The sequence below is a fragment of the Corella eumyota genome, chromosome 1 (genome assembly GCF_963082875.1).
Source record: "Corella eumyota chromosome 1, kaCorEumy4.1, whole genome shotgun sequence".
NCBI lineage: Eukaryota > Metazoa > Chordata > Ascidiacea > Phlebobranchia > Corellidae > Corella > Corella eumyota.
This window is the reverse complement of record NC_137490.1, coordinates 394783-456554: the sequence shown is the minus strand read 5'-3', so window position 1 is coordinate 456554 and position 61772 is coordinate 394783. Positions and strand designations below refer to the sequence as shown.

The 61772-nt window shown below is 29.7% G+C and overlaps 8 protein-coding genes across 10 annotated transcripts in view; 4 read left to right on the top strand and 4 right to left on the bottom strand.

Annotated features, from left to right (window-relative positions):
• Nucleotides 1–9702: 9702 nt before the first annotated feature.
• LOC145762038 (cleavage and polyadenylation specificity factor subunit 6-like) lies at nucleotides 9703–13132 on the bottom strand. The gene is made up of 9 exons (XM_082574625.1): nucleotides 12997–13132; nucleotides 12769–12896; nucleotides 12286–12431; nucleotides 11665–11862; nucleotides 11388–11512; nucleotides 10991–11183; nucleotides 10709–10852; nucleotides 10326–10479; nucleotides 9703–10138 (listed from the first exon to the last, which is right to left on the bottom strand). The coding sequence occupies exons 2-9, from the start codon at nucleotides 12846–12848 to the stop codon at nucleotides 9946–9948; spliced, it is 1233 nt and encodes a 410-aa protein (XP_082430751.1). The 5' UTR covers nucleotides 12849–12896; nucleotides 12997–13132; the 3' UTR covers nucleotides 9703–9945.
• Nucleotides 13133–15250: 2118 nt separating this feature from the next.
• Nucleotides 15251–17914, bottom strand: LOC145763394 (uncharacterized). The gene is made up of 5 exons (XM_082574832.1): nucleotides 17815–17914; nucleotides 17593–17638; nucleotides 16938–17252; nucleotides 16742–16789; nucleotides 15251–16095 (listed from the first exon to the last, which is right to left on the bottom strand). The coding sequence occupies exons 3-5, from the start codon at nucleotides 17155–17157 to the stop codon at nucleotides 15284–15286; spliced, it is 1080 nt and encodes a 359-aa protein (XP_082430958.1). The 5' UTR covers nucleotides 17158–17252; nucleotides 17593–17638; nucleotides 17815–17914; the 3' UTR covers nucleotides 15251–15283.
• Nucleotides 17915–22753: 4839 nt separating this feature from the next.
• Nucleotides 22754–28684, bottom strand: LOC145751087 (cleavage and polyadenylation specificity factor subunit 6-like). Of its 2 annotated transcripts, XM_082567179.1 has the most exons (11): nucleotides 28282–28684; nucleotides 27706–27783; nucleotides 26687–26791; nucleotides 26153–26256; nucleotides 25664–25809; nucleotides 24797–24994; nucleotides 24518–24642; nucleotides 24121–24313; nucleotides 23842–23985; nucleotides 23459–23612; nucleotides 22754–23277 (listed from the first exon to the last, which is right to left on the bottom strand). In XM_082567179.1, the coding sequence occupies exons 1-11, from the start codon at nucleotides 28336–28338 to the stop codon at nucleotides 23085–23087; spliced, it is 1497 nt and encodes a 498-aa protein (XP_082423305.1). In that variant the 5' UTR covers nucleotides 28339–28684; the 3' UTR covers nucleotides 22754–23084. The 2 variants fall into 2 exon arrangements, with proteins under 2 accessions (XP_082423305.1, XP_082423297.1); XM_082567171.1 differs by having other exon boundaries at nucleotides 22755–23277; nucleotides 27706–28684.
• A 4243-nt stretch (nucleotides 28685–32927) lies between these two features.
• Nucleotides 32928–35031, top strand: LOC145761031 (uncharacterized). Of its 2 annotated transcripts, XM_082574554.1 has the most exons (5): nucleotides 32928–33069; nucleotides 33161–33189; nucleotides 33297–33431; nucleotides 33648–33692; nucleotides 33963–35031. In XM_082574554.1, exons 1-5 carry the CDS (start codon nucleotides 33005–33007, stop codon nucleotides 34772–34774), a joined length of 1086 nt encoding a protein of 361 aa, XP_082430680.1. In that variant the 5' UTR covers nucleotides 32928–33004; the 3' UTR covers nucleotides 34775–35031. The 2 variants fall into 2 exon arrangements, with proteins under 2 accessions (XP_082430680.1, XP_082430681.1); XM_082574555.1 differs by lacking the exon at nucleotides 33161–33189 and having other exon boundaries at nucleotides 32965–33069.
• Nucleotides 35032–36407: 1376 nt separating this feature from the next.
• LOC145758689 (solute carrier family 22 member 15-like) lies at nucleotides 36408–43163 on the top strand. The gene is made up of 12 exons (XM_082572530.1): nucleotides 36408–36556; nucleotides 36978–37076; nucleotides 37432–37561; nucleotides 38202–38366; nucleotides 39032–39167; nucleotides 39348–39448; nucleotides 39889–39997; nucleotides 40390–40530; nucleotides 40706–40782; nucleotides 41255–41436; nucleotides 41940–42128; nucleotides 42377–43163. The coding sequence occupies exons 1-12, from the start codon at nucleotides 36473–36475 to the stop codon at nucleotides 42410–42412; spliced, it is 1449 nt and encodes a 482-aa protein (XP_082428656.1). The 5' UTR covers nucleotides 36408–36472; the 3' UTR covers nucleotides 42413–43163.
• A 1104-nt stretch (nucleotides 43164–44267) lies between these two features.
• On the top strand, nucleotides 44268–49608 carry LOC145763777 (solute carrier family 22 member 15-like). The gene is made up of 12 exons (XM_082575295.1): nucleotides 44268–44351; nucleotides 44792–44890; nucleotides 45411–45540; nucleotides 45820–45984; nucleotides 46316–46448; nucleotides 46879–46982; nucleotides 47165–47276; nucleotides 47669–47809; nucleotides 48038–48114; nucleotides 48444–48625; nucleotides 48938–49129; nucleotides 49573–49608. Exons 1-12 carry the CDS (start codon nucleotides 44268–44270, stop codon nucleotides 49606–49608), a joined length of 1455 nt encoding a protein of 484 aa, XP_082431421.1.
• Nucleotides 49609–49915: 307 nt separating this feature from the next.
• On the bottom strand, nucleotides 49916–50874 carry LOC145761463 (zinc finger protein 706-like). Its single transcript, XM_082574584.1, has 2 exons — nucleotides 50645–50874; nucleotides 49916–50251 (listed from the first exon to the last, which is right to left on the bottom strand). The coding sequence occupies exons 1-2, from the start codon at nucleotides 50774–50776 to the stop codon at nucleotides 50162–50164; spliced, it is 222 nt and encodes a 73-aa protein (XP_082430710.1). The 5' UTR covers nucleotides 50777–50874; the 3' UTR covers nucleotides 49916–50161.
• Nucleotides 50875–56401: 5527 nt separating this feature from the next.
• The window catches only part of LOC145748800 (uncharacterized), a 21849-nt gene continuing 16478 nt past the window's right edge, over nucleotides 56402–61772 (top strand). Inside the window, exons 1-5 of the mRNA XM_082564986.1 lie at nucleotides 56402–56476; nucleotides 57365–57540; nucleotides 57927–58044; nucleotides 60866–61027; nucleotides 61423–61605. Coding sequence (XP_082421112.1) covers nucleotides 56447–56476; nucleotides 57365–57540; nucleotides 57927–58044; nucleotides 60866–61027; nucleotides 61423–61605 — 669 coding nt within the window. The 5' untranslated portion in view covers nucleotides 56402–56446. The remainder of the gene's footprint in view (nucleotides 56477–57364; nucleotides 57541–57926; nucleotides 58045–60865; nucleotides 61028–61422; nucleotides 61606–61772) is intronic.

Sequence of the window (61772 nt, the reverse complement as noted above, 5' to 3'; positions counted from 1 at the left end):
AATTATAAGTGTCCTCATTATTAAATAGGTGTCTAACTTACTTTTTGTCTGGGTCGGAAGGCTGGCAACATTGGTAGCAAGGTCACTAGTCGTTGGATCATTTGTTTCCATGTTGTCCTCTGACAATCTCGATGATTGAGCATTGTAGGTTGGATCGGGAACCCCAGATGACGTAGGTTGGCTTTTAGATGTTGACGGGCTATCTAGCCTCTGTGACGTAACAGTTGGTTGTGACGTAGGCTGGCCTTCCGATGACGTCATGTTATCTGGTGCAAATGATGTAACAGTTGGTTGTGACGTAGATTGGTCACTTATTACCAAGTTTTGAAGTGACGCAGTTGTTGGTTGACCTTGCCAATAAAATAATATTTAATTTTTAAATAAGTTAACTTTTGAATATTTTTAAACAAGGAAATGACGTTAATAATAAACTTTTCTTACGCTTCCAAGCTTACATTGTGACGTAACAAAGCCTACTTATTCAACAAAATCATTAGCATTTTTGCAGTAAAAACTAGTGCCAGTTTTATAAAGGTTTATTTTTGTTTTGTTCACTAATTATAACAAAACAACCTTTGTTACGTCATAAAAAAGAACTTGCTTAATATTTGAGCACTTAAAAATTATTTTCTCGAATCAAATTTTAGGTAATTTTAAAATTAAATTCAATTTACGAATGTTTGAACGAACCTTCGTAGTCGATAGTTTCCATTGATTGTGACGTCACAGAAACATCTATAAACAACAAATTGTTAAAAATGTTTATAAAACTACGTAGCCTGTTCTGAAGGTTCTTTCTACTAACTTTTTTAAAGTTAAAAATGCCTAGCCATATGTAGGCTTACAATATTACTTGAAATTATTGTTGCCCACAACCAAATATTAATATTTTAGTGTTTTTCACTGAAACTCACTTGTTAGATAAGGTGTTTGGTTTGAAAGGCTGACAACATTGGTAGTTAAAATATTTATTGCTGGTGGTGGATTATTTATTCTGTTGTTGTCTTCATTCATTCTTTCTATTCCCAAGGAGGTGTTTGGCGAAAAAAGACCGGGGTAAGCTAAATCGGGAACCTCAGATGACGTAGATGGGCCATCTAAACTTATGTTTTCTGACTCAAATGACGTATTAGGTTGTTGTGATGTAGATGGGCCGTCAAAGGCCAAGTTTTGAACCCGTGACCAAGTGGATTGACCTTGTCAATTAAATGTTTTTTAAATAATATCAAGGAATTAGTTAAAAAGGCTTACAACCAAATATTAATATTTTAGTGTCACTGAAACCTACTTGTTGGATTGGTTGTCTGGTTTGGATTATTTTCTTTGCCGATATCATCTAGAAGATTATTTATAGCAAAGGTTTGCGGCGATGGAGAAGATATCATAAGTAGACTTTCCAACGACGGCATGTTTTCTGACCCAAATGACGTTACATGTTGTTGTGACGTAGATGGGCCGCCCAATGACGTCGGATTTTGAAACCTGTGAAAGCCAATTGGTTGATCTTGCTGTAACCCTATTTGAGATTCAGGTTGTGGTTCTGGGAAAAATTTTTATTAAAAATTAAGTTTTAAGAAAATTGTTCATTAGTTGTTTTCATTTAGGTACAAACTTAGCTGTTCATATTTATTAAGCTATACTGGTGGTATACGCTGATTATGCTTTAATATTTTAAGAAAGTAAAACAAAAACCAACATCAACATTATATTACCTTGCGGGTTGTTAACATTTCCAATTATTTTCTTATAGTATTCCTCGTTAGTCATGCGGGGTTCACCAGTTATCTTGTTTATTCCACCCTTTTTTCTTTTTTTCGGGGTCATTTTGCTACTTTTAAGTTTAAAAATTAAACGATATCTAAACTTTTTAGGTTTTCCTACAAAAATTAAAATAATTTAAATATTTAAAAACCTTTGACATAATCTTGCAAAGGTTTGTTTAACCAAAACACTTAAACTAACATTAGGACAAGTTTTAGGATCAAAAAAAATTATTTAGAAAGTTCCAAATCTTTCCGACAAGTTTGAAAAAATCCCCGACAATTTTCGAGTACTCAACACCAGGTGAATTCCCCACCGGTAGATTTTACCATTAGAAAATGTAAATTAAAAAAAAACATTTATTTAATATAAAAATTAAGTTTAGAAGATGGCAAACAATCATTGTATTTTTCGTAATAGTTAACGACAGATAAAAACCCATCTTCACAACACCATAGTTCGGGTCGTTATTATCCTCGAATAAGGAAAATGCGATCGAGTAAAATAGATTGGACTTCAGGTATTTCCTCTGGGCATAAAGATCATCAGCTACAGAGTCGACTTCTGATGCAGTTAGCTGAGTTTTGTTTCTAATTATTAAAGTTATTTTGTCCCGAATGCCAGAAATCGAATCCAACATATTTGCTTCTACAGAAAACTCGTACAAAGAAACCAAATTCGAAATATTTTGTATTTCTAGATCGTATTTTGATTGCTTTAGTGTTTTAACATAGGCTGAGTCAGAATTTTTTTCAATGCGGAGTTTGAAGATTATTTCTATAATTAAATATTTTCGAAATAATAGGCTATATAATTTTTTTAATTTTTCAAATAAAAATTTAAAACGAAATTTAAGATTAAATAAGTAACAGAGTTTGTAAACGTTAAAGTTTATATTGTGACGTAACAAAGTTTACTCAGTAAACAAAATTATCAGAATTTTTGCAGTAAAAACTTTATTGTCAGTTTTATAAAAGTTTATACTTTACTGTGTACGCTATTTATAACAAAACAACTTCGGTTACGTCACAATACAAAGATCTTGGTATGAAATGACGCTAATTATTGTCATAAAACCTAGTTTTATTGCTTTGCAAAGTTTATAATACAAGTTATTTGTTAAATGCAATTCATTTTTTAAGTTTAAATAATTTTAAAACTAAAAAGAAAAAAATATTAAGACAAACCTTCGTATTCGATAATTTCCATGAGTTGTTGTGACGTCATAGACACATCTATAAAATAAAAGTAATTTACAAATTAGGCATCTACAAAACCATAAATATTATTGTCTGAATTATTAAAATGTTTCTAAAAAGGGTAGGTTACAACCGAAACTAAAACAAAACTTTATTTTTTAAAAACATTTAACATTAAAAACTCAGTAAGAGCTTTTTTTTTGGCTTTTTTTGGCCAAACATCTTAAACTCTTATATTGGCGATTTTTTTACTTAAAAATTAATAAAGTTGGTGTAACTGAACACAAAAGTAATTCTAACCTTAAATAAATAAGACGATTAAAAAAAATATTTAAAAGAAAAGGGAAGCCCTGTTTGTGATGACGCTACTTAGTATTTTCTACGACACACAAAAAATATAGTAACCTGTTTTTTTTATGTTAATCATTTTTCAGTATTTTTAAAAATTAAATTGTAAGTACCACAGACATTTTTAAAGGTTCCAAAGCCATTTTGTGATTCAGTGTCAACCATACTAACGTTCTATATACATCATTTACAAAATTGCAAAACTCTCCAATATATCACTTTAAACTACACGAGTACTAAAGTCAATTGTTTCAACAGTTTTCTGATTAATGTTTAAAACTTGGAAGCAACGGGAATCAAACCCAAAACCATAGCTGGCAATATTTTCAATAAACATTATTTTATTCAGTTATTTTGTGTCTACTACTTACCAGTAGTTTTAACTTGCGGACTAGTCAGGCTTAATTGCGACGTTCTTGTTGACGTAGGTGATGACGTCACGTTGTCGGCTTGGACGCCACGTTCAGGTTCAGAAGCTGAGCTTGGTAGTTCACGTTATCTAGGTAAGTAACGATTCTCATTATGCACAATGTTTAAAAAATATGATTTGTGGGTAAATATAATTTGCAACTAATTTATGACGTCATTACCTGCATGTTCTACGTTGACATCAATATCCCTAAAAAAAATATATACCAAAACACAAAATAAAAGAAATTTTAAGTTTTTATTATTAAGTAAATTGTTATAATCGTACAAACATGTTTTATGTTTATTAGTTACCTTCTTTCATATTTCTGTTTATTGATTATTACGTTTACGTTGATTGGTGGTAAGTCATTGTCTGCCATTGTTACTCAAATAATGTTTTTAATGACCTAACTTAATAACTGGAATAATTATAAAACAAATATTATATAAAGTACAACTGTAATTTAAAGTTTACAATATGCTTCCTAAGAAATGCTTTCTAAGCTAGCAATTTGGATAAAAGTCAAACTGTAACTTATTTTGTTTTACTGATTAATTAAAACACTCAAGCAATTAAGCAAAAAATCTGGTGCTTAGGGCGGACTGCTCAGGTTAATAATTAATTAATTAAAACTTTTTTGTTACTTTTTTCTTCTCAAAATAACTTGTATAATACTTTTATTTATTCGGTTTGTTTAATAATTTACAAGTATACAAATTAAATTAAAAATATCTATTTAACACAGCCTTAATTTAGTTAATTCAATCCACAATGCAATTGTAACTAAAATCACGTGACGAAATTGTTTTGTAAAGTGTTTTCTGACGGCATTTTAATAAAATTTTAACTAGCGCGCTTTAAATTGAAAATAAACTGTTTGTCCTCAATCTACATTTTATTTACAACAAAAATTATTAAAACTAACACAATAAAAAACGTAACAACCACTACTACTGTCGCGTCACAATGAACCTTATCACGTGATATTTAATTCCTGAATATTACTAAAACGTTGAGTAGTGGGTAGACTGTTTTAAACTATAATTAAAATATAATTTCTTATGAGGCTAAAACAAAAATTTCTATGTATTTAAATTAATACAAAACAAGTTAAATAAGGTTTGTTGGTTCTTCTAGTAAAACCCTGGAACGATGTCAACTTGTGTTGACTATTTGCTTCAACTTATAAGCAGGTTAGTTTAAGTTGTAAGTAATGTCGAATCAAGTCCGGTAGTTTTATTAGCTCTGAAATATTTATATTTAAGAAAGCTTTGTAGATGGTTTATATTTAAATGTATGTTCAATTTATATGCCAACAAAATCAAAAAAACTACTGTTTGTGGTGCGATTTTTAAATTAGCGCAGAAGAATAATTGTTGTGAATTGCAACCATATTACGACAATTAAAAATGGCGACCGTGGAGGCGGACTATCGACTATTTGGTTTAACTTAATTAAAAATAACGCTCTAACATTTCTGCATATAAACAAATAGGTTTACAGCTAAAAAGTTAAACACCATTTTAAACTTCAAGTTGTAACAAGAAATAATTAACCCTGAACTACATTTCGTTAGTAAAATATTTCAACGCGAAAATTTAAATTTGGCTTTTTTTGTATATATCTTTATCCTCGATGTAGGAAAGTCGAATGCGCGACTTAAACATAGAGTAACATTAGTCACCCCGACCCAGTCTCGAGTTGCCTGTGGTAGTTAGGGATATTATAGATCATAATTGTCTAATCTTTAAAATGCTGATTAAAGGCTGGCTCAGCGGGAGTTTATACCGTTTATAGCGCCTTAAGAGCGCTACAGCATAAGAGCAGTGGTGATCGAACCCAGGACCTCATGCAGTGCAGTTATTGTTCTGACAACTACACCACGTTGCCGACAACTAAAATATAAAATATTTTAGGTGAGGCCAAGAGAGTATTTCTATGTATTTAAACCAATATAAAACCATTTAAATAATACAAAAAACCACCTAATTCCCAAATAAATTTTGAGCATTTTTTGCGCCATGTTTACATGGTTAAAATTTGATCGTAAGTTTGTTCTAAATATTTGCAAACAGTTTTATTTGTTCTTGTTAAGCTTGCTGTTCTTCTATTCGTTCTACTGATGACTTTACATTAATCATTTACATGTTTACTAATTCAAAACAACTAAACAAAACAAAAATATTAAATTATTTTATTTTATTTTTGAAATCTAAATATTTAATAAAACCAAAAAAATCATCAAAAATTAAACGTTAATAAAATCAATGTGACGTCACAAACAAAATAATCGCATTTACAATATTATTACAAAATAACTTAAACATCACGTGACAAATACAAAAACTAATTTGTTTTAATTAATTTTAAAGTAACCACGTGTTAGGAAATAATAATCGACAAAAAGTCAATATTTAAACACGACCACGCTGATATTTCATTAATTTTTAACCAAACTTTATGGTTGAAATAAGTTGATCGTTGTGCTACTCGATTTACTTTGGGCCGAACTTTTACTTTTTTTGCATTTTCTCTTTGTTGATTCTTAAGTTATTTTCAGTATTCTTGATTTCACTTTGTTTAACTTCATTTGGCCAATCCGTAGCTTGTTTAGAAGCTTCGAGTGCCTCGGTGTATTTTGAAACTGCTTCGCTGTATCGAGAATTGCGATCATACCACCCACCAATGTTGCTTAAGAGAGCTCCGTAAACATTATATTTTCGTTTATTCTCGATCGTATTCATCAATCTGAGCCCCTCTGTATTTGTTTGAAAGTAGTCGATATCTGCCAACTTCTCGCAAAACCCGATAAAATTTAAACATTCACTCAGTTTAACAACTTTTTGTTTGGCGTTTACTCCAGGTAAGTTTTCCACTCTCGATTTAAGTTCACGCATGAGTGGGATCACGTGTTGCTGTACAACACTTTTCATGTTTTGATCTTTTTTAAACATTTCTTTAACTGAATCATTTATCCCCCAAACACACGACCTCATATTCTCAACATCATTGTCCGGGTTTTTATTATCCTCGAATAAGGAAAATGCGATCGAGTAAAATAGAATGGACTTCAGGAATTTCTTCTGGGTACGAAGATCATCAGCTACAGAGTCGATTTCTGATGCAGTTAGCTGAGTTTTGTTTCGAATTATTAAAGTTATTTTGACCCGAATGTCAGAAACCGAATCAAACATATTTACTTTTAAAGAAAACTCGTACAAAGAAACCAAATTCGAAATATTTTGTATTTCTGGATCGTATCTTGATTGCTTTAATGCTTTAACATAGGCCATTTCAAAGTTATTTTCAATGCGAAGTTTGGCGATTGTTTCTATAACGAAACAAATGTTATAAAAATATTTGTTAATTTCCAATAGTTAAACTTTTATTATTTCAGATAATTTAAATTAAATAAGTAACAGAGTTTATAAACGTTAAAGTTTACATTGTGACGTAACAAAGTTTACTCAGTGAACAAAATTATCAGAATTTTTGCAGTAAAAACTTTATTGTCAGTTTTATAAAAGTTTTATCTTTACTGTGTACGCGATTTATAACAAAACAACCTCCATTACGTCACAATACCAGAATCGTGGTATGGTTTGACCCCAGTTATAATATTAGAATTTTTTTATTTATACAAAAAAAAATTACGAATGTTTAAACGAACCTTCGTATTCGATGATTTCCATAAGTTGTGACGTCATAGACACATCTATAAATCACAATCAGTTTAAATGTCTGTTTATAAAACTACAGATAAGTTTTCTTTATTATTTTTCTATTTGTTGATTCTGAATTTAAAAGTGCGGCCTTTAAGACCCAGTTATACCCAGTTAAGTCCCCCTTTAAGACCCAGTTATACCCAGTTAAGACCCCTTTAAGACCCAGTTATACCCAGTTAAGACCCAGTTATACCCAGTTAAGACCCCTTTAAGACCCAGTTATACCCAGTTAAGACCCCTTTAAGACCCAGTTATACCCAGTTAAGACCCAGTTATACCCAGTTAAGACCCCTTTAAGACCCAGTTATACCCCTTTAAGACCCAGTTATACCCAGTTAATACCCCTTTAAGACCCAGTTATACCCAGTTAAGACCCAGTTATACCCAGTTAAGACCCCTTTAAGACCCAGTTATAGTTAAGACCCAATAATACCCAGTTAAGACCCCTTTAAGACCCAGTTATATTACTTTATTACTTTGACCTAGATATATTATTTCAATTTAAAATATTTTTACATAAGAAAACAAAAAATTTAAACGAAATTCCATTTCACCAATATTAAGACCTTTTTATGCGGAAGTTTGCTGTGAAGGTATATAATATATAAATATAATAAAAATAAAAAAACTTCAATATTCTGTTATATTAATTTTAAAAGTAAAAATCCAATGTCGTTGTTGTTTAAATACAACTTACTTTGGGGAGGGATGGGATCTGTTGGTATATCTTCAAAAAGATCACTTAAAGCCCTTAAATCACGTGGCGTTTCAGGTTGTGATGACGTAAATTGGTCTACCACTGACGTAACAGGTTGTGATGACGTAGATTGGTCTACCATTGACGTACCAGGTTGTGATAACGTAGATTGGGGTACCATTGACGTAACAGGTTGTGATGACGTAGATTGGGGTACCATTGACGTACCAGGTTGTGATGACGTAGATTGTGCTCCTAATAAATATGTTATTATAGTTCATCTAATTTTAACTTGTCAATATTAACACTTACCTTTACTTATTCCAAATTCTTCGCTTTTCTTCCAGAAATTTGGGTCTCTGATGTAAGGTTTACTGTTTTTGCGTTGTTTCCATTGTTTTGGCATTTTGTCAGTTTTTACTTAATAATTAAACAAAACTAACAATCAAAATAAGAATTTAATTATTAACGTTAATTGTGTGTCCTCATATTATTATCATATTATCCTCCAAAATTATTATTATTATTAGGTAATAATAAATTAATGATATTATTTGTAATGTCCTTTTCATAATTATTTCAGTTTTTCTATTTTCTATTTTGTTTTTGTTTTTTATTTTCGTATACCGCAACTCTTTTACAATTATATACCAAAGCTGTCTTGCGTCGTCATTTCAGTTGTTACGTCATCAACCGCTATTGTTTTAAAGTTTTTACAAAATATTAAAATTTTTGATAATAAAAAAGAATCTTTTTTATAAAGTTAGACAACGTAAACTTAAATATTAATAAGAAATGTTAATTAACTCAAAACTTTAAATTAAAACTACAACTAATCTTAGTCAGTTTGTTCAGCCAATTCTAAACTAGAAGAAAACAACTTTTCTAGTTTTCTTTGTCCCCGATTCGTGTAAAACATTACCCTTACTTTCAGTAAATATTTAAAATTTTTACTATGTTTGCACATACTCTATTAAAGCTTAAACTATAGCAAGAGTGGACAATTTTGCGTGCTTTCAAATATTTTATTAAATACTTATGTTAAAACATTTAAATATAATTGTATTCTTGTCTTATGTTTAAAGTAAAAAGAATATAAAATATTTAACCGGAGTATATGAATCTTAATAAACGATTTAAATTTTAGTACAACAATAAACATATTTGTATTTTAGATTTTAAAAATATTTAATATTTGCAGGTTGTTTTTGTAATAAACAGCAATAATTTTAAAGTTTAAATTAGTCTAATGTGCTTATGAGATGGCTTTATAAAAGCGTATACAACTTCATCGCCCACTAGCGGCAGACAAAAATACCGATTTAGCGAAAATAATTTAACTTGCTATTTTTCCTTGTAGTTTTTATTGTCACCGATTCAATAAATAAAACTCGGTTGCTGTCTTAACACTTTATTACAAGAATCAAATTTCATTTATAATTAAACCTGTGTCTACCGGCATCCAAGTTAATATCTACCATATAATATTAACTGTTTAATTCTCATTGTTTTAACTTTATTTTGGTTTATTAATAAAGAACAGAAACAATTCCTGTACAAGTAAAACCAATTTCCATGGTAACTGGCAGTTTTACAATTAAAATAAAAACATTATTTTTGACCCAACTTTAAGATAAACAAAGGTTATAACTCAGTTGTGTTTAAAATTGTTAATTACACAAAATTGACGTTGTAACCCAGCTGCGGAAGAGGAATTGAAGTTGTAACCTAGTAATGACACAAAATCACTGTTATAACCTATTTATAAAAGAGAAATCAAGGTTATAACCAATTTGTGACAGTTCAACGACGATGGCGGTCACGGTCAGAGTGGCGTGAGTAACCGCCACCACTGTCACGATCCCTGCTCCGATCACGATAGTCACGCTCATCATATCGATCACGTGAGCGAGATCTATCACGATCACGGCGACGAGATTTTGATTCACGATGACGGGGTCGCTCTTCACGATCACGGGAACGATCACGTTTTCTCCTAAAAAAATTTTAAAAGCATTTTTTAGACAATTTTAATCAAATTGAGGGTTTGAATCCCACTGCTGGCATGTTGTAGCATCCTTGAGTAAGACTTGAAATTCTGGGTGTAATTCCCACTGCTGGCATGGTGTATAATTACCAACAAAACTTATGTCAAGTAGGACACCTAGTGTCAAGATACTTACTGTGTCCCTGATCCGAAGGATTTCTCCTCGATGCCATGCAAACAATCCTGTAGAGATCCGATCAAAACTTTTGCCCGTTCATCGCTTGCAACTTTCGATTGTTTGATCAATGAAATTGCTGTCACCAAAGTTTCTATCGCACTTCCATAATCACCTGACAAATATTCAAGTTTTTAAGAAGATGTAGTGCCAAAAATTAATTAATAATTAATCAATAATGTCGTTTAAAATTAAAGTTTAAGCAAACTAAATAAGAAAGCTAAAGCAATGTTTTGGCATTTTGTGTAGGCTGCACAAAAATCTGCCCTTTTCCTTATTTTTAAACAACCTATTTTAAATATATAAAATACAAACTTTTAGTTATTTCCGACAAAGTGTTTTACCTGAACTTGCATCGGAAACTGCTCTTGAGATCGCGGAGCTGGAAACGACTCGATTCCTCGTCATTATCTCCTCTACATCCCCATCAGAGAGAGGAGGAGACTGAGATCTTCCTCGAGAAAAATCCTCATTTTGTTGTTGAAGGCCTAAAAAAATATTTTTAGAATTTTTAAAATAAAATTTAAAAAAAGTGTTTACTTTAATTTCGAAAAAAAATGAATTAAATTAAAATTTTAATTAAAAAAGTGTTTACCCTAATTTAAAAAAAAGGGAATTATTTTTACTTTGTTGTGGAACAATTGGGGGTGGAATTTGTCCAACAAGCTGGGATATATAAGATGCTGGGGGAGGTGGAAGTCGAACCCCGGGTGGTGGAACCAAGATGCGAGGCATCTGGCGCAAATTAAGAGATGGAGGGGGGATCCTGGGGGGTGGGGCAAGCATCGAAGCTGGGGAGAATAACCCTGGTGGGGGAGTCTAAAAATTTTTCAAAAATATTTCAAAATAAAAATTAAATTAATAAAAAGATTTATATCCCTTAAAATAATCCCTCTTTTTTGTATCCCTTAAAAAGTCCCTAATATTTATTTCCCCCTTTTTTTTCTTTTAAAATATTCGCTGGTATTTATATTTCTTAAAATAATTCCTCCTATTTATTTCCCACATATTTATATCCCTCACCATTCTTGGAGGAAGACCTGGAGGCGGAATCCCAGGTGGAATGTTTATCTTCGGGGGTGGAATCTGCATTGGGGGGAATCCCCGGATTGTTGCGGTGCTCGCCGAAGCCACGGTTGCAACTTGAGCTGAAAGTTAATAAATTAAAATTAAAAGTAATATAAAAAACTTGAAATATATTCACAAAAATAACATTTTAATAAAAGTAAACTATTTAAAAATAAAAACATTTAAAATCCTTTTCAAAGAAGTCAAAAAATTTTAATTACTGAAAACTTACAGAAAGGAGGCGGGAACGGGGGTGGGGGTCCTCTTGGGGCAAACAAGGGTGGATTCCCCAATATAGAAGTCTGTGCAGGGGGGTTAGAGAAGGTGAGTTGTGGGGGAGGAAGGCTTCGAGTTTGCTGGGAGAAAGAAGGGGTCACTTGGGGAGATGGTTGGGGTTTTGGGCTAGGGGCATTCCCACTTCCACCAGATTCTAAAAAAAGTTTATCCTCAAATTTAAAAAAAAATTAATCCTCAAATTTGAAAAAATGTTTATCCTCCAATTTGAAAATAGTTTATCCTCAAATTTGAAAAATTGTTATCCTCAAATTTGAAAAAAAGTTTATTCTCAAATTTGAAAATGGTTTATCCTCAAATTTGAAAAAATGTTTAACTTTTGTTGGGTCCTACTAATTACCGCACAGGACCACACAGAAGTGACAATTTACCACACAAGATGCGTTGACTGTTTTTACTGTCATTAAATAAAGACAAAATATCGACAATGGGACACTTTCTATTAACCCAGCCCTAAACTTCTTCTAGGAAGTGCCACTAGTTGCCCTAACACAAAGAAATTTAACCCCCAAATAATTAACTTTAAGATTCCAATTAAATTTATTTATTTTGTACTCACGAGCTTTCGATTGTTGTTCAAATTGATTAAGACTCTGTCGGTTGCACGGAGTAACCACAGGACTTTGCCCATGCAGGTCTTTCTGGGGGAGTTTTTCCATAATTATTCTCGATGAAGATTCACTTGCGAGATGGACCAAAGCAAAACTAAAAACATCAAAAAATTTTTATTTGTAATAATTTAATTGCCTGTTTTAAATACTCTATTTTGCAACTAGTATATGCAATTAATATTAATATAGGCTATTAAAGTTTATTAAAGTTTTTTTATTGAATTATTGAATGTTTATTAAAGTTATGATTAGGTTAATAAGAGGAAGTTATACAGGAGATAATAAGTTGTTCTCATTTCCTTGTTACCCATTTTTATTATAACTTAAAGAAATTAAATTATTATCAACAACTTTAATATTGTAAATAGATTTATTTTTATTTTAATTTCGTAAAATTAATTAATTAAAATCAAATTCAAAAAATATTTTACTTTTTGAACAACAGGTTCACTGTTTGTTCGTTCATGCGAGACAATCTTAGAACTCTGGGGAAACCCTGATTTTTCAGCATCTTTAGCACCTCCAGTGGTGATAACTGACTCCGTTAAAATTCCTTCAACTTTAAGAAAAACATCGAATAATTATTTTCACACTAACAATAATAAAATATTGAACAATTAAAATTATGATATCACAATATATAATTATGACATCACCACCTGAATGCCTCCTAGTGTCCACTTTTATCTCGACAAATTTTTTTTCCTGCGATTTTATTCCGTCCAGTAAACAAATCAACAAAATATTCGACGGTAACTCATCGACTTTTTGTCGCACGACAACTCGACATTCCGGACAACGTAGTTCCTTGTGTGACCTCACAATGGAATGTAAACATGACTTGCAGAAAGTGTGCTGACATGGCAAAACCTGAGAAATTAATAATTTTGTTTAGTTTATTCAAATTTTTTATTATCAATGAAAGAAGGTCAACTTTTTTAGATTATAATTGCCCGATAATTATGCTGCTGATTAAGTACTGGCTCTTTTTTAGTTTTAATGAAAAAAGTCGACTTCACAGTCTAAACATAGAACAACATAAGCTACCCTGATCCAGTTTTGGATTAACTTTGACAGTTTGGGATATTATAAATTATAATTGCCTGGTAATTATACTGCTGATTAAGTGTTGGCACAGCAGGAGTTCATACCATTTATAGCGCCTTACTCAAGGGCGCTACAGCATGAGATCAGTGGGAATCGAACCCAGCACTTTAAGTAGTAAACCCAAGTGCTTTGACCACTAAGGTGGTCTCCCTGCTGGTGTAGTAGATCTTTAGTAGAAACTTTAAAAACACAGTTGTTTCATAGAAAATAAGGTTAGATGGGGTTAAATAATAACCTATACCCCAACGCTTTTTATAAAAAAGGGGTGAAGTATAATTAACAAAAATCAAGTAATTAAAAGTTTTTTTATTGTAACAAATATTTGTGTTTGCCATAGATTTTTACTAAAGATCCTTAAGTTCGATTTATTGATAAAAAAAATTAAGAAATGGTTAAAAAGTAATTAATTTAATTAAAAACTGAATAACGTTCTAAACGCTTACCTTGTTTTGTTCATCCAAAGGTTTTAAACAAACCGAACATTCTAGAATATCGCCAAGAAATTCAGAATCCATTTTCTTAAATCACCACCTGATATTACTTGAGTTTACAACTTCTCACATTTTTACAAACCTAACTGTTTGTCTGCTTGTCTGTCTGTCTGTTATTCTAACTGTCTAACTGTCTGATTGTCCAAGTAAACAGGGTAGTAACTTTATTTTTTTTATTTTTTTAAATATCCTCATTTATAATAACTTTTATTTTTTGCGCGCTTTTTAATTGGATTAAAAAAAGATTAAATACAAAATATCACCAGCAACATTTTATTATTTATATTAATTTTTTTCATGGTTTACCTATAAAATGTTTTATGACCAGAACACTTAACTTTACTACATGAGATCCTTGGTTCGATTCCCACTGCTTTTGCTGTAGAGCCTTCGTGCAAGACACTATAAAGGGTTTAAACTTCTGCTGAGCTAACACTTAATCAGCAGCGTTATTCAACATTGAACAATTTTTTTAGTTTTAATAAAAAAGGTCGACTCCACAACCTAAACATAGAGTAACATTAGCTCAACAGTCTAAACATAGAGTAACATTATATTATAAATTATATTTGCCCAATAATTGGGCTGCTGTTCGTGCATTGGCTCAGCAGGAGTTTATACTGTTTATAACGTCTTACTCAAGAGCGCTACAGCAAAAGAAAATTGAACCCTGGTGATCGAACCCAGGACCTCATGCAGTGCAGTTATTGTTCTGACAACTACACCACGTTGCCGACAACTAAAATATAAAATATTATAGGTGAGGCCAAGAGAGTATTTCTATGTATTTAAACCAATATAAAACAATTTAAATAATCCAAAAACCACTTAATTCCCAAATAAATTTTGAATCGCCATGTTTACATGGTTAATATTTGATCGTAAGTTTGTTCTATTTGCAAACAGTTTTATTTGTTCTTGTTAAGCTTGCTGTTCTTCTATTTGTTTTACTGATGACTTTATATTAATCATTTACATGTTTACTAATTCATAACAACTAAACAAAACAAAAATATTTAATTTTTTTTATTTTTGAAATCTAAATATTTAATAAAAACAAAAAAATCATCAAAAATTAAACGTTAATAAAATCAATGTGACGTAACAAACAAAATAATCGCATTTACAATAAGAATAAAAATAACTTGAACATCACGTGACAAATACAAAAACTAATTTGTTTTAATTAATTTTAAATTAACCACGTGTTAGGAAATAATAATCGACAAAAAGTCAATATTTAAACACGACCACGCTGATATTTCATTAATTTTTAACCAAACTTTATGGTTGAAATAAGTTGATCGTTGTGCTACTCGATTTACTTTGGGCCGAACTTTTACTTTATTTACATTTTCTCTTTGTTGATTCTCAAGTTATTTTCAGTATTCTTGATATTACTTTGTTTAACTTCATCATTTGACCAATCAGTAGCTTGTTTCTTAGCTTCGATTGCCTCGGTGTATTTAGAAACTGCTTCGCTGTATCGAGAATTGCGATCATACCACATACCAATGTTGTTTAAGAGAGCTCCGTAAACTTGATATTTTTGTTTATTCTCGATCGTATTCATCAATCTGAGCCCCTCTGTATATGTTTGAAAGTCGTCGATATCTGCCAACTCCTCGCAATATCCGATATCACACAAACATTTACTCAGTTGAACTACTTTTTGTTCGGCGTTTACTCGAGGTAAGTTTTTCACTCTTGATTTAAGTTCACGCATGAGTGGAATCACGTGATGCTGTACAACACTTTTCATGTTTAGATCTTCTTTCAACATTTCTTGAAGTGAAACCCCTATCCCATAAACACACAACCTCATCTTCACAACATCATTGTCCGGGTCGTTATTATCCTCGAATAAGGAAAATGCGATCGGGTAAAATAGAATGGACTTCAGGTATTTCTTCTGGGCATAAAGATCATCAGCTACAGAATCGACTTCTGACGCAGTTAGTCGAGTTTTGTTTCGAATTATTAAAGTTATTTTGACCTGAATGCCAGAAACCGAATCCAACATATTTGCTTTTACAGAAAACTCGTACAAAGAAACCAAATTCGAAATATTTTGTATTTCTAGATCGTATTTTGATTGCTTGAATGCTTTAACATAGGCCATTTCAAAGTTATTTTCAATGTTAAGTTTGACGATTGTTTCTATAATAAAATTAAATATTTTTTTACTTTGTAATTTTTTATTAGCTATATTTGTTATATTTTTAATCATTTTTTTTTAATCAAATTAGAAAAAAACGAAATTAAATAAGTAACAGAGTTTGTAAACGTTAAAGTTCACACTGTGACGTAACAACGTTTACACAGTTACCAAAATTATCAGAATTTTTGCAGTAAAAACTTTATTGTCAGTTTTATAAAAGTTTTATCTTTGTTTTGTACGCGATTTATAACAAAACAACTTCTAATACGTCACAATACAAATATTGCGGAATAAACTGACACGTACCGGCAGCGTGGTGTAGTGGTAAGAACACTTGTTACACCACACATGAGGTCGTGGGTTCAATCCCCACTAATCTCATGCTGTAGCGCCCTTAAGTAAGGCGTTATAAACGGTACGAACTCCTGCTGAGCCAGCACTTAATCAGCAGTATAATTATCAGGCAATTATAATCTATAATATCCCAAACTGCCACAGGCAACTCGAGACTGGGTCAGGGTAACTGTTGTTACTCTATGTTTAAGTCGCGCATTCGACCTTCCCACATCGAGGATAAAGAAAAATGATTATCATAAAACTTTTTCTTTTCATTCGCTATGTTTATTTACGATAGATGAAACGAACCTTGGTAATCGATGATTTCCATAAGTTGTGCCGTCGTCGATGGTCCATCTAAAATACACAATGAGTAAGAAAATGTTTCATTAGAATACAAATAAGCTTTCATAGTCTAGCTATAAATGGGATTGTTTTATTGCTCCAACCAAAGAACTTGGTTAAATTATAAGTGTCCTTATTATTAAATAGGTGTCTAACTTACTTTTTGTCTGGTTCGGAAGGCTGACAACATTGGTAGCAAGGTCACTAACCGTTGGATCATTTGTTTCCATGTTGTCCTCTGACAATCTCGATGATTGAGCATTGTAGGTTGGATCGGGAACCCCAGATGACGTAGGTTGGTCTTCAAACGTTGACGGGGTATCTAGCCTCAGTGACGTAACAGTTGGTTGTGAGGTAGGCTGGCCTTCCGATGACGTCATGTTATCTGGTGCAAATGATGTAACAGTTGGTTGTGACGTAGGTTGGTCACTTATTACCAAGTGTTGAAACCCAAGTGACGCAGTTGTTTGGTGACCTTGCCAATAAAATAATATTTAATTTTTAAATAAGTTAACTTTTGAATATTTTTAAACAAGGAAATGACGTTAATAATAAACTTTTCTTTCACTTCTAAGCTTACATTGTGACGTAACAAAGTTTACTCAATAAAAAAAATATTAGCATTTTTGTAGGCAAAGCTTTATTGTTAGTTTAATAAAAGTTTATTTTTGTTTTGTTCACTAATTATTACAAAACAACCTTTGTTACGTCATAAAAAAAACTTGCTTAATATTTGAGCACTTAGAAATTCTTTTCTCGAATCAAATTTTAGGTAATTTTAAAATTAAATGCGTTTTACGAATGTTTGAACGAACCTTTGGTAGTGGATAGTTTCCATTGATTGTGACGTCACAGAAACATCTATAAACAACAAATTCTTAAAAATTGTTTATAAAACTACGTAGCCTGTTCTAAAGGTTCTTTATACTTACTTTTTTAAAGTTAAAAAAGCCTAGCCATATGTAGGCTTACTATATTACTTGAAATTAAAATTGTCCACAACCAAATATTAATATATTAGTGTCACTGAAACTTACTTGTTAGATAGGGTGTCTGGGTTGGAAGGCTTACAACATTGGTAGTTAAAATAGTTATTGCTGGTGGTGGATTATTTATTCTGTTGTTGTCTTCATTCATTCTTTCTATAAACGTGTTTGGGGTTAAAATATTGAGGTAGGTTGAATTGGGAACCTCAGATGACGTAGATGGGCCATCTAAACTTATGTTTTCTGACTCAAATGACGTATTAGGTTGTTGTGATGTAGATGAGCCGTCAAAGGTCAAGTTTTGAACCCGTGACCCAGTGGATTGACCTTGTCAATTAAATGTTTTTTAAATAATATCAAGGAATTAGTTAAAAAGGCTTACAACCAAATATTAATATATTAGTGTCAGTAAAACCTACCTGTTGGATTGGTTGTCTGGTTTGGATTATTTTCTTTGCCGATATCATCTAGTAGATTATTCATAGCGAAGGTTTGCGGCGATAGAACAGATATCATAGATCGACTTTCCAACGACGGCATGTTTTCTGACCCAAATGACGTTACATGTTGTTGTGACGTAGATGGGCCGCCCAATGACGCCGGATTTTGAAACTTGTGAAACCCAGTTGGTTGATCTTGCTGTAACCCCATTTGAGATTCAGGTTGTGGTTCTGGGAAAAATTTTTATTAAAAATTAAGTTTTAAGAAAATTGTTCATTCTTTGTTTTCATTTAGGTACAAACTTAACTGTTCATATTTATTAAGCTATACTGGTGGTATACGCTGATTATGCTTTAGTATTTTAAGGAAGTAAAACAAAAACTAACATCAACATTATATTACCTTGTGGGTTGTTAAAATTTCCAATTATTCTCTTGTAGTATTCCTCGTTAGTCATGCGGGGTTCACCAGTTATCTTGTTTATTCCACCTTTTTTTCTTTTTTTCGGTGGCATTTTGCTACTTTTTGTTTAAAAGTTAAACGATATCTAAGCTTTTAAGGTTTACCTACAAAAATTAAAATAATTTAAATATTTAAAAACCTTTGACATAATCTTGCAAAGGTTTGTTTAACCAAAACACTTAAACTAACATTAGGCCAAGTTTTAGGATCAAAAAAAATTATTTAGAAAGTTCCAAATCTTTGCGACAAGTTTAAAAAAATCCCCGACAATTTCCGAGTACTCAACACCAGGTGAATTCCCCACTGGTAGATTTTTACCAAAATGTAAATTAAAAAAAAAAACATATTTAATATAAAAATTAAGTTTAGAAGATGGCAAACAATCATTGTATTTTTCGTAATAGTTAACGACAGATAGAAACCCATCTTCTTAACATCATTGTCCGGGTCGTTATTATCCTCAAATAAGGAAAATGCGATCGAGTTAAATAGAATGGACATCAGGTATTTCTTTTGGGCATAAAGATCATCAGCTACAGAATCGACTTGTGATGCAGTTAGCTGTGTTTTGTTTTGAATTATTAAAGTTATTTTGTCCCGAATGCCAGAAACCGAATCCAACATATTTGCTTCTACAGAAAACTTGTACAAAGAAACCAAATTCGAAATATTTTGTATTTCTAGATCGTATTTTGATTGCTTTAGTGTTTTAACATAGGCTGAGTCAGAATTTTTTTCAATGCGGAGTTTGAAGATTATTTCTATAATTAAATATTTTCGAAATAATAGGCTATATAATTTTTTTAATTTTTCAAATAAAAATTTAAAACGAAATTTAAAATTAAATAATTAACAGAGTTTATAAACCTTAAAGTTTACATTGTGACGTAATAAAGTTTACTTAGTAAACAAAATTATCAGAATTTTCGCACTAAAAACTTTATTGTCAGTTTTATAAAAGTTTTATCTTTACTGTGTACGCGATTTATAACAAAACAACTTCGGTTACGTCACAATACAAAGATCTTGGTATGAATGACGCTAATTATTGTCATAAAACCTAGTTTTATTGCTTTGCAAAGTTTATAATACAAGTTATTTGTTAAATGCAATTCATTTTTCAAGTTTAAAAAATTTTAAAACTAAAAAAAAAAACAATTATTAAGACAAACCTTCGTATTCGATAATTTCCATGAGTTGTTGTGACGTCATAGACACATCTATAAAATAAAAGTAATTTACAAATTAGGCATCTACAAAACCATAAATATAATTTTATGAATTATTAAAATGTTTCTAAAAAAGGGTAAATTATAACTTAATTTAAAACAAAACTTTATTTTTTAAATAACATTTAACATTGAAAACTTAGTGAGAGTTTGTTTTTATGGCCAAAAATCTTAAACTCTTACATTGGCAATTTTTTTACTTAAAAATTAATAAAGTTGGTGTCACTGAACACAAAAGTGATTCTAACCTTAAATAAATAAGACGATTAAAAAAAATATTTAAAAGAAAAGGAAAGCCCTGTTTGTGATGACGTAGAAAGTACTAGCTTGTATACATTCACTACGCTACTTAGTACTTTCTACGTCACACAAAAAATATGATAACCTGGTTTTTTATGTTAATCATTTTTCAGTATATTTAAAAATTAAATTGTAATTACCACAGACATTTTTAAAGGTTCCAAAGCCATTTTGTGATTCATTGTCAACCATACTAACGTGCTATATACATCACTTACAAAATTACAAAACTCTTCTATATAACACTTTAAACTACACGAGTACTAAATTCAATTGTTTTAACAGCTTACTAATAAATGTTTAAAACTTGGAAGTAACGGGAATCAAACCCAAAACCATAGCTGGTAATATTTTCAATAAACATTATTTTATTCAGTTATTTTGTATCTACTACTTACTAGTTGTTTTAGCTTGTGGACTAGTCAGGCTTAATTGCGACGTTCTTGTTGACGTAGGTGATGACGTCACGTTGTCGGCTTGGAGGTCAGGTTGTGTTTCAGAGGCTGGGGTATGTTGGGTCACGTGATCTAGGTAAGTAACAATTCTTTTTATACTCAATGTCTAATTATTATAGCTGTTTAATAAATTAAATAAAAAATTTATTTTTAAATAAAAAATAATAGATGACGTCATTACCTGCATGATCAATGTTTACATCAATATCCCTAAAAATAAATTTAAAAGAATGAAACAAAAATAATAAATGGTTTTTAAATATACGTTAGTAATATTAAAATTATTACGAAATAAAAGTATATTAGATCACCTTTTATCATAGTTTGGTTGATTAATTATGTTGATGTTAAAATGGATTGGAGTTTCATTGTCTGCCATTGTTACTCAATAAAGTTTTTTTTAATAATCAAATCTAATAACTGTAATACATTTTAAACCAATATATTATAAATTACAATTAATGTTTTAATTAAGATTAATGTTTACTAACCTGGCAATTAACATTACTGACAAAGTGTAACTAATTAATTAAACATTCTTAAGTAAAAAATCCAGTGCTAAGAGCGGGGCCTTAAGTTTATAATTAATTAAATAAGAATTTCTGTCTTGCGTCGTCATTTCCTGTTGTTACGTCATCATTCCATGTTGTATAAACGTTTGTTACGTCATCATTCCATATTGTATAAACGTTTGTTACGTCATCATTCCATATTGTATAAACGTTTTTGCAAAATATTAATTTATACCTTAATTGAATAAAAATATTTGTTAAAAAGTTAGACAACGTAAACTTAAATATTAATGAGAAATTTTAATTAACTAAAAACTTTAAAACTACGACGAATTTATCTTAGTTATTTTGTTCAGGTAATTCTAAACTAGAAGAAAAAAACTTTTCTTGTTTTCTTTGTCTCCAATTCGTGACATTACACTTACTAATATTTACTATATTTAGACATATAGTTAATTTTTTGTATAAATCTTTATCCTCGATGTGGTAAGGTCGAATGCGCGACCTAAACATAGAGTAACATCAGTTACCCCGACCAAGTCTCGAGTTGACTTTGGCAGTTGGGGATATTATAAAGTTTATAATTTGTAGCTTATTTTGGATAAATCCACATAAGCTAACTTTTGATTTTATAAACAAACAGTTTTTGATGTTGATTTGAAATGAAATTGTTATTTATTTGCTGTCAAGCTTTGGCGTATTTTTCCTCCCTATTTTAACAATGAGTTCCAATGCTTTTAACTTTAACTTGTTTATCGAATTTGCGGGTTATTTAACAACTCTTTTCACATGGGAACTCTAACCTCGTTTCTCTAGTATTGAATTATTTTTCCAACGATTTATTTCTGCTTTTTATTAAGTGCAAATGTTCGTTTTAAAAACAGTTAGGAAATTTCGTTCTGCTGAACGGACGCCACCCAATAAACATGGATTTAGACATTACTTAAATTCAGAGTTTATTTTCGTAAGATTTAGCCAGAATTTTATATTCTTGTATCAACCAACAATTAGGACAGTTCCTAAAAATTAAAATTAATAAATCGCTACAAATTCACTGATAAGCTGCTAATTAAGGGCTGGCTTAGCAGAAGTTTATAGCGTTTATAGCACAAGAATACTGGTAATCAAAACCAACCTTGTGTATGGTGAAAGAGCGTTCTGACCTGATAGTTTATTAAAAAAAAATATTTAAACAAAGTATATAAATTCTTAATATACGATTTAAATTTTTGTACAACAATAAATAAATTTGTATTTTAGACTTTAAAATATTTAATATTTATAGAGTAATAAACTTAGGGTTGTTTTTGTAATAAACAGCACTAATTTTAAAGTTTAAATTAGTCTAATGTACTTATGAGATGGCTTTATAAAAGCGTATACAACTTCATCGCCAACTAGCGGCAAACAAAAATACCGATTTAGCGAAAATAATTTAACTTGCTATTTTTTCCGTGCAGTTTTTATTGCCACTGTTTCAATAAATAAAACTTGGTTGCTGTTTTAACACTTTATTACAAGAATCAAACTTCATTTATATTGGTAAAAACTAAAAATAAATAAACCTGTGTTTACCAGCAACCAATTTAATATCTACCATATAATATTAACTGTTTAATTCTCATTGTTTTAACTTTATTTTGGTTTATTAATAAAGAACAGAAACAATTACTGTACAAGTAAAACCAATTTCCATGATAACTGGCAGTTTTACAATTAAAATAAAAACATTATTTTTGACTCAACTTTAAGATAAACAAAGGTTATAACTCAGTTGTGTTTAAAAGTGTTAATTACACAAAATTGATGTTGTAACCCAGCTGCGGAAGAGGAATTGAAGTTGTAACCTAGTAACGACACAAAATCACTGTCGTAACCTATTTATAAAAGAGAAATCAAGGTTATAACCAATTTGTGACAGTTCAACGACGATGGCGGTCGCGGTCAGAGTGGCGCGAGTAACCGCCACCACTGTCACGATCCCTGCTCCGATCACGATAGTCACGCTCATCATATCGATCACGTGAGCGAGATCTATCACGATCACGGCGACGAGATTTTGATTCACGATGACGGGGTCGCTCTTCACGATCACGAGAACGATCACGCTTTCTCCTAAAAAAAATTTAAAAGCATTTTTTAGACAATTTTAATTAAATTGAAGGTTTGAATCCCACTGCTGGCATGTTGTAGCATCCTTAAGTAAGACTTGAGATCCAAGGTTTAATTCTTACTGCTAGCATGCTGTATAATCACCAACAAAACTTAGTAGGACACCTAGTGTCAATATACTTACTGTGTCCCAGATCCGAAGGATTTCTCCTCGATGCCATGCAAACAATCCTGTAGAGATCCGATCAAAACTTTTGCCCGTTCATCGCTTGCAACTTTCGATTGTTTGATCAATGAAATTGCTGTCACCAAAGTTTCTATCGCACTTCCATAATCACCTGACAAATATTCAAGTTTTTAAGAAGATGTAGTGCCAAAAATTAATTAATAATTAATCAATAAGGTCGTTTAAAATTAAAGTTTAAGCAAGTTAAATGAGAAAACTAAAGCAATGTTTTGGCATTTTGTGTAGGCTGCACAAAAATCTGCCCTTTTCCTTATTTTTAAACAACCTATTTTAAATATATAAAATACAAACTTTTAGTTATTTCCGACAAAGTGTTTTACCTGAACTTGCATCGGAAACTGCTCTTGAGATCGCAGAGCTGGAAACGACTCGATTCCTCGTCATTATCTCCTCTACATCCCCATCAGAGAGAGGAGGAGACTGAGATCTTCCTCGAGAAAAATCCTCATTTTGTTGTTGAAGGCCTAAAAAATATTTTTAGAATTTTTAAAATAAAATTTAAAAAAAGTGTTTACTTTAATTTTGAAAAAAAAAAAAAATTAAAATTTTAATTAAAAAAGTGTTTACCCTAATTTAAAAAAAAAGGGAATTATTTTTACTTTGTTGTGGAACAATTGGGGGTGGAATTTGTCCAACAAGCTGGGATATATAAGATGCTGGGGGAGGTGGAAGTCGAACCCCGGGTGGTGGAACCAAGATGCGAGGCATCTGGGGCAAATTAAGAGATGGAGGGGGGATCCTGGGGGGTGGGGCAAGCATCGAAGCTGGGGGGAATAACCCTGGTGGGGGAGTCTAAAAATTATTCAAAAATATTTCAAAATAAAAATTAAATTAATAAAAAGATTTATATCCCTTAAAATAATCCCTCTTTTTTGTATCCCTTAAAAAGTCCCTAATATTTATATCCCCCTTTTTTTTCTTTTAAAATATTCGCTGGTATTTATATTTCTTAAAACAATCCCATCTATTTATTTCCCACATACTTATATCCCTCACCATTCTTGGAGGAAGACCTGGAGGCGGAATCCCAGGTGGAATGTTTATCCTCGGGGGTGGAATCTGCATTGGGGGGAATCCCCGGATTGTTGCAGTGTTCGCCGATGCCACGGTTGCAACTTGAGCTGAAAGTTAAAAAATAAAATTAAAAGTAATATAAAAATTTAAATTATATTCACAAAAATAACATTTTAATAAAAAGGAAACTATTTAAAAATAAAAAACATTTAAAATCCTTTTAAAGAAGTTAACAAAAAGTTTTAATTACTGAAAACTTACAGAAAGGAGGCGGGAACGGGGGTGGGGGTCCTCTTGGGGCAAACAAGGGTGGATTCCCCAATATAGAAGTCTGTGCAGGGGGGTTAGAGAAGGTAAGTTGTGGGGGAGGAAGGCTTCGAGTTTGCTGGGAGAAAGAAGGGGTCACTTGGGGGGCTGGTTGGGGTTTTGGGCTAGGGGCATTCCCACTTCCGCCAGATTCTAAAAAAAGTTTATCTACAAATTTAAAAAAAATAAATCCTTAAATTAAAAAAAATATTTATCCTCAAATTAAAAAAAAAATAAATCCTCAAATTTAAAAAAATGTTTATCCTCAAATTTGAAAATAGTTTATCCTCAAATTTGAAAAAATTTTATCCTCAAATTTAAAAAATATTTAAGTTTTGTTGGGTCCTACTAATTACCACACAGGACCACACAGAAGTGACAATTTACCACACAAGATGCGTTGACTGTTTTAGCTGTCATTAAATAAAGACAAAATATCGACAATGGGACACTTTCTATTAACCCAGCCCTAAACTTCTTCTAGGAAATGCCCTCAGTTGCCCTAATACAAAAACACAGTCTACGTGAATTCCACATTTTATGTTATATCTTGTGTGGTAACTGTATTGTCCTGTATGGCCTGGTTAGCAGGATTTTGTTTTAATTTTAACCATGTTTTGATTATTAAAAATTAAAGAAAATAGACAATTTTTAACAACACACTTAAGAAAAAATTACCGAAGCCTTATTAAACAATTAAAAATTTACTTTTTTTGAGGAACGCAATAATACAAGCACCCAAAACAGTGGACATTTTAAAAATTTAAACCCCAAATAATTAACTTTAAGATTCCAATTAAATTTTATTTATTTTGTACTCACGAGCTTTCGATTGTTGTTCAAATTGATTAAGACTCTGTCGGTTGCACGGAGTAACCACAGGACTTTGCCCATGCAGGTCTTTCTGGGGTAGTTTTTCCATAATTATTCTCGATGAAGATTCACTTGCGAGATGGACCAAAGCAAAACTAAAAACATCAAAAAATTTTTATTTGTAATAATTTAATCGCCTGTTTTAAGAATTTTTTAACTAGTATATGCAATTGATATATCGAAGTCTTTTTTTATCTCTGTTTTGTTAAAAGGATAAATATGTTTTAAACTAGGTTATGTAAAAAAAACAGCATAAAATTTACAATTGTTTTAAGTATTATATATACTAAAGTTTTTCTGTAAACCCGCACACATTCATAAGCTATCAGCTTAAAAGTATTTTTTTACAATTTACCTAAATTTTAAAGTATTTACAATATACCTAACTCGTTTATTTAACAAAAAAAAGCGTAAGTACTGATTTAACAAACAACGAACCCTTTAGACTGGCCATTAGCTCGGTTTTCATAAAACTTAATCTCAACCAAGTCAGTTATTCCAAGTGAGTTGATCGCTTTTTGTAAATCCTTGTCAGTAGTCCACTAAATAAAACATTTATTTTGTTATTTTTGTACATACGTATATCCTCGATGTGGGAGAGTCGAATGTGCGACTTAAACATAGAGTAACATCAGTTACTTCGGCCCAGTTTCGAGTTGACTTTAGTAGTTTGGGATATTATAGATAATTGCTTGATAATTAAGCTGCTGATTAAGTGCTAGCTTAGCAGGAGTTCACCGTTTTTACAACCTTACTTAAGGGCACTACAGCATGAGAGCAGTATTAGAATATTTATGGCACATTGCTTGACTTTTAAAAAGCAAAAACGATATATCTAAACCCAAACAAACACCAAGTTGTTGTTATTTCAACCACACATAAAACAGTAAAAGATGTAAAATAATATTTAAATAAAAAGTTTTAAAATTAAGTTAAACAAATAATAAATCCGACATTTTAAAGAAATCTTACCCATGTTAAGTTCCCAACATATATAGCAACTTTCTTCCCCTGATAGTTAAACTGCATCCCCATATTAAGAGGACTACTTGGTACAACTCCATTAGTGCTAGCTTGCTGTAAAATTAAAAATTTTTAAGAATGTTTAACTTACAGTTTAGGTTAAAAGTTTTTATTTATCAACGAATCACATAAATATGCAATTTTACATATGTGCATACCCATATTTTAAAAGCCCAATTAAAAATAATTTAAAACATAAATTTAGAAAAAATCATTTTTGCATATTTATGTAATCTTGCATAGAAAATAAAAATTGGGGCAAATTTTGTGTAGTTTGTCCCATTTTTAATAGAAAACTAGATTTACTTAATTACCAATTGACTATATATTAATAATACCCTTTATACTGTGTCCACATTTTCATATTCAATGAACAAATTATTTAACTTAACCTTAACTTATCAAAAAATTAAAAATAAGTTTAGTTTTTAATATTTGCAATAAATATACTGAACATCAATTACATATAACTAAAACAGGAAAAAATGCACTAAATAAGCTATTTAAGCATGGAATCAAACTATTTAACAATTCCCTTTAAACATAATAAACAAATAGTAACTTTAAAAATACAATACATATGGGATTATAATTTAAACATTATTTAAATGGAAAAAAACGTGATTTAATTTATAAAGATCAATATACTTAAGAATTAATATTTTATAAAACAGTGACAAAAATATAAAATTTAATAAAAGAAAATAAATACATAAATATATATAATACAAATAAGACAATTAAAAGTTACTACAGATTTAAAATATAAAAACATGTAAAAGAATAAGACTTACTAACCACCCTTAACATTTAGTTAAATTAAAATAATTTAAAGAATTGAAACATTTAATAAATGTCTAAACTGGTTAAAAAAACATAAAATGTCAATAAAAATTTAATACTTTAAAAAGACATTAAAGCAGGGTGGTTAGCAGAGTCTGTAAAAAGCAACAAGAAATGTAACTCACACGTGACACTGTGCCGGGTCGTGAAGGTTGAAGCATGTCGTCGTAGAGGTCGACGCTGTTGTAGTTATTTCCTTCCTCCTGTTGAACAACAACAACAAAAAACACAACATAACAAAACGTAAAACAACATTTTTGTAAATAAATGTATAATACAAAACCAAACATAATATTGAATAAATTTTTAGACCCTTAAATTTATACATTCAACAAAAGCTGTGTGGTTTTATTAAAGTTTGTGTTTAATTTGAAATTCTACTTTCTTAATATACAGGCTATGTAGGGTTTAAATTACGTGACATTGCAGAACATTAGAATTACAAAAATCTAACAGTTTATACACATAATAATAAATTTTAAAATAAAGGATAAAAAGAAATTTACTTAGCTTATTTTTAAAACCTAGTAATTTAAGATGCTGAAGTACATAAAGTTGTGTAGCGCTTTATATTTTAATTTAAAATCATACTAAAATACTTTAAAAAAAAATTAAATTGAACTCTATATATATACAAAAGGATTTGTGATTATTCAACAAAAATTTCAGCATTAAAACAAAAATGCGAGAATTAAAAATACCTGAGTAAACTCATGATCGACGTCAGCATATAAATCTATATCAACACCATCAGCCATTCTTATTTACTACTATATTACTACAATTAAATAAAAGTGGTAAAATAAGAGAACAAATTATATAAAATTTAACAAAAAAATACAATGAAGGTGATTAAGAATATCCAAGACTACACATTCTCAATATAATAAAAAACTACATTTCTTAAAAAAATAAAGTGTTAGTTATATTTTTGTACTAAACCCTTTTTTGACACAAAAATTATAACATACTATGAAATTTTAAAGTAATGCAATCTTTATGTGTTCAAACAATAACCTTTATAGATAAAAGGCGGAGCAGAAATTTTAACCGATTAAACTCTTAAATTTTGTTTGAAAAACTAGAATATGATCTGGTTAACAATATTTAATTACATTAACATTTTAAAAAAATAAACAAATACTTAAAAATATTTATTTGCTAAATTAAAAACTTTAAAATAAAAAGTTTTATACAAATTAAAGTTGTTAAACAACCGTATCATGCAATTTACAATTAGCCTCAAAAATTTTAATACATATTTAAAATTATATTTAGTTAATAACTTTTAAAACCATTTAACATAAAATTGTTTTATTTAAAAAACTTTAAAAATCTTAGTTTTTATGAGCAAAAGCATGCAATTTACAATACAGTTATTCTAAAAAATTTAAAGTATATATATACTAAAATTAAATCTCTAGCAAAAAATTACGACAGTAACAAAACAGCATCATAAAATTTTAAATATTAATTCTATATATTATATATATAATTATTTGCAATAAATTTTGTTACCAAAACTTTTTTTTAACTATTCTAATATTAGGGTTGAAGTAGGGTTTATAATTCTACCATTCCCAAAACTTTTAAAAACTGTATTTTCATTGTCGTAAGCTTCTACTAAAGACTTTCAAAATTTATAAAAACGCAAAATACATTTTATGCCATTTAACTAACAAATATTGTTTAAATCAAAATAATTAGTTTAAATTAAAAAACATTAAATATATTTAAACATTTGCGCAATTCTATTTATAGTAAAACACCGAACAAACACCGCCATATTTAATTGCCAGATTGCGGAATTTTGGCAAATAAAAAAAAACAATTATTTAACAAAATATTGACTAAAATAAACTCAAAAATATACAAATACTTAAAACTAGTTTATAAACATAATTTTCTGCGTAAATTTTATTAATTAGTACAGATTTCAATTTATTAATTAGTACAGATTTTGTTAAAATCTGTACTAATTAATAAATTGAAATCTCACCAAAATGTCAGAAACACGCTTTGCAAAACAAGTTTTATCACGTGACTTTAACTGCGATTGCATTGTGGGTAAAAATGAGGACAAAGTGATAGTTTAAATTCTGTTTAACGTATTTTATTCCAAATTAAAACGGTTTAAGAAATTTCTTTACACTAAAACAAAAATAATACAATAAATGTACTAAATAAAACCAACAAAAAAGAACAATAAAAAGGTTTTATTTAGGTAATTATTAACTTAAGACCTTCGCCCTTAGCACCATATTATTTGTTTAAGTGCTAAAATGTTTTAGTTTATTAGTAAAACTAACTATGTAACAGTTTTTAAGTAAAGTTAACTGTTAGCTAACCTAATTGAGAAGCTAATTTAATGTTTTTATTTTGTATTACTTCAACGTTATCTTTTAGGGTTAGGTTATAAGTTTGTGTTAGAAAAAAAAACTTTTGAAGCAACAATGGCGGACAATGAAGCTCCAATCCATCTAAACATCACAATAAACAGACAAAAATATGAGAGAAGGTGATCTAATATACTTTTATTTTAACATTATTAACTTATACTTAAAAAAACACTTGTTTTTTTGTTTTATTTTTTTAAATTTATTTTTAGGGATATTGATGTCAACGTTGAACATGCAGGTAATGACGTCACAAATTATTTTAAAATATCAATTAAATCTTTTTTTTAATCTTTTAAAGTTTATGTTTTTTTAAACATTTTGTATAAAAAATCGTTACCTACCTAGATCACGTGACCCACCATGCCCCAGCTTCTGAAGCTGAACGTGGCGTCCAAGCTGATATCGTGACGTCGTCACCTACGTCACTATCTACTAAAGTATCACAATTGAGCCTAACTAGTCCACAAGCGAAAACTACTGGTAAGTATATGTATGTAGTGATAAATGTTTAAATAAATATGTTGTTTAAAATACAAAGAAATAAATATTCGTTGGCATTTGTTTAAAAAATATATGAAACTATATCGGGGACTGCGAGAAGTTGGCAGATATCGACTACTTTCAAACATATAAAGAGGGGCTCAGATTGATGAATACAATCGAGAATAAACAAAAATATTTTGTTTACGGAATTCTCTTAAGCAACATTGGTTGGTGGTATAAACGCAATTCTCAATACAGCGAAGCAGTTTCTAAATACACCGAGGCAATCGAAGCTTATAAACAAGTTCCTGATTGGTCAAATGATGAACAGAAACAAAGTTTTATCAACATGGCTGAAAACAACTTGAGGATCAGCAAAGAGAAATTGCAAAAAAAATAAAAGTTCGGCTCAAAGTAAATCGAGTAGCACAACGATCAACTTATTTCAACCATAAAGTTTGGTTAAAAATTAATGAAATATCAGCGTGGTCGTGTTTAAATATTGACTTTTTGTCGATTATTATTTCCTAACACGTGATTACTTTAAAATTAATTAAAACAAATTAGTTTTTTTATTTATCACGTGATGTTTATGTGAAATCGTAGTTGAATATATTAGATTGTGGCGTCACAGTTTTTTAACGTTTATTTTTATTTTTTTGATGATTTTTTTGGTTTTATAAAATATTTAGATATCAAAAATAAAATAAAAATAAATAAATATTTTTGTTTTGTTTAGTTGTTATGAATTAGTAAACATGTAAAAGATTAATATAAAGTCATCAGTAAAACAAATAGAAGAACAGCAAGCTTAACAAGAACAAATAAAACTGTTTGCAAATATTTAGAACAAACTTACGATCAAATATTAACAATGTAAACATGGCGCGAAAAAAATCAAAATTTATTTGGGAATTAGGTGAATTTTTGTATTATTTAAATTGTTTTATATTGGTTTAAATACATAGAAATACTCTCTTGGCCTCACCTATAATATTTTATATTTTAATCAAATTTTAATTGTGACGCAACAGTATAAGTAATTGTTACGTTTTTATTGCTTAACAATCAGTTCACGTTTTTTTAAGTTTTGCGAAATATGTCCACAATGCGCTCTATGTCCACAATGCGCACTATGATGTTATAGCTAGACTATAAAACTTGTTTAAATTACCACGTGATAGTTAAAATGACGTCATAATATAAAAAAACAATTACGCTTCCACCTTAATACCTACGTCACGAGATTAGTTATAATTTACTTTAAATTGTTTTTAGTTGTGTAGTTTGTTAATAATAAAATTTCCTTCAGCAGTTTGGAATATTAAAGATTATAAGTGCCCGATAAATAATCTACCAATCTGCCATTACTAACCAATAGGTTTTTGGCAGAAGTTTGTATCATTTTTTAATTAAATTCCTTCTAATTTCTAAAATAAAATGCTCTACATAACAGTCACAACCGTTATTTAAAGATAACTCAGACGTTAGTAATTCTAATTTAAAATTTTAAAATTAAAACTAATTAAAAAACAATACATTAACGTTTTTATTGTGCTAGTTTTAATAATTTTTGTTGTAAATAAAATGTAGATTGAGGACAAACAGTTTATTTTTGTTTTATTAAAGCTTAAAGTTGGCGCAACAAAATATTTAGAGCAAATGAATATTTTCGGGGCCGATTTAAAACTTTATTATATTTTTAAGCGAATCTCTATAACAACGTACACATTTAATTTTTCATCAAAATGAAAAAAGTTTTGTTGATTTATCTTTTCAAAAGCAATCGTATGTCGGGAATTTAACGTTAACAAAATATTTTGTTTTTTGTCGCGCACTCGAGCCTAGCCTCGTTGTCTTCTTATTATTGTCTTTTAATAAAAACAAAAAACACAATTTGCTTCGGTGGTTGGATATTTTAAAACACAAAATTATTTGATTTTTACATTTGAACGAGTTTAAAATCGGTTGCTTTAACAACCAGTTGTGCGCATAGCAGACATGTGCACTTGACCGCTATTGTTAACCTCGGCGCAACTTACTGAGGGATTGGGCAAGTGAGGTGGTGGATTAAGTTAATTTAAATGGTTAGGGCAAGCAATGTAGTAGATAGATTAAGTTTATTATTGTGGTTAGGGCAAGTGAGGTGGTAGATTGAAATTTTTTAAAAACTTTTATTTGCAATAATCCGGAATTGTTAAGGTAACATTATAAGTTGTGACGTCACAAATTCGTTGGACTTATTGTTAAACAACAAACTTGTCACGTGATCACGGTTTGGTGACGTAGTTGGCAACCTGATACCGATGTTTTCGAAAATTATTTTAAAGAAAAGTTGTTACTATAGCAACCTTCAATGTAGAAGGTTTATAGGTTCTAGAATGGATTACGAAGAAAAAGTTTGTAAAAATAACTTTTTAGTTTGGATCGGTGTTTTACTTAATTTTAAATGTTTAAAAATTTAGGTAAAATAAAAGTTAATAGGGTTTCTACACATTGTTGTTAAGTTTGTATTACAAAAAAATAAAATTTTGAAGCAACAATGGCGGACAATGAAGCTCCAATCCACTTCCATGTCACAATTAACAGACAAAAATATGAGAGAAGGTGATCTAATATACTTTTATTTTGTAATAATTTTAACATTATTAACTTATACTTATTATTTTTGTTTCATTCTTTTAAAAAAATTTTTCAGGGATATTGATGTCAACGTTGAACATGCAGGTAATGACGTCATCTATCATTTTAAAATACCAATTAAATCACTTTTTTAATCTTTTAAAGTTTATGTGTTTTTAAACATTTTGTATAAAAAATCGTTACCTACCTAGATCACGTGACCCAACATACCCCAGCTTCTGAACCTGAACGTGGCGTCCAAGCCGACAACGTGACGTCATCACCTACGTCACTATCTACTAATGTGTCACAATTAAGCCTAACTAGTCCACAAGCGAAAACTACCGGTAAGTGGTATATGTATGTAGTAATAAATGTTTAAATAAATATGTTGTTTAAAATACAAAGAAATAAATATTCGTTGGCATTTGCTTAAAAAATATATGAAACTTGTTAAAACTCGAATTAACTCCACAGTTTTGAATAAAAAAATTAAAAAATATAATATTAAAATATTTGTGGTTTTTAAAAACCTAAGTTTTAAAATTTATTTTATTTTATAGATGTGTCTATGACGTCACAACTAATGGAAATCATCGAATACGAAGGTTCGTGTTTCTTTTTTATGTTGTGCAGTTACAGAAGTTGTTTTGTTATAAATAGCGTACACAGCAAAGTAAAAACTTTTATAAAACTGACAACAAAGTTCTTACTGCAAAAATTCTGATAATTTTGTTTACTGAGTAAACGTTGTTACGTCACAATATAAACTTTAGGTTAATAAACTTTGTTACTTATTTAATGTTAAATGATTAAAAATAAGAAAAGTTTAACTTTTAGAGATTAACAAATGTTTTATAAACCTAATTTTTTTATAGAAACAATCGCCAAACTTAACATCGAAAATAACTTTGAAATGGCCTATGTTAAAGCATTAAAAAATTCGAAATACGATCCAGAAATACAAAATATTTCGAATTTAATAACATTTTACAAGTTTTCTGTAAAAGCAAAAATTTATGATTCGGTTTCTGGCATTCGGGTCAAAATAACTTTAATAATTCGAAACAAAACTCAGCTAACTGCATCACAAGTTAAATCTGTAGCTGATGATCTTTATGCCCAGAAGAAATACCTGAAGTCCATTCTATTTAACTCGATCGCATTTTCCTTATTCGAGGATAATAACGACCCGGACAATGATGTTGAGAATATGAGGTGGTGTGTTTGGGGGATAAAGAATTCAGTTAAAGAAATGTTGGAAGAAGATCAAAACATGAAAAGTGTTGTACAGCATTACGTGATTCCATTCATGCGTGAACTTAAATCAAGAGTGGAAAACTTACCTGGAGTAAACGTGGAACTAAAAGTTGTTCAACTGAGTGAATGTTGGTGTGTTATCGGGTATTGCGAGTGGTTGACAGATATCGACGACTTTCAAACAAATACAGAGGGGCTCAGATTAATAAATACGATCGAGAATAAACAAAAATATGAAGTTTACGGGAATCTCTTAAACAACATTGGTTGGTGGTATTATTGCAATTCTCGATACAGCGAAGCAGTTTCTAAATACACCGAGGCAATCGAAGCTTACAAACAAGTTACTGATTGGCCAAATGTTGAAGAGAAACAAAGTTTAATCAACATAGCTGAAAACAACTTGAAAATCAGCAAAGAGGAAATGTAAACAAAGTAAAAGTTCGGCCCAAAGTAAATCGAGTAGCACAACGATCAACTTATTTCAACCATAAAGTTTGGTTAAAAATTAATGAAATATCAGCGTGGTCGTGTTTAAATATTGACTTTTTGTCGATTATTATTTCCTAACACGTGATTACTTTAAAATTAATTAAAACAAATTAGTTTTTGTATTTTTTATTTATCACGTGATGTTTATATGGTATCGTAATCGATTATTTTTGATTGTGACGTCACATTAATGTTATTACCTTCTAATTTTTGTATTTGATGATTTTTTTGTTTTTATTTAATATTCAGTTTGCAAAAAAAATAAAAATATTTAAATATTTTTGTTTTGTTTAGTTGTTATGAATTAGTAAACATGTAAAAGATTAATATAAAGTTATCAGTAAAACAAATAGAAGAACAGCAAGCTTAACAAGAACAAATGAAACTGTTTGCAAATACTTCGAACAAACTTACAATTAAATATTAACCATGTAAACATGGCGCGAAAAAATGCTCAAACTGTTTTTTTTTTTTGTTTTTTTTTGTATATATCTTTATCCTCGATATGGGAAAGTCGAATGCGCGACTTAAACATAGAGTAACATTTCTTGCCCCGACCCAGTCTCGAGTAACCTGTGGCAGTTTGGGATATTATAAATTATAATTGCCCGGTAATTATGCTGCTGATAAACTGCTGGCTCAGCAGGAGTTTATATCGTTTATAGCGCCTTACTCAAGGGCGCTACAGCGTGAGATCAGTGGGGATTGAACCTACGATTTCATGTGTGGTGTAAAAAGTGTTCTTACCACTACACCACTCTGCCGGTATTTTCTAATTTAGATAGGTGGAATACGTCCTTATAGCCGAAAAAATATTTGAAACTCTATTAACGTCGTCTGCCCGGTTTTAAATGCAAAAAAGGGCGGAATTTTTAAACCTTACCCTAATTTTTCCTTGCAGATTCCGTTCTTTCCTGCATTTATTTTAGTACTACTTGTTTAAACTGGCGGACGACGTTCATAGAGCTTCAAAAACTTTACCGAATAATTATATTAATCGGCAGCTTGGTGTAGTTGTCAGAACCCTTGTCTTCAATACATGAGGTACCGAGTTTAATCCTTACTGTTATCATGCTGTAGCATCCTTGAGTAAGGCGCTATAAACGGTATGAACTCCTGCTGAGCCAGCACTTAATCAGCAGTATAATTATCGGGCAATTATAATCTATAATATCCCAAACTGCCACAGGCAACTCGATACTCGGTCGGGGTAACCAATGTTACTCTATATTTAAATGGAGATTCGACTTTCCCACATCGAGGATAAAGATATATACAAAAAAAGTGTAAAATGTAATACTGATAAACGATTTTACGTAGAGGATAAACTAAAATATTACGCTTTAATGATTTTATAATTGTTGATGCGTATATTTATAAACAAAGAATTGTTTTGTGGAAAATTTAACTTGATCAGCAAGTTTTAAGTTTTTGTTCTTGGCTTTGTGACCGATCAAAACTATAGTTTGATAAAAGAAGTAATAAATTTATAAAGTTTTAAGTCTTCGTATCGTTTAACTTCAATTTGACATAATAACATACTGACGGACTAATTAAAACCATTAGGGTTGTAGGTTTTTTAATTTAGTTTGATTTTTAGTTGAGTTGTATTACAAATTAAATACCTTTTATAAAAATGGACGCTGAGACCGCATTTCATTTTGCTGGTAATTTTGGAAGATATCAGCGCTTGATTTATGGATTATTTTGCTTGGGAAATGTAATTAGTTTTTATTTTAATAATTTAAATTAGAATCACTTACGTCTGAGTTACCTTTAAATAAGTGTTGTGACTGTTATGTGGTGGAATTTATTTTGGAAATTAGAAGGAATTTGACTAAAAAATGATACAAACTTCTGCCCAAAAACCTATTGGTTAGTAATGGCAGATTGGTAGATTAATTATCGGGCAATTATAATTTATAATATCCTAAACTGCCAAAGGCAACTCGAGACTGGGTCAGCGTTACAAGAGTTACTTTATGTTCAGGTCATTAAGTTGACCTTCTCATAACAAAAATAAATAAAATAAAAACAAAACGCTAGGCTTTTTTTCATCGAGAATAAATAAAATATTGGTAGATGTGTTAAAATAAGGTTGTTGCTACCATTGCTCAAATTTAAATATTTATTTTATTTAGTTTATAACCTCTGCTCAAATGGTGTTGATGGTGATAGTCGGTGCCACTCCAAATCTTTCTCAAAAAGATGAACAGAACTTAACCACAATTGTTACCGAGGTTTTAAGCTTTTTAATAGTTTTTTAAATTTCTTAATTCAATTTGATTTTGTTATATATATATACCATTATAATAAACAAATTATAAAAATTTACCTACATATATTTATTTACGTTGTAGCCTCTGAAAATTTCTTAAAACTAGACCTTAACTAAAGCAATTGAAGCTTTAAACTAGGGTCAAAAAAGCTTGAGTTTGTGACCTTTAAAGCTTAAGACTAGAGCCTTCAAAGCTCAATTTTTGGATCAAAAAACCTCAAGATTGGGACCATAAAATGTACTCTATAACTAGGATGTAATGCTAGACTTATTGAAAACATATTAAAAATCATTTAAAACAATTAATTTGTTTCTAGTTTGACTTGTACAATGATTTATGGATAGTGGATCTTATATCAAGTTTGTACATGGGAGGTTACATGGTCGGTTGTGTTTTGTTCGGTCAAATCTCTGACCTGAAAGGAAGAAAACCTGTCCTGGTGCTCAGTAAGTTTTTGTTATTGTGAAGTCAGTTATTGTTGTTGCGTAATTTTTGAAGTAAATTTGAATTAATCTCAAGTATTTTTTGTTGTTTTTTTTGTGCGTTTTTTTTAAAAAGGATATTTAATTAGGTGCATTGAAATGCATTATTAATTAACATAAACTTCGGTAATTACTTTAAAAAAATGTTTACGGTTTTGCAAAAATTTTAAGGATTTAAAGTAATGAGAGTTCTTTGTTAAAGTAGTTTTTTTTGTTAATGTTAAGTAAAATTTGTTGTTGTTGACTCAGTTTTTTTTAAGTTTGTATTAACAATATTTTCATTTTTATTAGTTTGATTCTTTTTATTGGGGCTATTTTGCGCGCTATATATATTTTAATGCATTTACATTTAAATACTCAGTTGGTTTACTATTAAATAATGTTAAGTTTACTGCTCTCCATATATTTTAGAGGCATTAAAGTAATATAAGATTTTTTAAGGACTATGAAAATTCAGAGTAAATGTAATAACCTTTTTTAGTTAAAATTGTTTTATTCCAGTATTTATTGTTACTAAAATTACAAAATTAAAAAAAACTTTTTTCTGTAAATATCACTTTAAAATGTATTAATACCAACTTTAAACCCCTGTTTTTTCCTACAGCTGGACTCCTGGCAGGTATCTCAGGTTTTAGTTCAGGATTGACTTATAGTTGGGAAACCTTTGCAGTTAGTCGTCTATTTACCGGTTTATTTGTGGGTGGATTGGGTGCAGTTAATTATGTCCTTCTCACTGAGCTGATGGGGAAGAATACTTGGGTTTATGTTGGTGAGTTGTTATGTTGAGTTAATTAACAGTTTTAAATAAATGAAGATAATATTAAAATTTTACCAAAAACATCAGTTTTATTTAATTTGAATGTCATTAAATTGGTTTTGACAAAAAATATATTATCTACTAAAAATATTAATAAGTTTTATATAATTTTATGTAAAAATTTCATTTAGGATTTTTAAGCACCACAAATGGCATTATTATTTGTAAATACATGTTAATAATAATTTTTTTTAAATTTGCATGCAATGATGTTATTAGTAGATTATGATAATGTGGGATGAAACATTTGGTGGAATGCCTAAAACAAAATACTGAGCATGCACATTTAAAATTTGTTTAAAAAGTTGAATTTGCGAGTTTTACCTTTAAATTATAGTATTGTGTTGCGAGCTAAAAGGTTTCGGGTTCGAGCCACACTGCTTGCCCTTAAACCCAGTGTTAATAATAGCTCAAACACACCAAAAGGTTTTAGGTTTGAGCCACATCAATGCCACACTATTTGCCCTTAAATCCAGTGATAACAATAGCTTAAACATGTCACAGTAGCAGACCCTTTTAAGATAAAAATATAAAACCTATTATCTTAAATTGGTATGGAAAAATAAAACTAACTATATATTAAAATATCAATGATTTTTAGAATGTTTTTTCCACAGGGTTGTCTTATCAATGTTGTTTTTCCCTTGGAATGATGTTCCTGGCTTTTATGTCGTATTTAATCCTGGATTGGAGGATCATTTGTATGGTGTTTGGTGGTCTCGTTCTACTCTCAGGCGTCTTATTTGCTATTTTGTAAGTTTACGTTGTTTTTAATTAGTTAACTAATAACTTTTATTAATATTTACAGTATAAAAGCATTTAAAAATATGTCTAAATCCTGTTATAATAAATCTTATATCATTTTTTATCTTAATTTAAAAATCCTATTAAATAAAAAAACTTTATCCTCAATTTTCAAAACTTTATCCTCAGTGTGCCAGAATCACCTCGGTGGTTATATTCTGTCGGAAAAACTGAAAAATCTGAAAATGTTTTTAGAAGAATTGCTCAAAAGAATGGCAAGGATCCAAGAAGTATAAAATTTTTCTTTAAAATATTAAAAATTAAAATATTTTTTGGGTTTATATTTTTATTTATATATATATCATCAATGTGAGAAAGTCGACTTAACTACCTAAACATAGAGTAACATTCATTACTTTGACCCAATCTCGAGTTGCCTGTAGCAGTTTAGGATATTATAGATTATAATTGGTCAATAATTAATTCAGCAATTAAATATGGCTCAGCAAAAGTTTGAATCATTTAAAGTGCCTTACTCCAGGGTACATACAACATTAAACACAAAACCTACTTCTAAACAACTTATTTCAAAAGCCCATGTGTTCAACTTTTTGTGCCCTTATTAACTTCCTGAATAGTATATGAATAAGCAGACTTGTAGATATTGATATTTATGTAACTTCTTTAGTAAATATTCTACTTTTCCAATAATGAAATATTAATTTTTCAGCGATTCAAATTAGTCCAACCTCACAGGTCACTTTGAAAACTCATAATTTTGTGGATTTTTATCGCTACAAGATATTAGCTGTCAGGTTGATTGCAATGTGCTGTATATGGTAACTACTTTAATTATTTAATCTGTAAATAAATTGTTTATAGTATTTACCTATCTGATCAAAAATCATTTTACTAAACTACAGTTTTAAATAGTCCCAGCAGTGTGGTGTAGTGGTCAGAACACTTGCTTCGCCACATGAGGTCCTGGCTTCAATCCCCACAGAAATTACCCTTGAGTAAGGTGTTATAAACGGTATGAACTCCTGCTGAGCCAATACTTAATTAGCAGCTTAAATATCGGGCAATTATAATCAATAATATCCCAAACTGCCACAGGCAACTCGAGACTGGGTCGGAGTAACTAATGTTACTCTATGTTAAGGTCTGGCATTTGATCTTTTAACATTAAGAATAAAGATATTTTAAAAAAAATTCTCACCTTTTTACCTAGGTTCACCTGTTCATTGGTTTATTATGGATTAACATTAAGTGCTGCTACTTTAACACCTGATCTTTATGTTGGTCTAATGTTAAGTGGGGCGATCGAGATCCCAGCAACGTTGTCATGTCTTTTTCTCCTTAATAGTAAAATGTAAGTGGTATAAAGTAAATTCAAGTAAAATATAACTTTAAAATAAAGTAAATTTAAGTAAATTTTAAGTGGTAAACAAAAATGTTAAGATTTTGTATCAGTATTAATTTTTTTTTATCTTTTTTTTTTTTATCTAAGTCTAATTTTTTGGAAATGTGTATTTTTATTGTTACAGATTTGGTCGCAAAGGAACTCTTATAATGTTATTTGTTTTTTGTACCTCTGCTAACATTGCTTCTATGTTTTTATTCAGTAAGTGAAAACACATTCTAAAATTTTATAAACTTTTTCTGCTGATTTTAAAAGTTAAGTATTTTATAGTAATTTAAATACATGTAAATGAAGTTTTTAATGTTTTATAAAAAAGATGTATTTAAAGTATGTAAGTGGTAAAAGCTTTCCTACTTAAGGTCTAGTGTTTAATCCCCACTGCTTTCATGCTGTACCACCCTTAAGTAAGGCGCTATAAACGGTATGAACTCCAGCTGAGCCAGCACTTAATAAGCAGCATAATTATCGGGCAATTATAATCTATGATATTCCAAACTGCCACAGGCAACTCAAGACTGGGTCAAGGTAACAAATTTTACTCTATGTATAGATCATGAATTCATCCTTTTCACATTAATAATGTTACTTTATCTGTTGATTAAATAACTACCAAAAAAATATGCAAATATCTTGAAAAAAAAATTGTTTAAAATTAGAAAAAAATGTTTAACAGATAATTCAACAGCAATGCTTGTCCTAGGATTACTCAACAAGTTATTTGTAGCAGCAATATTTGCAGTTATTTATCTTTATACAACCGAGATCTTCCCAACTCCACTTCGAAACATGGCAGTCAGCACAAGCTCCATGATGGCAAGAGTTGGGGCGATGATTTCACCTTTTGTTCCTCTTTTGGTTGGTTTTTAAACTTTCTGTAGATGTTAAATTAAATGTTGTTTTCAATTAGGGATAAATAGGATTTTTTTTATCAATTTAAAAGTTTAATTTACCTTTTAGAAACTTACTTCATATTCTAAAATTGTAAGAGTTATAAAAGTAATAAAGTGTAAGAATGGTGAAACTAACAATGTACATTATTATTGGGATTATAAAAGAGTTCTTATTCAAATTTCTTTTTAATAAATATAAAACATAACTAAAAAATAGTTTACCGCGTACAAAATCTTTCGTAAATTTCGTTTAAGCCGCAAAATTAGACAAAATCTCACGCAACTTACGCATAATTACTTACGTGTGAACCACATTGTTGATTTTAAATGTTTACGCAACATAACGTTGCGCTGCCGTGTGATTGGGCCTAAGTGAGTAAATGTTAAGATTTACATTATTATATTGAGTTAAATATTTTCATAATCTTTATAAATATTGTTTTTAAAAATTTTATTTCATTTTTGCAGAGTTCAACAAATGGTTACCTTCCCTACATCGTGTTTGGAGGCTCGGCTGCGTTGGGACTATTATCTACACTTTTTCTTCCCGAAACACTGGGGAAACCCCTTCCTCAAACTATCGAGGATGTGGTAGGGTCAAAGGTCAGGGGGTTAAATGTCGATTATGATGACGATGATGAAGAAATAATTGAAGTGGTCAGTTTTATGAAAAAAAAATTTTAATTTATTTTTTTTATTTTAAATTTATTTTTCATATTTTTGTTTAAATTTAATTAATATTTTATTTTACACAAATTTTTAATTAATTTTTTTATAAAATTTTTCCTAAGTTTTTTTGCTGTTAATTGTTTTTATATTAATTAACATTTATTTTTAATAATCAACATTAATGAAATTTTTAAAAATTTATTCAAATTTTAATAATTAATATTTTTTTATTTTAGAATGGACGACCAGAATACGACAATTTAATATCTTAAATTGAAATTATTTCAATATTGTTAATATGCAGATTTACTCAAGCCAGTGTTATTTGCTTACACTTATTGTGGAACAATTTAACTAATATTTTACTTTTTTTCATATTACAAAGATTTTATTATTTTTTTTTTTTTTAAATTTTAGTGAAAGTCATAGTAATACATTGTGTTTATATTACTTTAAAGCCTGTTCACATGGCGTACGCAACGTAACGTAATGCAAGATTGCGCAACCATTTAAAATGAACACAGTCGATCACACGTGCGAAAGTTGCGTAAGATTTCGTATAATTTTGTGGCTGAATCGAAGTTTACGCAAGATTCGTAAGCGGTATACTTTTATTAGATATTTTGTATTTGTTAATCCCTAGAACTCGTAAAGTTACATAACGCAACGCAACGTTACCTTGTCGTGTGAACAGGCCTTAATAATATTAGTCATTACATTTTTTTTAGTTTTTAAAATCTTCTTTTTTTTAGTTTAAATTTTTTTCTTTTTTCTAGTTTTAAATATTTTTCTTCTTGCCTATTTTAAACCTGCACTTGAAATTAACTAAAATTCCTTATGCACTTCATGAAATTTCAATTCTAACTTCATTTTCAGAAATTTAATTTAAAAAATGATTTTCATAAAGCGTTTGGCTGCTCTTGTATAATGCAATAGAAATTTTTTTTTTTTTTTTGTTATTACATTTTTCATAAATTACCTATTATTAGTAATGATTGCATTTTTAATTATGTAAATAAATTGACCTTCATATATAACATTGAAAATTAAAACAAAATAATTTCTTGGAAAAAATATTTTTTGTTATTTTTATGTGTTTATACAATTCATAATATCTCATTTTTTATTTAGGTAGTTTTAAGATTTTTTGCAATATTTTAAGAGTTATATCTTTAAAGTTAATGTTGTTGTTAATAATTTAAAAACATTTATGTTGCTTCAATTCCATTTTCAAAATTATTATATTTTCATTTTGCTGATATTCTTTGAAATTAGTAAAAATTTTAACAATGTAATCTTATTTTAATTTCTGCGTGATTTAAAATTCAATTTTTTGTGTTAGTTACAATTTTTAAGTTAATGACATAAAACCAAAAACCACAATCTAAATACAACAATTAAACATTTTCGATTAACTCTTTTCTACCCCAACCCTTCAAGAAATTACCTCTTATTTTATAACAAAAATTTACCCTCATTTTCAGTAAAATTTTGTTCGAAATTTTGAGCTTTTTTTATTATAATTTTGGTTTTTAACTTTATTTTAAATTAGTTTTATTACTATTATTGTGCAATTTGTTGTTAACAATGTTTATTATTATGACATTTTATTGTCAATTGTTACAAAACAATATTTACTTAATGCATAGTTAATATATTACTAGTGTCACATGATAAAAAACCCTTCAACATTTTATGGCAATATTTTATATTAAAAGTGATTGTATAAAATTGTACAGCATTGTGAAAGAGTTTACTACAGGTCATAAATATTAATATTGACTTTACATTGCAATAATTAAAAGTTTATAAAATGCAGCTAGTTGTAAAATTTTATTAAGTGCAAAAGTTTAAAATGTCTTTGTTTTAGAAAGTTAAAAAAATTTTTTGTTGGTAACAACTATTAATATTTCAATAAAAATAGTTTAAGGTATTTTATAGAAACCTATTTTTGGTATTTTTAAAAGCTTTAAATAGGTAAAAAGTTTGAAATTTCGAAAGGTTAAAAATTAAATGAATTCAAATTTTTTAGGTTTTTACAAAAAAAATCCATTTTTTAACCTTTTTTTTATTTTACAGAAATCTATCAATTAAAAGTTGTTTTAATTCTATAGAAATCTTATAACAATGGATTCAGAAGAGGCTTTTAAAATCGTCGGAAGTTTTGGAAGATTTCAGATTCTAACAACTTTTATTTGTTTCCTAGCAAACGTGAGTTTAAAATTTTATTTTGTATATTTAATAACTGGTTTTTAAACTTTGATTTTTGCAGCTTTATGTTTTTATTGTTGCTAATTGTTGTGTAAACTTATTTCTAATATTTATTTATCCTCAATGTGGAAAGGTCGACTACACATTCTAAAAACATAGAGTAACATCAGTTACCCCGAACCAGTCTCAAGTTGCTTGTGGTAGTTTAGGATATTATTGAATATAATTGCCTGATAATTATACCGCTGATTAAGTTCTGGCTCGGCAGGAGTTTACATCGTTTATAGCACCTTACTTAAGGTCGCTACAGCATGAGAGCAGTGGGGTCTGAACCCTCGACCTCATTTACATGGAATTTGATTTCTTCAAGTTTAAAATGGATCTGCTTTCTTTCCTTAAATCCTTAAGTTTATAATTTTTTTCCTGACATTTTTCGTCAGATATTTCTTTCCCTCCAAATGGTGTTAATGGTTGTAGTTGGAGCCACCCCAAATATTACAAGGGAAAATGAACAAAATTTAACTACAGTTGTTACCGAGGTGGGAGGTTTATTGTCATTAACTTTGTTTTATTTTTTATCTTTTTTTTTTTGATAACCAAAAATTTTTTTTTAATTTTTTCAATCGCATTTAAAAAATTTTTTCATCGTATTTAATTATTTTTTCTAAACTTTTTGTGATTTTAAAAACTTTATAGCTAATATGTGGTTAAAAATTTATGGTACTTTTGCTATTGCTGTGGTGGGGATTAAACCACTAATCTTAAGATAAGGCCAAACTAAAGGCTTTATGTTTAAAATATTTGATTTTTTGGCTAATTAATTTTTAATAATATGATTGTAAACATTTGTTAGAAATAATTTACAAAAATTTTGTTTCCAATTTTTTTAAACTTTTTTAGTTTTATTTTTTTAGGTTTTTTCTGAAATGGTATTGTAAATAAAATAATATACAATAAATATTAAATTAATGGTACAGGAAAAAATAACAAAATTAATTTTATGATATAAAAAAATCACAAAATAATTTTTTTTAACTTTTAATTTTAAATTTTTCTTAGTTTGGTTTGTATGATAAATCCTGGATCACGGGTTTGATGCAAAGTTTGTTTATGGCCGGTTTTATGCTCGGATGTTTTGCATTTGGACAACTATCGGACATTATCGGACGAAAACCTGTCATGGTCGTCAGTAAGTTATCTTTTTATGTATGTATATTTTATAAAAATTTTATTATATATCTATATCTTCCATGTGGGAAAGACGACAGCGCAACTTAAACATAGAGTAACATCAGTTACCTCGGCCTAGTCTTAAGTTGCCTGTGACAGTTTGGGATAAAATAGATTATCATTGCCCGATAATTAATCTGCTCAAAAAATCAAACCCAGGACTTTACATTGTGAAGTTAGGTGTTCTTACCACTACACTATGTCAATTATATTTTTAATTTAATTTTTTTCCACTCAGGTGAAGTGTTAAGTGGAATAATCGGAATATTCTCGGGTTTTGTCACAACGTGGGAAACGTTTGTAGCAAGTCGAATATTAGCCGGGATTTTTATCGGGGGATTGGGTACCACAAACTTTGTGATCATGACCGAACTTATTGGGAGGGGAAACTGGGTCACTATCGGTGGGTTTTAATTTATCCTCAATGTCGGATCACCAAACTAAATGTAAAGTGATATTAATGGTATCCTGTCATATTTTAAAAGAAAACATTTTTATTAAATTATCATATTTTTAAAAACCAAAATTTTGCAAACAACATTCTATCAAAGTTTTGGTTGAAATTTTCTACCTAAGCAGAGACTTTTTTTAACTTCATAAATTTAAATATAACTCTAAAATAAATTTAATAAATATCTGTTAAAAATTACTAATTTATTTTAACAAAGTAGAATTAATAAATAAAAATATTTTAATAAAAAAATAGAATTAATAAATAAAAATATTTTCTATAGGAGTGATTTATCAGTGTTTTTTCTCAATTGGAATTATATTGTTGTCATTAATTGCACTTGTTAGCAAACAATGGAGGATTGTTTGTTATGTTAGTGGAGGTTTTGGGTTACTTATTCTACCTCTATTTTATTAGTGAGTTGTCCATTTTAAAAACAAAAAAATTTAAAAAAAAATTTTAAAATAATTATTTATTATTGGTTGTTATTACTGGCAGCTTGGTGTAGTGGTAAGAACATTTGTTTGCCACACCACATGACTTGCCACACCACATGAGGTCGTGGGTTTAATCCCCACTGCTCTCATGTTGTAGCACCCTTGAGTAAGGAGCTATAAACGGTGTGAACTCCTGCTGAGTCATCACTTAATCAGCAGCTTAATTATCAGGCAAATTTAATCCATAATATCCCAAACTGACACAGGCAACTCGAGACTGGGTCGGAGTAACTGATGTTACTCTATGTTTAAGTCGCGCATTCGACTTTGCCACAACGAGGATAAAGATATATACAATAAAAAATCATAGAATTACAAAATTTTAAAAATTTGATCAAATTATTTTTAGTTTGCCCGAATCCCCTCGATGGCTGTATTCAGTTGGAAGAACGAAAAAAGCGGAAAAAGTTTTTAAATATCTGGGCCAAAAAAATGGATTACCAAAAGATCAAGGTTGTGACTGATTTATGACCTGATGGACTAATTTTGTCATTTTTAAACGAACTAATTTCTACTTTAAGTTTATTAGTTTTATTTTTACCTTTTTTTTAATTAAGAATTAATTAATCAACTTTAAACAATATAAATTACGCTTAATTTTAGTTTTTACTCAATTTTGAAAACTTTTGTTTTAGAAATTCATCTAACACCGTTAGTTATTGACGACAACAATCAAACCAATAATTTTATCGATATTTTTCGACATGCAAAGTTGGCGATTTGGATGGTGGTTATGGGATATGTTTGGTCAGTTGTTCATGTGTTTATTTTAACTTGCTTGCTTCAACTTATATATCTTTCACATAAGTTTTATATATCTTAATATCCGCCTTTTAATATTAAAATAGTAGATTTTATGTAAAAGCATACAACACAAATATAAAATAGGGGTTATAACTAGATATGACTGATTGGATCTTTAGTTAAACCTAAGGCAATAAAAGCACAACTTTTATTTAAAGAGGTTGGGTAAGTTTAAAATATAAACCTGTGTCATATGCTTCTACATAAGATTAAACTTAATTTACTATTACTCTATGTTTAGGTAATTATATTAAAAATACTTTTTAGCATTTAATTTGGAGTTAAATTAATTTGTTCAATGTTTACTTTCAAGCTAACCTTATATTTGTGTCCAGGTTCACTTGTGCTTTAGTTTATTATGGTTTAACATTAAGTGCTGCTGATCTGACCTCTGATTTATATATTGGCATCATATTAAGTGGAGCTATAGAGATACCAGCTAACTTGTGCTGCATATTACTTCTTAAACTTAAATGGTTAGTTTAATGACTTAAAACTCACAATTTATTAGATGTACTGGGCTTAATTACTACCACTGTTAGGATGCATACTTTCTATATAAGATGCTTCTCTTAGAAATTAGACTTTTTATAAAATATTAACTTTAACTGGGCTTGGGTTAATAAAAGAAGCTATGAAAAGAGACTTGAATGTTGTTTTCAAAGTCTACAAGACTGTTTATAATTTTTTCAATATATCTTTAGGTTAGGAAGAAAGGGAACATTGATGTTGTTGTTTTTTATTTGTGGAGCTTCAAGTCTGGCCTCCATCTTTCTAGAAGGTTTTTAACTTAACAGTTATAATTAGTATATAATAAGTTGTAATGAAAAATAACGAAACCAATTTTAATTTTGAAAATAGGAAAACTAAAAGTTCTCTATATAAAAAAACTTAATAAATATAAATGTGTACAATGTATCAGGCCTACAAAATAGATAAAAATTTAGTTTAAATTGCACAGGCAAATTTTTACCAGTAAAAAATTGTTGCACTATAATATGAAGTAATAGTCACCTGCCAACTAAGTAGTAATACAATCTGAAAGTTGACATCCAACTCCAAGTTACTTAAAATAATTAAATAAGATTGTAAAATTAAATATTTAAATAGGAAATTCCTCTGCAAAGTTGGGACTTGGCCTTACCAGCAAGTTGAGTATAACTGCTTCGTTTGCGATGATTTATATTTACACAGCTGAAATGTTTCCAACAACTATTAGAAATGTTGCTGTCAGTGCCTCGGCAACGGTTGCTAGGCTCGGAGCAATTTTGGCTTCATTTGTAACTTTACTGGTAAACTGTTTGTTTAGTTAAAACTTTTTTTAAGTTTTAGTTCTAATAAAACATGAATATTTTTGTAGTTTTACAAGGTGTTAGGTTTCTATTTTATTTGGGAAAAATGTGCTGTTTTGACATGTTTGAGCTATCCATAAACACTGGGCTTAAGGGTGAATAATGTGGCATAGGTCAGGCTCAAACTAAAAACCTTTAGGCCTGTGATTCCATGTTATGACTAGTAAATCAATACCAACAAACTAAAGTCCTGATACTTTTTAACTTAAACTGGTTATGAAATTTCAATAAACAACACATGAACTTTTTTAGGCCAATGCCTTGGAATCTGGGCCTTATATTGTATTTTGCTCAACTACATTACTTGGGTTCCTGGTGGTTGTTTTGTTACTGCCTGAAACTTATGGAAAACCTTTACCAAGGACTATTGAAGATGTTATTGAAGGTCCAAGTAGGTACCAACATCAGGTTAACGACTGGGATACAGACTCTTCTTTTTCACAGGTTTTTATTTGTTTTGTTGTGTAAAAATTATAGATTTTTTTTGTATATATCTTTATCCTCGATGTGGGAAGGTCGAATGCGCGACCTAAACTACAGGCTCAGTAGTTTGTCCCGTTTATAGCGCCTTACTCAAAGATCCTACAGCATCAGAGCAGTTGGGATTAAACCCACAACCTTATGTGTGGTGTAGCAAATGTTCTTATCACTACACCATGCTGCCGGTTATAAATGGTTAAGTTAAATTGGTTTAATTTTCTTGGTTATAGATTAGGTTGTAGCAGTTTAAAATTTGTATAATTAAGTCTGGCGATATTGTGTAGTGATTTAAACGCTTAGCTTTAATACTTGCGGACCTGGGTTTGATCCCCACTGCTCTCACGCTTTCACGTTTTTTAATCTTTTAGCTTTTTTTACAATTTGGTTTAATTTTTTTACTTATTCAGGAAATTTCTGAGCCAGGGGACAAAGAGGAGGATTAGAAGTTTTTATTCATAGTTTAAATTATTTTTATTAAAATAAAAAATTATAATTATGTTATTCGATAGTTTTTTATTATTTAAAACTAGATATAACCTTTAAAAAATATTATTAAACCTCATTCAATAATAACAACCTCTTATTGTTAAGAACACCAAGGTTTTGTAAACACTTTAGGAAAACAAATTAACAATTTTTTTCCAAATTGGGGTCTAAGTTTTTTTTCAAAGAATCTAAACTTAATAGCGACCCTTACTTTAAATTTTTTTTTTTTAATCTGCTCTAAAACCATGAAAACAAAAGTTAAAACATGGAAACGAGATTTTATTTAACATTAAACGCACCCACCGCTGCAAATTTTAATTCGCTTTGAAACTGCAAAATTATGGCAACAAAATATCGGCTTAAATCTTATAAAGCATTATTTAAATAGAAAAGTTGAAAAAATTTTAATTTTAAGTTTTTAAACTGGTGTTTTTTACATTAAAAGTTAGATTTTTAAACATAAGATTGAATAATAGAAAATAATAATTTACAAAAAGTTGGGTAGACACTTTAAATGTCTTTCAGTTCGTCGGGAAGTGGTGACTTTGGGTGTTTACTCTCGAAATGTTGTTTGAATGTTTTCGGGTCTGGCATTTGGGACTAAAAATAAATTGTTAAATAAAGTGAAATAGTTGTTACAGTTTGGCATTTTGTACTGTTATAAAAAAGAACTACAATTTTTAAACATAAGACTTGTACTGGCAGTGTTATGTAGTGGCTAAAAAACTTGGCTTTACTACATTAGGTCCTAGGTTTAATTCCCACTGTTTTCAAAGGGGAAAGTACTCAAGTAAGGCACTATAAGCAGTACAAACTTATGTAAAATTATCAGTCAATTAGAATCAAGAAAATTCAAAACTGTCAAAGTAAACTTAAAACTTGGTCGGGGTAACAAATGTTACTTTTAGTTAAAGTTGTAAAGTTGAACTTGCAAGATCGAGAATAAATATAAAAAATCGGCATTTTAATAACAAAACTTGAGGATAAACTTACCCTACAAACAGGACAAACGTGCTTTAAAGCAACTTGTGCAGATGCTTTGTGATCTGACGACCCCTTCTTCATTTTAGCTTGCTTCTCAGCATTCTTCTGTTGGGATTTAATCTTCTGATGACCTCGTGCCATTTTGAATAATGTTTTCACAAATAAAACTTTAAAAACCTAACAACAATAATTCTGGTAATTAATCATTAAACTTTAAAACTAAAAACAGTTGCCGTCAATATTCAATAAAAAAATGTTATTCTTTAAAGTTTCAGGTTACTAAGACTTACTAAACATGTAAATTATTTAAAACAAAATATAAATTCTAAAACAGAGCAACTATCCACAAATAAACTTTTATTTTTTTAATCTATAAAGGCTTTTTCGTTTTGACGTGTTCGATCCATCACAAAGAAAAATATGACGTCACGCGTGTGTTTAATGACGTAGGAATTTTAAATTAAGGAAAACTTCTTTATAAATACTTAAATATACTTAAGTTTTTATCCTAACTAAAAGTATACGGCGTTTAACATTACGTTTTATTGACTTAAACTAATTACAAAACCCTAAAAACGCAAAATGAGTTCGAGTATTTTCAGTCCGGTAGTTGGCGATAGAGAACCATTGTTTGCTATTTGTTTTAATCACGTGATCAAATCATTTTTTAACTTTATCCTCCATGTGTCAAAATTTGTAAATAAATTATTTATATATTTATTAAGGTTTTTACATTTTTAGTTCTCATGGTAATGTATTTCAAATATAAAACATAAATTTTATTTAATTATTTAATTTTTAGATTAAAGTGGTTTTATATTTTTTTAAATATTGTATGTATAGTTGTTCAAAATGAAAGTTAATATTTATTATCTAAAAAATGGTTTTTATGTATTAAAAAGTAAATTAAACATAGAATTGGGAAGACTTATTTTAAGGGCTTATAAATACAAGTTTTATGTTTATTTGTTTTAACTTTTCGGTGCTTAAATACAGGCTAGTCCTTTTTTTATTTTAATTAAGGTTTTTATAGAAAATCCCTCAACATTATATTGTTTATGTCATGTTATATAATATTATAAAAGGTGTTAAAATAGTGTTTGTTTTATGTTTTGTTATCATATAAACGTAAATAAAAATTGTTGTTCTCTGATTTTTAAAATTGTTGTTTTGACGGGAATTAAATTTGATTTGCAACAAAAAATACAAAACTTTTTGAACTCCTGCTAAACTAACACTTTATTAGCAGCATAATTATCAGGCAATTATAATTTTTAATATCCCAAACTACCGAAAAAAACTTGATACTGGGTTGGGGTGATGTTACTCTATGTTAAGGTTGTAAAGTTGACCTCCCCACATCGAGGATAAATAAATAATAACCTAAAAAATAACATTTAGAATTAAATGTTGCCATTAGTCCTATACTATGAATTGACATTATACCATCTGTTTTTGCTTATAAGTTTTTATTTTAAACCTTAAATTTTAAAAAACTTGAAATTTAAAATATTTTAAAAATCATAAAATGTTTAGACACCCAAGTGACACTAAATACGCTGTTTAACCAAACAATTTTTTTTACGAATCTTTTTGTGTCTTACTGTTTTAACTCCTTGTGACGGTAAATATTTGTTTTATTTTTGTCGTTAAAAATTTTGTTTATATTTTATCCACCTGAAAATATTTGTAATAATGGGCTAAACGCTTAGGGGTCTTCACTATATAAAATAGGATTCTTATTATCTTATTCAAAGGCTGTTTTGTTGTGTCATTTTCATGTAAAGTTGTAACTTACACAGTTGTAAAATTCTCTGAGTCAAAAATTAAATTAAAAAGATCTATATCATAAGTTAGTTGTCTAAACACTTAACTTTACTACACATGGTATTGGGTTAGATCTCTTTACCTGGGTTTGACTCCTATCTGGGGTAGGGGCTATAAATAATACAAACTTTTGCCGGGCTAAAAACCAATCGACAAATTAATTTTCTATGCTTATGCACACACCGAGAATAAACAACTATTAGTAAAAAAATCGTTACCAAAATTCCATGAAACATTAAAATTAATTTTTACGAAACATTTAGCAAAATATATACAAACTTATAAATTAATTTTAAAGAATGTATTTATTGGGCAACCAGGTTAAAAACAATTTTAAACATTTTATTGTGATTAGTTTTTCGTTCATCATTCAAACTGTATTTATTTTTGGTGTGAAAAAGCTTAATCATAGATAATGAATCTGCCAACTTATTTTTGGCCCAGCCAAAAGTTATGCTTTTTATAGCACCTTACCTAAAGGGGATACAGCATGGAAGTTTGGGAATCTAACCCAAGTCCTTATTAAGTGAAGTCAAAAAATCTACTTACAAAAATTTTTGCGCAGTTTTTGTAAATTTGAATGTAAAAACCCAAGTTTAATTCTTATTACCTTAAATTTTTTTAATAATCACGCAATAATTATAAGATTGATAATATATAAAGGTGCTAAATGTTATATATCTTTATCCTCGATGTGGGAAAGTCGAATGCGCGACCTTAACATAGAGTAACATCAGTTACTCTGACCCAGTCTCGAGTTGCCTGTGGCAGTTTGGAATAATATAGATTTTAATTGCCCGATAATTATGCTGCTGATTAAGTGCTAGCTTAGCAGGAGGTTATACCGTTTATAGCGCCTTAATCTATGGCGCTACAGCATGAGAGCAGTGGGGATTGAACCCACGACCTCATGGTGGTGTAGCAAGTGTTCTTACCACTACACCACACTGCCGGTTTATATTTTTGGTGATGATTTTTCAATAGTAACAAAAATACATCACATGAACTTTTATATGAGAAGTTTCATATCAGAAACTTTATGTTTTTAATCAATCAATATTTTGTAATTATTAAAATTTGTAACTTTTTTTCTTTGACTTTTGCTCATAAAAAGAAAATTGCTGTTTGCAATTGTTTTCAAATTGGTTTAGTTAAAAATTGGATATATTATAAATAGGCATTTAATTTATAAACATTTTACCAAGCAACTATTTGGTTAATAGGTTTCTTTAGTTATAGTTAACAAACCCATGAAAAAGTGTTTGAAAATTTGAGAGAAACAAAAAAATGAAAAAAATTCTCTTTTTTAAAAAAGATTGATTCAACTTTACATGGGCAGGACATTTATAAATTTGTGAGGTTTAGTTTTATATTTACACCAATTTTTAAAGATACATAAAAATCGAGGATAAACATTTTATTCACATGTTATTAAATTATAAATTAACAACAATATAAATATTATTTTTAACTTTGAAAAAAATATAAATATGTTAATAAGAAATTAGAAAAAAATATTAGGGTTTGTTAAATTGAAAGCAACACTAAAAATAACACACACACACACACACACATTTTGTCTGTAACAGCAGAAGTTAAAGAAATTAAGTTCTAGTTTAAGATTTACTTTAGAAGTAAACATGTAGAAGTATGTTTAGAAAAGGAAGTCATTAACACGCTTTATTTACTCATTCTGACAATCTGACTTTGGTGTTATTATAAATAGAACATGAACAAGTATATGGTTAATAAACGTACTTTTGTCAAAAAACTATAAAATTAATTTTAAGATTTGTGTAATCTGGTCTAGATTTTTTAACTTTGTAATTTACAGGGGCACAAAGTGTATATTGTATTTAGCCACTGACAGTGGGCAGTCTTAAATAAGCTGTACATTAACACTGCATTTAATTTAACCGGCAGCATGGTGCAGTGATTGTGGGTTCAATTTTCACTGCTCTAATGCTGTAGCGTCCTTCAGTAAGGCGCTATAAACGATGTGAACTCCTGTTAAGCCAAAACTTAATTAGCAGCTTAATTGTATAATATTCCAAACTGCCACAGGCAACTCACGACTTAGTCAGGGTAACTAATGTTAATCTATGTTTAAATCATGAAGTCGACCTGTCCACATCGAGGATAAATGTAAAATAAAAATTTTTCACTGCCACAATGTCTGATATGTTTTAACAAAAGCTAAACTGTTACTAGTTTAACTGATTACCATTATGTCAATTGTCATATGAGAATCTTGAAAATGATTTACTAGTTTTGATTTTTCGTGTCGCAAACTCCATTTTTTTATGGCTAAACTCTTTAAGTTAGACATTTTTATAAAAATTCTTTCGTCCAAATGTTTTAGTGCATGTAGTTTATTCTCGTTAGACTACAAAGAAAATCAATTACAGTTTTATAAAACACAAATTCATAGAACAAGTTAACCGTAAATCGTTAGAATTAAAAACATGATTTAAAAAAGATTTGCTATATGAGCTACCAGCTTTTTAAACTAAGGATAAAGTTTAGAAAAAGGTACCAAACACCCCTGCTTGAAATTTATGATAAAAACAGCAGAGAATTCGCATAATTAACGTGGAAAATTTTATTCTCTCATTATGATGATCAGTTTTCCGAATAGTATTTCAAATAAAATAAAAATTAAATTAATAGCTTTAATTAAGTTACATCACGAAAAAAACATTTTTTTACGGGCATTCACCCCGCCGATTAAGGAAAAAATTTAGGGGCCGGGGTATCCGGGGGCCGAACTGTCTGGCATTCTCATAAAAACATATTTTAAATCAGTAATACATTTACATATTATTCCAAAATTTCAAAATACAAAGTTTAACAACTTCTCGTAAAAAGTACAAAATAGCTTGAAAATTGTTGGAAACACTAAAAAATATCAAAGAAATTAATAATTTAGTAAAAATTCAAAAAAATCATAAATAGAAAATGTTCTGAAAAATAATAAAAGATTTTCTAAATTTGAGGATAAAGTATTAAAAAGCATTTCTAAAATTTTTACTTCAAAAGTTGGTGCATGTTTCATCAATAATATGTATTAGTTGTACTTCTTTTATTGACTTCCTTTTTTGTCTCTGGTTATGACATCATTAAAGTTTAAAACCAGAACCTGGGTTCTTATTAGAAATGAGAAAAAAATGTCACAAAAAAATAAGTGGTTTTTGTAAAGGTTGTTGATATTTGACTTTATAATTGGTCATTCCCAATAAAAATCTATTTAAAGCGTATTGTCATTGGTCTAAAAACCTCCATCTTTAAAGTACAGTTTTGGTCATAGAATAAATATTAACTGACAGTTAGAAACAGTAAAAAAAGATATAAAATATTGTTTTGAGTTTTTCAACTATAACATAGCTACATTTAACAGATTTAAAATCAAAATTAGGGAACTAAAGTCAGCCACAATTGGTACGTACTTTATTTTTAAAGTTTGAGTAGTTATACAGTATTAGAAAAATTAATCATAGTTGCAGTTAGAAAAAAGTCATCCGGCATCTATGAAATAGGTGCTTATGGTATTTTGTGTTAAAAATAAATACATTATAATGTGTTTTGTGATGTCATAAGTTATATAAGTCTTTTCTAGTAAAAATTTTCAAGTTTAATGAAAATTTGCAAATTGAGGATAAAGTGAAATAATTTTTTTTGTGAATCATAATTTTTAGGCAATGTGATGTTTTTAGTTGTTATACTATATTAAGTTTAACATATTTTTAAAGATGTTAAGATTTTAGAAGTGGCAGACTACTTTAATATATTGCAAGCTGATTTAATTCTTATATTGTAGTAATTTGGCTCATATACTTCAAAAAATTTAAATACAGTTTCTGTAAATTAAAATTTATGCCAAATTATCAGACTTAAAGTTTTGGAAAGCATTTTTTTTTACAAAATATAATTCTTTTTTCAGATTTCTTAAATTTTTAAGAAAATAAAAAATTGTTGAAATTTAAAATGCCAGGATCGCCTGGAAGCCCCAAAAAGGTAAAAATTTTGATTAATAATTTATAAAAATAAAAAAATTAGTGTTTGCCATTCCCAAATTAGATTTATAAGTTTTTAAAAATGGTTGGTTTTTGTGGAATTTTGGTGAACAAATTTACCGGCGGGACTCGAAAAGTTTATTAAACTTTACTTTTCAAGGTTCTAGGTTTAACTTATTACTGCTTACATGATGTAGTATCCTTAACTAAGACATTGTAAACGGTAAAAACTTTGCCGGCCCAAAAACAATCGGCAAAGTGAATATTGAGCAAATATAATCAATATTAAACCTAACTGCTGAAGTTTTAGTTAAGCATGGGTTGTAATATTTGATTCCCCGGCGAGGAGAAGTTTCACCGGCAGCGTGGTGTGGTGGTAAGAACACTTGTTATCCCACCATGAGGTCATGGGTTTAATCCCCACTGAAGTCATGTTGTAGCGCCCATAGGTAAGGTGCTATAAACAGTATAAACTCTTGCTGAGCCGACACTTAATCAGCAGCATAATTACCGGGCAATTATAATCTTTAATATCACAAACTGCCACAGGCAACTCGAGACTGGGTCGGAGTAACTGATGTTACTCTATGTTTAAGTCCCGCATTCGACTTTTCCACATCGAGGATAAAGATATATACAAAAAAAATATCTCTTGCTACTTTAAGTATATAATATAGTCATCTTTCTCACAGCGAGGATAAATAAATGTAAACATTTTATTAAACTTAAAAACAAAAATAAAGTTGCCTTATAATTTGGATGCAATGAAAATCTTATTTTAAAGATAAACAGCAGTTAAGAAATTGTCAAAACGCTTTTGTACTTGTTTAAATTTTTTAAAAGTATTAAATAGAAAAGTTTAAAAACTTTTAAAAAAATATTTTTTTAGGGGGTTAAAAAAATGTTTAGTTCAGAAGAAGAGCAAGTTATTGGCAACTTTCTGATCACATGTTGGGGAAAGTACCTTAAGGTGCCTCAAAAAATACTTTATGATACCTTGAAGAAACATTTGGATAAATTTCCAAGAAAAACAAGTTTTAAGGACAACAGACCGGGACTGTTTTGGTAAAAATAATATTTTTGTTCAGTTTGTCCTCTTTTTTCATTTTGGTGTTTCAATTTTGGATTATTATTTGTAAATAGTTGGCTTTTTTTTAGTCCAACAGTCAATCAGCAGCGTAATTATCAGGCAATTATAATCAATAATATCCAAAACTGCCAATGACAATTTAAGACTGGGTTGGGGTAATTGATGTTACTCTATGTTTAGGTCGTCCATTTGACCTTCCCACATCGAGGATAAAGATATATACAAAAAAATTAATTTATTCTAAGCATGTTATAAACAAAATAACAACAAATTTAAGTCAGGACCTAAAAGTTTACAAATAAAAGAAAAAATTTTAAGGTTTTTTAATTTTGTTAAAAATTTAAATAATTTTTAATTTTAGGCGTCAGAGGTTTTTCCAGCGAAATAGTCACATTGAACAAGCATTCAACAAATACAAGGAATCAGGGAAAGAAGATGTTAAGACAGTCCCTGCGGAGGAACTGCTTGTTTTGTTGGAGGTTGGTTTCTTTTAACATAAAATTAAGAAAGTTTTTTGAACAGTTTTAATGTAAATGATCATTTAATTTTGCACATTTTTACATTGGCAATGAAAGTTAAAGGGGTTCAGTAATAATGCTTTTCCACTGTTTTTTTTTTGGGGGGGGGGGATTTTAAAATATTGGAAGCACATTTTTGAAAGCAGCACTGCAGAATAGTTTACACAACACATGTAACACTAAAAAGCAAAAATCACTTACTAATTACTAGTGATGTGCCGATTGCCTTTTTTTATGATCGAAATCGGCTCGTAATCGTAATAATTATTTCCGATCAGATCGCGATCACGATCCGATAACGTGACCGAAAAATCGTTAACTTAACAGTGACTAAATTACTAAAAAAATAACCCAGTATGTTGAATATTTCTACCTACTTATTCACAGGTTTGTTAAAAGGTTTAACAGTCACATTTAGTACAATTTAAGGAAACACTAGGCACTTTTATTAATACAAAAATACGGCGCTACGTATTGACGTCACATATTATATTTTATGAACGCCAACATTTGCACATTCTCGGGTTTAAGTCTGTTTCTTCGCTCTTCTAAGATTCTTCCTACAGCAGAAAAAACCCGTTCACTAGCCACGCTCGTTGAGGGTGACGACAAAATATCAATAGCCAACTGAGATAAGCGTGGCCAAACTTCACGTTTTTCTATCCAGAACATGATTGGATCTCTTTCAACAGCAATGCATTTTTCTTGAAGGTACTCATCAACTTCATCCGACGCTGTCAATGGAGACTTGTTTCCTGATGTTAAATCAACAATAGTATCAAGCAGGCCTCTTTTGGTTTGATTTAACGAGGTGGAGGGAACTACTTCAGTTACTTCATCGTGTTCTTTACTAATAATGTCTTGCTTTATTTTTTCTTTTATTTCATCTCTTTTTTCAGCGACGAATTTCATTTTATATCGAGGATCTACGCAAGTCGCGATGATGTAATGATCATTGTTAAGAATACTTTCGAAACGTACGTTAATTCCACGTTCTAATTCGCATTTCATTGTGCTCAATCCTTCTGCCGCTGTGCCAGTAAGCATGGTACGTATGCCAATTATTAGCGGAATAACCTCGCTTATTGAATCTTCGGCTCGAGAAATTCTTTTGGTTGCTTCTTCAAACGGTTGAAGCAAGTCTATAATTTTGGGCATTAGGTCCCACTGGGTGTACGTAATCGCCCGAATATTTTCAATAAATGAAAGAGATGTTTGTGTATTGGTATCTTGGGCAATTTTAGTGAACACTAAGCGTTGGTTATAGACAGCCTGCACGTTATAAAACGCAGAATTCCATCTTGTAATAATCTGTTGTGGAATTTCAACCACAGGAAGACCCATTTCAGACTGGGTTTTGTGAAACAGCGACGAGGCTCTTGTGGATCTATGTTATGTTGAAGTTATATTTTTACAATTTGCAGCAATATCACGAACCATTCTTTGCGATTTTAGACTGTCTGTAACAATTAGATTAATCGTGTGTGCAAAGCAAGGATGGTGGACCAATTTAAGCATTTTTGTAGCGTTTATCATATTCCCAGCATTATCTGTGTTAACTTGTCTAATTTCTTGCGTTGAAGAAAACCAACAGGTAATTACATCGCGAAGTTGGCCACTTATATATTCGGCAGTATGCCGTTCTTCCACCAATTGTAGGGCTAACAAGGCCATTACCCGGCCTTCTTTGTTTGACCAATGCCCAGTTACACCGATGTAGCTAATTGTTTGTTTGCTGGTCCACAAATCAGTAGTTATTGTTACAGCACTAATTTTTTGTTTGATCTTGTCTTTTAATCCTTCCCACACTTCTGTTTTAAGAGCAGGTATAATTGTTCTTGAAAATGTTGTGCGGGATGGTATTTTAAACCTGGGCTCTAGAACTTCCATCAGGTCTCTAAAACCTTCGTCTTCGACGAATGAAAACGGCTGTAGATCTTTTACAATCATTTTAGCGATGGCTTGCGTAATTTGATTTGCCTTTGGATGAGCTGATTCAAACTTTTTTTTCTTTGCGATGACATCTTCAAGCGTGGGTTGTATTTGAGTAGCACCCGACGCGAGTTCCCTTTCGTTGCACCAATATGAAGTTTTGAGATGTCTCCACAAATTTGTTGTATTATAGCTTCTTTTGTTGCCCGGACTTCCTCTTGGAATAACCAATTTACATGTATTACACATTGCTTTGCTTTCACTATCTTTAATTACAGTAAACCTTGTCCAAATATCCGACCTACGATTTGACATTGCGGTATTTATTTACTTAGAAGTAAAAAGGACCCGACTGTAAATGATTTTGCAAGAAATTATCAAATAAAAAAAACGTAACACTATTTTAATTGTGACGTTACAATATTGTATTAACATAGTTGATATAAAATCATGTGGTTAAGGCATGTACAGTGCCTGATCATTTGTGGCGCAATACCTAGTTGTTACGTATTTTCCGATCTGCCGATTTTGAACTCTGATCGGGTGATCGCAAAATACCTTCAAAAATCGGCGATTTACGATCACTTTTTTGATCGGCACATCACTACTAATTACAGTCTTCACCAGTTTTAATATTTGTATTTTTAAGTAAACTAGTCTATAGCCTGTCTTATGGTCTACATTTTAATCATTCTAATATGGTTGCAACCCTTAATTAATATTTGCCCGCATCATTTTATCTGCCTACCACAATCGAAAGTTTTATTTATTTTGTAGGCGCATACAAAGTAAATAAATTGGCTGCACAAACATATATTATCCACTTATTATATATCAATGATTTTTATAGAATTTGGAGAAAGCGGAGAAACCCGTTCAACAAGAATCTGAATCATCGGAAGGTGAGATTGAAGTTAGCCCGACATCAAGTGCTAAAAAGTTTAAGAAAAAGAAAATAAAACAAAACTGGGCGTCATCAGATAGTGAAGACTTGGCATCAAAAGTCAGAAAGGTAACAGACTTATTGACCAACATATAAATAACCGGCAGCATGGTGTAGTGGTAAGAACACTTGATTTACCACACACGGGGTCATGGGTTCAATCCCAACTGCTTTCATGCTGTTGAGTAAAGTTTTAAACCTTTGAGTAAAGTTTTAAACAGTATAAACCCCTGCTGAGCCAACACTTAATCAGCAGTATATAAATTAAAGTAAAAACTGTCATTAGATTTTTTTAAAAGATTTTTTTTGTATCCAAATTTAAACAGTAAACACTTTATTTATGCTATAAGAAAATGATAAAATCAATTTTATTTTTTAATGTCAATATTTTTATGTTTAACATGGTTTTATTATTTGTTACCTCCTATTCTTTATATACCTAATACTTAAAATTAAATGTTTAGGGAATTGGTCGAAAAAGATCGAAAACTTCTGACCCCAAAACTTCCAAAACCCCAGGAGGGTCACGTCGAGGGAGACCCCCCATAAAACTTTCTGGAAATATATTCAAGCGTGATAAATCTGCTCCACCAGGAGCGGTAGAGGGCAAAAAGGAAGCACAAAAGGACGAGGCTAAAAAGACTGCAGTGAGTTTTTATTTTTATTTTACGTTATAGTTATTTCTAAAAAATGATTATTTTATCTCAGCTTTAGGTTTTAACAGTTTGGTTTATAAATAACCTGCCACTTTATATTTAAATTGCTGATTGTTTTTTAAATCATATTTAAAGGAGTTAGCACCCAACCCAAGGAT

Coding starts and splice junctions, on each gene's coding strand:
- LOC145762038 (XM_082574625.1), bottom strand. CDS start 12,848: ATGCTGAAAAATCAGGGTTTCCCCAGAGTTCTAAGATTGTCTCGCATG. Junction 12,432..12,768: donor GTGAACCTGTTGTTCAAAAA/GTAAAATATTTT, acceptor TGATGTTTTTAG/TTTTGCTTTGGTCCATCTCG. Junction 10,853..10,990: donor CCCAATTGTTCCACAACAAA/GTAAAAATAATT, acceptor ATATTTTTTTAG/GCCTTCAACAACAAAATGAG.
- LOC145763394 (XM_082574832.1), bottom strand. CDS start 17,157: ATGACGTCATCGGAAGGCCAGCCTACCTCACAACCAACTGTTACGTCA. Junction 16,790..16,937: donor CCTTCCGAACCAGACAAAAA/GTAAGTTAGACA, acceptor TGTGTATTTTAG/ATGGACCATCGACGACGGCA. Junction 16,096..16,741: donor GGAAATCATCGATTACCAAG/GTTCGTTTCATC, acceptor ATTTTATTATAG/AAACAATCGTCAAACTTAAC.
- LOC145751087 (XM_082567171.1), bottom strand. CDS start 27,870: ATGTTTGGTTTTGTATTATACATTTATTTACAAAAATGTTGTTTTACG. Junction 24,643..24,796: donor CCCGTTCCCGCCTCCTTTCT/GTAAGTTTTCAG, acceptor TTTAACTTTCAG/CTCAAGTTGCAACCGTGGCA. Junction 24,314..24,517: donor CAGGTCTTCCTCCAAGAATG/GTGAGGGATATA, acceptor AATAATTTTTAG/ACTCCCCCACCAGGGTTATT.
- LOC145761031 (XM_082574554.1), top strand. CDS start 33,005: ATGGCGGACAATGAAGCTCCAATCCACTTCCATGTCACAATTAACAGA. Junction 33,070..33,160: donor AGACAAAAATATGAGAGAAG/GTGATCTAATAT, acceptor AAAATTTTTCAG/GGATATTGATGTCAACGTTG. Junction 33,432..33,647: donor TCCACAAGCGAAAACTACCG/GTAAGTGGTATA, acceptor TTTATTTTATAG/ATGTGTCTATGACGTCACAA.
- LOC145758689 (XM_082572530.1), top strand. CDS start 36,473: ATGGACGCTGAGACCGCATTTCATTTTGCTGGTAATTTTGGAAGATAT. Junction 37,077..37,431: donor TAACCACAATTGTTACCGAG/GTTTTAAGCTTT, acceptor ATTTGTTTCTAG/TTTGACTTGTACAATGATTT. Junction 42,129..42,376: donor ATGAAGAAATAATTGAAGTG/GTCAGTTTTATG, acceptor TTTTTATTTTAG/AATGGACGACCAGAATACGA.
- LOC145763777 (XM_082575295.1), top strand. CDS start 44,268: ATGGATTCAGAAGAGGCTTTTAAAATCGTCGGAAGTTTTGGAAGATTT. Junction 45,541..45,819: donor AAAACCTGTCATGGTCGTCA/GTAAGTTATCTT, acceptor TTTTCCACTCAG/GTGAAGTGTTAAGTGGAATA. Junction 45,985..46,315: donor GGGAAACTGGGTCACTATCG/GTGGGTTTTAAT, acceptor TATTTTCTATAG/GAGTGATTTATCAGTGTTTT.
- LOC145761463 (XM_082574584.1), bottom strand. CDS start 50,776: ATGGCACGAGGTCATCAGAAGATTAAATCCCAACAGAAGAATGCTGAG. Junction 50,252..50,644: donor ACGTTTGTCCTGTTTGTAGG/GTAAGTTTATCC, acceptor ATTTATTTTTAG/TCCCAAATGCCAGACCCGAA.